We start from the raw sequence: 72089 nt of genomic DNA, 5'->3' as shown, positions 1-72089 counted from the left end.
ACATACTGCCTTGTTTACTATATATGTTTGAAATCATCCCAACCCTATTGGGGTTCTGAAATTATTTTTTCACACTTTGAAATTGTCCTTACTACATTACATATGGGCCCTTCACGGTTGCAAAACAACCTATTGATAAAGCCTAGACAGTCCAGAGTTGCAGGCCTTCCACAAATAGATCTTTATCATTTAAAAGGATGTGTTCTAAACCTTCCCCTATAGACCATGCTCTTGACTGGAACAGCCTTAATTGACCTCTCTGACAGAGAGCCTGGACCACTCCACAGGGAACTGATATACTTTCAATTTTGGGATCTGTATGCTAACCTGAAGCATCAGGCCATCTCCAAAGAGATCTTTTCTCTCTTTAGTCTCTATGCTTACAGCCCTTGGGCTGAACCCACTCTGTGTCCTTACTCTACAAAATTGCTACTATATCTTGTTTCCCCTACACCCCTGTTTTACATGATAGAATAAGAACAGAAACTCCATCTTTACAGAGAAGGACAGGGCCAAATCATATATATTAAAGCATGAACTTACCACAGCTAGTGTAGCACAAGAGCAGAACGTCAAGATACTAAATAGATGGTCTTGATGTCCTCACCTGTCGCATAACTTCTTTCCCATAGTCTGGTGGTGCCATGCCCACACAAGAACAATGACACACATTTGTGGGGCTTTCTGTCGATAGCACCCTGGTGGGGCTGACTGTGGAAAGAGCCGGTGCTAGACTATTTTGTGCCCTAGGCAACAACAGCTACGTGCACCCCCCCTTTACCTGTAGTTCTACTTCACCCCTCCTAGCACACATCTTTCCCTTAAAATTTTCCACCCTAGCCCAAATCCTCTCCCCCAAATCCCCCCTTCTAGCCTCACCCCCCCTTTTAGCACAAATCCCCCAAACCTCCTTCCTTCTCTTAACCCAAATCTTCCCCCCCCCCCCTCCATTATCCCCATTACTATTCCCAGCACAAATAGCCCCCCCCCCCTCCTGCACAAACTTCTTATCTTAGCACAAATGATTGTCAGCCCCCCCCCCCTTTAATTATTGTACAGTTCCCCTGGCCAGTAAGCTCCCCTTACAGGCTGGAAACAAGGTAGAGGTGTGGGTTGTGCTGTGCTCTCTTTCCTGTCATTGGAGTGATCATCCATACAGCAGGTTATACAGAATTGCTCTTGGGTCAGGCTGTACACAGTATGATTACTGAGCCCCCTTTCTCTTCCAATGACCACCCATCTCTCAGCAGCAAGGAGCCAGGGAATGAATCAAACACTGAACATGATGTAAGAGCAATCCTGTGTTATCTGCTTTATGTAGGATTGCTTCACTGACAGGAGAGAAGAGCACAGCCCGCACCTCCCACCTCTCTCCTGTCATTTCTCCTTTGCAATCTTCACTGTTCCAGGCTGCTCTCCCCTTGTCCCAGCTGTGAGCGCGGGTATGGGGGAAGTCACTCATCAGCCAGGCACAGCATCCATGGAAAGACTGGCCTGGGGGGGGGTCACAACTAAATCTGGGTGGGGCATAGCCCACCCCAGCACCCCTAGATCCAGTCATGGTGGAGAGCAGGGAAACCAGAAGCCATGGCTGCGCCCTAGGTTGCAGTGCACCCTAGTCAGCTGCCTAGTTTGCCTATTGGTAGCCCTGGCCCTGACTGTTGATAATTCTATTTTGGCAGAAGGTCTTTGACACATACAACTGAGAGACTACATTTTATTTTACTAGACAATGGAAAACTATAACCACACCAACTATGTAAAAATAGATAAATTAACCAAACCTTCTGATACGTGTGGAAGAGCAAACGGCTCAAGTATATGACAAGTACCTCCAATTCTTTTCTATTTTGCTCCCATGGATTATTTTCCTGGATAGACCTCATTTCCAAAAATTGCTCATAAAATGAGTCCTACTCTGAACACATGAGATTGGACTATGACTGAGGGCCCCCCCCCATCCACCGCATCCAGGCATCTCCCTCCTCCCCATTCTATAATTCTACCTCTTTACGTCTTTTTCTTGTTCTACTTAATTTCCAGAATCATGATTTTTTTTTTTTTGAGTCTTTTAAGGGTCATAGTTACATAGTCGGTAAGGTTGAATAAAGACACCAGTCCATGCAGTTCAACCTGTGGGGGTGTGTATGTGTTCATGTTAAAAGTCACATCCCATATCCCTGTATACTGCGTTCGGTAAGAAGCCCATCCAAGAGTTTTTTTAAACTATCAATACTTCCCACTGACACCACCGATTGTGGAAGTGAATTCCACATCCTTACCACCCTGACAGTGAAAAACCCCCTACGCAGTTTAAGATTAAACCGCTTCTCCTCCAATTTAGTTGAGTGGCCATGTGTCTTCTTACACTCCTTAAGCTAAATAGTTTATTCCTTATACTAGAATTATCATTAAGATATTTGTACAGTATATTGCTATCATATCTCCTGTCAAATCTCTTCTCCAGGGAGAAGAAGTTTAATGTTTGTAGTCGTTCCTCGTACCTGAGGTCTGACAGTCCCCTTTTTAGTTTTGTTGCCTTTCTCTGGACTCTCTCCATTTTCAGCACATTCTTCTTGAGGACTGGTGACTAGAATTGAAGATGTGGCTGAACCAGAGTTTTATAAAGTGACAGGATTATAGTTTTATCTCTTGAGTAAATACTCTTTTTTATGCATGATAATATTCTGCTTGCTTTTCTTGCTATTTCATGTCATTTCTGAGTCTGCCATCTACTAGGACCCCCAGATCTGTTTCCATCCTGGATTCCCCCAGTGGTTCTGGCAAGTAACTTGTGTTCATATTTTTAGCCTCCAAGTGCTTTTCTTTACATTTTTTAACGTTAAACCTCATTTGCCATGTATTTGCCTACCCCTTTATTTTATTGAGGTCATCTTGTAAAGTTTCTATATCAAGCTGTAAACTTATTGCCCTACTTAGCTTTGTATCATCAGCAAACACGAATATTGAGCTATTTATGCCAGCCTCTATATCATTTATGAATGCTTTAAACAGAATTGGTCCCGGGACAGAGCCTTGTGGTACCCCACTTACCACTCCAGACCAGCCTGAGTGCATGTTATTTAGCACCACACTTTGGACATGTACCTGTAACCAGTTTTCTATCCATGTGTAACACCCTGCAGAAATACTGAATTGCAGGATGTTAGAAGGACACAAGATGGAAGTGTCCTGTAGCCCAGTTGCACAGACTGTTGAAAAGCTTTGTGGGATTCATAGGCCGAATTGCAGGATTTCACTGTTTGACAGGGAGCTATTAAACTACGTTTCCCAGAAGAGCTAGCTAATGCACAGGGAAGATAAATACAGGAGTCAGGGAACCAATGGACAGGAAGTGAAGGGTGAGAGCTGGAGGACAGGTATGGAGGAGAAGGCTGTGTGGGACACCAGAGGACCAGGCAAGGCTAGGCTGCAGAGAGAGAGAAGGGAGAAGAAGTTGCTGACCGCTAACAGCACTGATGAGTCTGGTCAGCTGTCCCGTAGGCTGGTAGTCCAGAGTGTTGCTGTCCAAATTGATCTCTAAAGGAGGAAGCACACAAACACTGGGAGCCCCCATTCTCAAGATATTCAAGTTGCCAATGACATTATTTAGGTTTACTGCTTTCTGCCTAAGTTTAACTGACACTGTTCACAATTTACACACGTTAAGGCCTCTTTCACCTGGCCTGACGGTTACTACACTTTCAGCATAATCCAATAATAGGAGCCCACTGTTGTGTCTCTGCAAGTTAAGCCACATCATTGCTTCCATTGCAGTCGGCCCACATTCAGCAAAGAGTTCCTGCATTGCTGGAGTTTGCCACAGAGGTCGCAAGAGGAATTAATCGCTACAGAAATAGCTTCTGCTCATTCTTTAATCCCTGCCTAAATTTACATCTTACTCTAGGTGTTTTAAAGGGGTACTGTCCAGGCTACCTATCACTTAATGGGGCAACTCTTTTCCTTTATATTCACGCCTTATTAAGGAACTTCTACATTTGTTACCAGAGGGATTTGAATTTTTAAAGTTCACTAACTCGGGGCCCAAGTGTGCAGAATATCCTATACTGCAGTTTAAATACACACAGATCTACTTGATCCAAGAGTTTTTTTTCTTAACCTCAGAATTGAACCCTGTCACCTGTTTCTGAGAGCCCAAAGCCACTCTGCTTGGTAGTTTTTTTTCTTTCTCACTGTGGAAAGACATCTCAGGACTGGGGTTACTGGCTAAATTCGGAATTGCAGGACATCCATAACTGATTGAGATTTTGCTGTGTTTGATTTTTTTGCTTGAAATGACTCCAAGTAATAGCTGTTATTTCATGTACAAATGTTTCTTTTGTTTTACTGTGCTTATATTTAACCTCCCTAGCGGTCTGATTATGTCCATATTTCTGTGCTCAAAGCGGTAAATTTTTTTTCATGGAAATATGTACTTTTTTTATTGTAGGCCTGTAATTTTTAGGAATAACTCACTGAAATCTGTCCGAACAAGAGTCTAGTAAACATCCCGGGTATGTTAAAATTTGAAACACGAAATCATAAATTATAATTTAATAAATAATCATAAAAATAATAATAATAAATGTAATTAAATAATATAATCAAACCAAAAACACTAAAATTTGAAATATAGCGCCAAGTTCGCACATCGCTGAGCAAAGTCGCAAAATCGTTTTCAGTGTCTGATGATGAATTTCCCCACGAATCATTATCACTCAATTCTGCAAGTAGTTCTAATTTACTATCGCTGTTCTCTAGCTGGTCTAAAACCGCTTTTGACCTAAAGGGACGCTTTTTGGACGCCATGGACATTTCTCAGTTTCCAGGCAGAAAGAACAGTAAAAATGCAGGCAGGGCACAGGACAAAACACTAGGGACAAAATGTATGTGAAATGGTTTGATACAGTAATGTAATACTATCAGATTTTAGTGAATTTAGTGAATGTCACTTTTACAAATTTCAAATTTCCTGCCAGTTCCGTCCCTCGTACGTCCCGACGTCGCAGGGAACGGAACCCAGAAGACAGATGCCGGCATCCACCGGAGGACATTGCAGTGGACACTGCAGGAGGGACATTGCGGGATCGCAGGACAAGGTAAGAGAAGAACAGATCCTGGAGCAGAGCCACAAGGTATTCCCGAGTGTAGCTCGGGGTTACCGCTTGTGGTGCTGAAACTTTACCCCGAGCTACACTCGGGAATACAGCCAGGGAGGTTAATCTCAATACAACCAAGATATCAGTTCACTCTAAAATGTCTGTGAGTCTAATTTGTGGTTGCGGTCAGAGGGTCCCTCTGACTGGAGGTTTAAGGTGGTGTCAGCAGGGGTTGGGCTTTCATAGTACTGTTTTCATCAGCAAATTCTTGGATATAGTCCCTTATCATCCCCTCCAATAGTTTACATATTATTGATGTTATACTGACTGGCCTGTAGTTGCAAGGAATATGTATCTGTCCCTTTTTAAATACTGGAACCACCTTGGCCCTTCGCAAATCTGCTAGTACCATTCCTGTCTGTATGTTGTCCATAAAAAATAGCCATAATTGTCTGGCTATAACGTGACTGCGTTCTTTGAGGACTCTCAGGTGTAAGCCATCTGGTCCTGGTGATTTATTTGCATTAAGCTTTTCAATTCTTCTTCGGACACTGGATTCTGTTAACCACATGGGTACATTGTGTGATGCGTTACTAATGATGCAGTCTTGATTACTATACCCTTCCTGCTCCTGTGTAAAAACTGAGAAGAATGCATTTAGTACAGTTGCCTTCTCCTTGTCACTTGTAACCAATTTCCCTTCAACATCTTTTATGGGGCCAATATGTTCTGACTAGAGATGAGCGAATCGAAGTATCCGAAGTGGAATTCGAGTCGAATATCGGAAAAATTTCGATTCGTGCCGAATCCGAAAAACAGCCTAATTCGGACGCGCGAATCGAAATTTTTCCGAAAATGGCGGCTGACATGTGCGGCGACGGAGCGGGGATGTCGGGGAAGGCGCGCAGACAAGGCGCGCTGCCCCATAATGCATTCCTCAACGACATGTGATCGCATCAGCCAATCAGCAGCCAGCCAGCCAGCACTGTGTAATGGTCGAGGTATATATAGCGGCCATTTTGGAAATCTTCATTTGCCTGCAGTCATTGAACAGAGGCAGACCGCTCTGTACTAGGGACAGGGACAGAGTTAGGGCCACAGAAACGAGAATTGGGGACAGAGAGAAGTTACTTAGGGACAGAGAACCATTACTCAGGGACACAGACTTGTTAATGAGGGCCACAGAATCGTTATTTAGGGACAAAGAAACGCTAGTTAGGGCCACAGAATTCATACTCAGGGACAGACAGAATTTTCACTCAGTGCCAGAGAATTGTTACTTAGGGCCACAGAAACGTTATTAGGGCCACAGAATTTTTACTCAGGGACAGACAGAATTGTTACTGAGTGCCAGAGAATTGTTACTCAGGGACAGACAGAATTGTTACTGAGTGCCAGAGAATTCTTACTCAGGGCCACAGAATTCATACTCAGGGACAGACAGAATTGTTACTCAGGGACAGACAGAATTGTTACTGAGTGCCAGAGAATTGTTACTCAGGGACAGACAGAATTGTTACTGAGTGCCAGAGAATTGTTACTCAGGGACAGACAGAATTGTTACTGAGTGCCAGAGAATTGTTACTCAGGGACAGACAGAATTGTTACTGAGTGCCAGAGAATTGTTACTCAGGGACAGACAGAATTGTTACTGAGTGCCAGAGAATTGTTACTCAGGGACAGACAGAATTGTTACTGAGTGCCAGAGAATTGTTACTCGCACAGACACAAAATTGTTACTTGCACAGACACAGAATTGTTACTCGCACAGACACAGAATTGTTACTCAGGGCCACAGAATTCATACTCAGGGACAGACAGAATTGTTACTGAGTGCCAGAGAATTGTTACTCAGGGACAGACAGAATTGTTACTGAGTGCCAGAGAATTGTTACTCAGGGACAGACAGAATTGTTACTGAGTGCCAGAGAATTGTTACTCGCACAGACACAAAATTGTTACTTGCACAGACACAGAATTGTTACTCGCACAGACACAGAATTGTTACTCAGGGCCACAGAATTCATACTCAGGGACAGACAGAATTGTTACTGAGTGCCAGAGAATTGTTACTTAGGGACAGACAGAATTGTTACTGAGTGCCAGAGAATTGTTACTCAGGGACAGACAGAATTGTTACTGAGTGCCAGAGAATTGTTACTCGCACAGACACAAAATTGTTACTTGCACAGACACAGAATTGTTACTCGCACAGACACAGAATTGTTACTCAGGGCCACAGAATTCATACTCAGGGACAGACAGAATTGTTACTGAGTGCCAGAGAATTGTTACTCAGGGACAGACAGAATTGTTACTGAGTGCCAGAGAATTGTTACTCAGGGACAGACAGAATTGTTACTGAGTGCCAGAGAATTGTTACTCGCACAGACACAAAATTGTTACTTGCACAGACACAGAATTGTTACTCGCACAGACACAGAATTGTTACTCAGGGCCACAGAATTCATACTCAGGGACAGACAGAATTGTTACTGAGTGCCAGAGAATTGTTACTCAGGGACAGACAGAATTGTTACTGAGTGCCAGAGAATTGTTACTCAGGGACAGACAGAATTGTTACTGAGTGCCAGAGAATTGTTACTCAGGGACAGACAGAATTGTTACTGAGTGCCAGAGAATTGTTACTCGCACAGACACAAAATTGTTACTTGCACAGACACAGAATTGTTACTCGCACAGACACAGAATTGTTACTCAGGGCCACAGAATTCATACTCAGGGACAGACAGAATTGTTACTGAGTGCCAGAGAATTGTTACTCAGGGACAGACAGAATTGTTACTGAGTGCCAGAGAATTGTTACTCGCACAGACACAAAATTGTTACTTGCACAGACACAGAATTGTTACTCGCACAGACACAGAATTGTTACTCAGGGCCACAGAATTCATACTCAGGGACAGACAGAATTGTTACTGAGTGCCAGAGAATTGTTACTCAGGGACAGACAGAATTGTTACTGAGTGCCAGAGAATTGTTACTCAGGGACAGACAGAATTGTTACTGAGTGCCAGAGAATTGTTACTCGCACAGACACAAAATTGTTACTTGCACAGACACAGAATTGTTACTCGCACAGACACAGAATTGTTACTCAGGACCACAGAATTCATACTCAGGGACAGACAGAATTGTTACTGAGTGCCAGAGAATTGTTACTTAGGGACAGACAGAATTGTTACTGAGTGCCAGAGAATTGTTACTCAGGGACAGACAGAATTGTTACTGAGTGCCAGAGAATTGTTACTCGCACAGACACAAAATTGTTACTTGCACAGACACAGAATTGTTACTCGCACAGACACAGAATTGTTACTCAGGGCCACAGAATTCATACTCAGGGACAGACAGAATTGTTACTGAGTGCCAGAGAATTGTTACTCAGGGACAGACAGAATTGTTACTGAGTGCCAGAGAATTGTTACTCAGGGACAGACAGAATTGTTACTGAGTGCCAGAGAATTGTTACTCGCACAGACACAAAATTGTTACTTGCACAGACACAGAATTGTTACTCGCACAGACACAGAATTGTTACTCAGGGCCACAGAATTCATACTCAGGGACAGACAGAATTGTTACTGAGTGCCAGAGAATTGTTACTCAGGGACAGACAGAATTGTTACTGAGTGCCAGAGAATTGTTACTCAGGGACAGACAGAATTGTTACTGAGTGCCAGAGAATTGTTACTCGCACAGACACAAAATTGTTACTTGCACAGACACAGAATTGTTACTCGCACAGACACAGAATTGTTACTCAGGGCCACAGAATTCATACTCAGGGACAGACAGAATTGTTACTGAGTGCCAGAGAATTGTTACTCAGGGACAGACAGAATTGTTACTGAGTGCCAGAGAATTGTTACTCAGGGACAGACAGAATTGTTACTGAGTGCCAGAGAATTGTTACTCGCACAGACACAAAATTGTTACTTGCACAGACACAGAATTGTTACTCGCACAGACACAGAATTGTTACTCAGGGCCACAGAATTCATACTCAGGGACAGACAGAATTGTTACTGAGTGCCAGAGAATTGTTACTTAGGGACAGACAGAATTGTTACTGAGTGCCAGAGAATTGTTACTCAGGGACAGACAGAATTGTTACTGAGTGCCAGAGAATTGTTACTCGCACAGACACAAAATTCTTACTTGCACAGACACAGAATTGTTACTCGCACAGACACAGAATTGTTACTCAGGGCCACAGAATTCATACTCAGGGACAGACAGAATTGTTACTGAGTGCCAGAGAATTGTTACTCAGGGACAGACAGAATTGTTACTGAGTGCCAGAGAATTGTTACTCAGGGACAGACAGAATTGTTACTGAGTGCCAGAGAATTGTTACTCGCACAGACACAAAATTGTTACTTGCACAGACACAGAATTGTTACTCGCACAGACACAGAATTGTTACTCAGGGCCACAGAATTCATACTCAGGGACAGACAGAATTGTTACTGAGTGCCAGAGAATTGTTACTCAGGGACAGACAGAATTGTTACTGAGTGCCAGAGAATTGTTACTCAGGGACAGACAGAATTGTTACTGAGTGCCAGAGAATTGTTACTCGCACAGACACAAAATTGTTACTTGCACAGACACAGAATTGTTACTCGCACAGACACAGAATTGTTACTCAGGGCCACAGAATTCATACTCAGGGACAGACAGAATTGTTACTGAGTGCCAGAGAATTGTTACTCAGGGACAGACAGAATTGTTACTGAGTGCCAGAGAATTGTTACTCAGGGACAGACAGAATTGTTACTGAGTGCCAGAGAATTGTTACTCGCACAGACACAAAATTGTTACTTGCACAGACACAGAATTGTTACTCGCACAGACACAGAATTGTTACTCAGGGCCACAGAATTCATACTCAGGGACAGACAGAATTGTTACTGAGTGCCAGAGAATTGTTACTCAGGGACAGACAGAATTGTTACTGAGTGCCAGAGAATTGTTACTCAGGGACAGACAGAATTGTTACTGAGTGCCAGAGAATTGTTACTCGCACAGACACAAAATTGTTACTTGCACAGACACAGAATTGTTACTCGCACAGACACAGAATTGTTACTCAGGGCCACAGAATTCATACTCAGGGACAGACAGAATTGTTACTGAGTGCCAGAGAATTGTTACTTAGGGACAGACAGAATTGTTACTGAGTGCCAGAGAATTGTTACTCAGGGACAGACAGAATTGTTACTGAGTGCCAGAGAATTGTTACTCGCACAGACACAAAATTGTTACTTGCACAGACACAGAATTGTTACTCGCACAGACACAGAATTGTTACTCAGGGCCACAGAATTCATACTCAGGGACAGACAGAATTGTTACTGAGTGCCAGAGAATTGTTACTCAGGGACAGACAGAATTGTTACTGAGTGCCAGAGAATTGTTACTCAGGGACAGACAGAATTGTTACTGAGTGCCAGAGAATTGTTACTCGCACAGACACAAAATTGTTACTTGCACAGACACAGAATTGTTACTCGCACAGACACAGAATTGTTACTCAGGGCCACAGAATTCATACTCAGGGACAGACAGAATTGTTACTGAGTGCCAGAGAATTGTTACTTAGGGACAGACAGAATTGTTACTGAGTGCCAGAGAATTGTTACTCAGGGACAGACAGAATTGTTACTGAGTGCCAGAGAATTGTTACTCGCACAGACACAAAATTGTTACTTGCACAGACACAGAATTGTTACTCGCACAGACACAGAATTGTTACTCAGGGCCACAGAATTCATACTCAGGGACAGACAGAATTGTTACTGAGTGCCAGAGAATTGTTACTCAGGGACAGACAGAATTGTTACTGAGTGCCAGAGAATTGTTACTCAGGGACAGACAGAATTGTTACTGAGTGCCAGAGAATTGTTACTCGCACAGACACAAAATTGTTACTTGCACAGACACAGAATTGTTACTCTCACAGACACAGAATTGTTACTCAGGGCCACAGAATTCATACTCAGGGACAGACAGAATTGTTACTGAGTGCCAGAGAATTGTTACTCAGGGACAGACAGAATTGTTACTGAGTGCCAGAGAATTGTTACTCAGGGACAGACAGAATTGTTACTGAGTGCCAGAGAATTGTTACTCGCACAGACACAAAATTGTTACTTGCACAGACACAGAATTGTTACTCGCACAGACACAGAATTGTTACTCGCACAGACACAGAATTGTTACTCAGGGCCACAGAATTCATACTCAGGGACAGACAGAATTGTTACTGAGTGCCAGAGAATTGTTACTCAGGGACACCTAATCGTTGAATTAAATAGTATGTCAGACAACATGCAGAGGAGTGGCAGAGGAGGCAATGTTTTAGGAGCGAGCAGACGTGGCAGCAGAGGAAGGGGTCGAGGCAGCAGTATTCGCAGCCAGAGGCCAGTGCTCCCGGTGTCATCCAGCGGTCGTGTCTCCACCGACAACCCTGCCGTCATTGATTGGTTGGCTCGGTCGTCTTCCTCTTCCCAGGTCACCTCTGACACCTACAGCCAACGGTCGGTGGGTACGTCAGACACAACCGTTAGTTGGCATGGCCCGGGACCAAGCCCACTGAAATCACGTGTCCTCTACCTGCCCCTGTCCTTTGCTGTTCCCTCACCAAGCGAAGTATCGCATGCTGTGGGCTCAGCCCCACTGTACAGTGAGGAAGAGCTAACAGAGGGCGGTCAGGAACGGGGGGAGACATCGGCCTTTTCAGCAGCCAAGCGAACAAGTACTGGCGAGGAGAGTGGCTCGGTAGCCGGTCTAGAGACAGGTCTGTCTCCTGACCCAGACGCAGCCGAGGGGGCTAGTAGTGAGGCGGAGACCCTACTTGATGATGAGGAGGTTGATCGCACTTGGCAGCCTCGTCGTCATCAGGCAATTTCTTCCGCATCATCAGGAGAAGAGGGTGGCAGCTTGGCAGCGAGCAAAACAGTCGGTGGGTTGCCCAGGAGACAGCAGCAGGGTCGCATCAGTGTCAGTGGAGCCAAACGTCCACGGAGTAGAGCACCAGCTCCACTGCAGCCTACCACCACGGCCAGTAGTGGTGCCGGTGCGCACGGAGGAAGTAGCAGTCAGCCAGTGAAGAGTAGCGGGGGCAAAGTTTCCTACTCGGTGGTGTGGCAATTTTTCCTCAAGCCGCCCGAGGAAGTAAACGTAGCCGTATGTCGACTATGTGGCCAGAAATGCAAGCGTGGCCAGGGGGCCCATGTTGGGACTACAGCGTTGCGTCAGCATATGCAGCGTCACCATTCGGTGGCCTGGGAAAACCGTGATAAACATACGGCGGTTCTGCCTGCCCCAGCCCCCGCTCCATCACCCGCTCCGTTACTTGCTCCGTCACCCGACGTCGTCAATCGCCCTCTATCAGCCAGTCAAGGCTCCAACACCTCTGCTGAGGGGAGTTGTCGCTCATTGGCATCTTCCGCTCGTTCAGATGCTCCTTCTCCTGCTACTCCTCTTCTCGGATTCCGTCAACAGTCTTTCTTGGAATCCGTATCCAAGAGACAACAGTTTGCGAGCACGCACCCGACGGTGCAAAAGCTGAACGTCCTCCTGTCCAAGTTGCTGGTGCTGCAGTCCCTCCCTTTCCAACTGGTGGACTCAGCACCTTTCCGAGAAATGATGGCTTGTGCCGCGCCGCGGTGGAGAGTGCCAAGCCGTCATTTCTTTGCCCAAAAGGCAGTGCCAGCCCTGCATTCACATGTAGAAGAGATGGTGGGCCAGTCTTTGAGCATGTCGGTCTCTGCCAAAGTGCACGGCAGCGCCGACGTGTGGAGCTGTAACTACGGTCAGGGACAGTACATGTCATTTACGGCCCACTGGGTGAACGTGGTGCCGGCACAGCCGCACCAGCAACTTGGACAGGTCACGACGCTTTTGCCTCCACGTTTGCACGTCCTTGGTCCAGCAAGCATGTCCGCCTCTACCACCTCTTTTTCCGCCGTGTCCTCAGCCGCCACCCCCGTGCCAAGTCCCATTACCCGACCGGCATATCACATGTGCAGGGCGCAACGGTGTCACGCTGTGCTGCACCTGGTATGCCTTGGCGAACGTAGTCACACAGGGGAGGAACTGCTGAGTGTAATGAACAGAGAAATCGACAGATGGCTGTCTCCGCGCAAACTAAAAATCGGAACCATGTTGACTGACAACGGAAAGAACATGGTGTCTGCTCTGCGTCAAGGAAGGTTGTGCCATGCGCCATGCATGGCTCACGTGTTCAATCTGGTTGTCAAGCGGTTCCTAAAATCCACCATCCCACTGCAAGACATCCTTAAAATGTCACGTAAACTGTGCATGCATTTCAGCCATTCCTACACCGCAAAGAACACCCTCATTGAGCTGCAGCGGCAGAACGGAATTCCACAGCATCGCCTGATCTGCGACGTTGCAACAAGGTGGAATTCAACCCTACACATGTTAGACCGCCTTTACGAGCAGCGAAAGGCCATCACCGATTTCCTGATGTTACAAGCGGATAAAGGTACTCCCCTGTGTAACTTAGATGTCAGCCATTGGCAGCTCATGCGTGACACCTGCCGCTTGCTCAGGCCCTTTGAGGAGGCCACGCTATTCGTGAGTCGGCAGGACTATGGGATGAACGACGTCATTCCTCTGTTGCACGTCCTGGAACAAATGCTGTTAACAATGGCTGGTCAGGGTGCGGTAGACGTGGCGCACAGATCTCAACGCCACATGACCCCTGTGGGGGCAGGACAGGAAGAAGAGGAGGAGGTAGAGGAGGACATTTGTGCTCAGGAATTATTGAGTGAAATGGGTGGTTTTTCCACTCAGCGGACAGGAGTGGAGGAGCAGGAGCATCTGGTAGAGGAGGAGGAGGAGGAGACAGAGGACCCAGACGCACCGTGGCAGTATGCTGTGGAGATGGAGGCAGGGAGTCCCTCGCATTCCTTGGCACAAATGGCCCATAGCATGCTCGGTTGCTTGCGTAGCGACAGCCGAATAATAACCATCAGACAGAGGGATGACTTTTGGCTGTCCACCTTGTTGGACCCTCGCTACCGGTCCAAAATGGTGGCCTTTTTCACACCTGCTGAGAGGGAGGCCAAAATTACGTACTATAAAAACCACCTATGTAGTCAGTTGGTCTCTGCCTTTGTGCGCCAACGTCCATCCTCAGACACTGTGGGCCCTGTGCGCTCGCGTTCCGCTGGCATGGCAGCAGGGGAGGGGTGGGGTGGTAGGAGCAGTGGCAGCTCCACCAGCAGTGGCTGCCTCAGTCTGCAGTCGATGATGAGTAGCTTTCTTCACCAGCGCAGTGAGGAAACTACTAACCAGCCGCAGCAGCAGCAGCAGCATCAGGTGGACCTGGAGCAGGAGCTCAAACAACAGGCTTGGGCCTACTTGGACAGCACCCTGCCAACCGAGGTAGACAATCCCCTTGACTACTGGGCAACGAAACTTGACCTTTGGCCCCAACTAGCTGAATTTGCCCTTGAAAGGCTGTCATGCCCGGCCAGTAGCGTGGCATCGGAGCGCGTGTTTAGTGCGGCAGGAGGTATTGTAACTCCGCGGAGGACACGACTGTCCACCCAAAGTGTGGAGAGACTCACGTTTGTGAAAATGAATCAGGCGTGGATTAGTCTGGATTTCAAACCACCAGTTCCTGACACAACTGACTAAATCCGCCATGAATCATGCCTCAAACATGTGCCACTTTCAGGTCTCCTCACACTGCTGGTGTGTTTAATTTTTTGACATAGGGTGCTGGCAGATTACGGGCCTCCTATAGCTGCTGCCAGGCCCCTAATCTGCCATGGGCCCCTATATACCGCCTCCTCATGCTGCTGCCAAGTCTAGAGTCTGTCATGGGTCCCTGTACGGCCTCCCATTGCTGCTGTCTCCATCGCCACACTCTGCCATGTGCCACTTTCAGGTCTCTTCACACTGCTGGTGTGTTTAATTTTTTGACATAGGGTGCAGGCAGATTACGGGCCTCACATAGCTGCTGCCAGGCCCCTAATCTGCCATGGGCCCCTATATACCGCCTCCTCATGCTGCTGCCAAGTCCAGAGTCTGTCATGGGTCCCTGTACGGCCTCCCATTGCTGCTGTCTCCATCGCCACACTCTGCTGCCATGTGCCACTTTCAGGTCTCTTCACACTGCTGGTGTGTTAAATTTTTTGACATAGGGTGCAGGCAGATTACGGGCCTCACATAGCTGCTGCCAGGCCCCTAATCTGCCATGGGCCCCTATATACCGCCTCCTCATGCTGCTGCCAAGTCCAGAGTCTCTCATGGGTCCCTGTACGGCCTCCCATTGCTGCTGTCTCCATCGCCACACTCTGCTGCCATGTGCCACTTTCAGGTCTCTTCACACTGCTGGTGTGTTAAATTTTTTGACATAGGGTGCAGGCAGATTACGGGCCTCACATAGCTGCTGCCAGGCCCCTAATCTGCCATGGGCCCCTATATACCGCCTCCTCATGCTGCTGCCAAGTCTAGAGTCTGTCATGGGTCCCTGTACGGCCTCCCATTGCTGCTGTCTCCATCGCCACACTCTGCTGCCATGTGCCACTTTCAGGTCTCTTCACACTGCTGGTGTGTTAAATTTTTTGACATAGGGTGCAGGCAGATTACGGGCCTCACATAGCTGCTGCCAGGCCCCTAATCTGCCATGGGCCCCTATATACCGCCTCCTCATGCTGCTGCCAAGTCCAGAGTCTCTCATGGGTCCCTGTACGGCCTCCCATTGCTGCTGTCTCCATCGCCACACTCTGCTGCCATGTGCCACTTTCAGGTCTCTTCACACTGCTGGTGTGTTAAATTTTTTGACATAGGGTGCAGGCAGATTACGGGCCTCACATAGCTGCTGCCAGGCCCCTAATCTGCCATGGGCCCCTATATACCGCCTCCTCATGCTGCTGCCAAGTCTAGAGTCTGTCATGGGTCCCTGTACGGCCTCCCATTGCTGCTGTCTCCATCGCCACACTCTGCCATGTGCCACTTTCAGGTCTCTTCACACTGCTGGTGTGTTTAATTTTTTGACATAGGGTGCAGGCAGATTACGGGCCTCACATAGCTGCTGCCAGGCCCCTAATCTGCCATGGGCCCCTATATACCGCCTCCTCATGCTGCTGCCAAGTCCAGAGTCTCTCATGGGTCCCTGTACGGCCTCCCATTGCTGCTGTCTCCATCGCCACACTCTGCTGCCATGTGCCACTTTCAGGTCTCTTCACACTGCTGGTGTGTTAAATTTTTTGACATAGGGTGCAGGCAGATTACGGGCCTCACATAGCTGCTGCCAGGCCCCTAATCTGCCATGGGCCCCTATATACCGCCTCCTCATGCTGCTGCCAAGTCTAGAGTCTGTCATGGGTCCCTGTACGGCCTCCCATTGCTGCTGTCTCCATCGCCACACTCTGCCATGTGCCACTTTCAGGTCTCTTCACACTGCTGGTGTGTTTAATTTTTTGACATAGGGTGCAGGCAGATTACGGGCCTCACATAGCTGCTGCCAGGCCCCTAATCTGCCATGGGCCCCTATATACCGCCTCCTCATGCTGCTGCCAAGTCCAGAGTCTGTCATGGGTCCCTGTACGGCCTCCCATTGCTGCTGTCTCCATCGCCACACTCTGCTGCCATGTGCCACTTTCAGGTCTCTTCACACTGCTGGTGTGTTAAATTTTTTGACATAGGGTGCAGGCAGATTACGGGCCTCACATAGCTGCTGCCAGGCCCCTAATCTGCCATGGGCCCCTATATACCGCCTCCTCATGCTGCTGCCAAGTCTAGAGTCTGTCATGGGTCCCTGTACGGCCTCCCATTGCTGCTGTCTCCATCGCCACACTCTGCCATGTGCCACTTTCAGGTCTCTTCACACTGCTGGTGTGTTTAATTTTTTGACATAGGGTGCAGGCAGATTACGGGCCTCACATAGCTGCTGCCAGGCCCCTAATCTGCCATGGGCCCCTATATACCGCCTCCTCATGCTGCTGCCAAGTCTAGAGTCTGTCATGGGTCCCTGTACGGCCTCCCATTGCTGCTGTCTCCATCGCCACACTCTGCTGCCATGTGCCACTTTCAGGTCTCTTCACACTGCTGGTGTGTTAAATTTTTTGACATAGGGTGCAGGCAGATTACGGGCCTCACATAGCTGCTGCCAGGCCCCTAATCTGCCATGGGCCCCTATATACCGCCTCCTCATGCTGCTGCCAAGTCCAGAGTCTCTCATGGGTCCCTGTACGGCCTCCCATTGCTGCTGTCTCCATCGCCACACTCTGCTGCCATGTGCCACTTTCAGGTCTCTTCACACTGCTGGTGTGTTAAATTTTTTGACATAGGGTGCAGGCAGATTACGGGCCTCACATAGCTGCTGCCAGGCCCCTAATCTGCCATGGGCCCCTATATACCGCCTCCTCATGCTGCTGCCAAGTCTAGAGTCTGTCATGGGTCCCTGTACGGCCTCCCATTGCTGCTGTCTCCATCGCCACACTCTGCCATGTGCCACTTTCAGGTCTCTTCACACTGCTGGTGTGTTTAATTTTTTGACATAGGGTGCAGGCAGATTACGGGCCTCACATAGCTGCTGCCAGGCCCCTAATCTGCCATGGGCCCCTATATACCGCCTCCTCATGCTGCTGCCAAGTCCAGAGTCTCTCATGGGTCCCTGTACGGCCTCCCATTGCTGCTGTCTCCATCGCCACACTCTGCTGCCATGTGCCACTTTCAGGTCTCTTCACACTGCTGGTGTGTTAAATTTTTTGACATAGGGTGCAGGCAGATTACGGGCCTCACATAGCTGCTGCCAGGCCCCTAATCTGCCATGGGCCCCTATATACCGCCTCCTCATGCTGCTGCCAAGTCTAGAGTCTGTCATGGGTCCCTGTACGGCCTCCCATTGCTGCTGTCTCCATCGCCACACTCTGCCATGTGCCACTTTCAGGTCTCTTCACACTGCTGGTGTGTTTAATTTTTTGACATAGGGTGCAGGCAGATTACGGGCCTCACATAGCTGCTGCCAGGCCCCTAATCTGCCATGGGCCCCTATATACCGCCTCCTCATGCTGCTGCCAAGTCCAGAGTCTGTCATGGGTCCCTGTACGGCCTCCCATTGCTGCTGTCTCCATCGCCACACTCTGCTGCCATGTGCCACTTTCAGGTCTCTTCACACTGCTGGTGTGTTAAATTTTTTGACATAGGGTGCAGGCAGATTACGGGCCTCACATAGCTGCTGCCAGGCCCCTAATCTGCCATGGGCCCCTATATACCGCCTCCTCATGCTGCTGCCAAGTCTAGAGTCTGTCATGGGTCCCTGTACGGCCTCCCATTGCTGCTGTCTCCATCGCCACACTCTGCCATGTGCCACTTTCAGGTCTCTTCACACTGCTGGTGTGTTTAATTTTTTGACATAGGGTGCAGGCAGATTACGGGCCTCACATAGCTGCTGCCAGGCCCCTAATCTGCCATGGGCCCCTATATACCGCCTCCTCATGCTGCTGCCAAGTCCAGAGTCTCTCATGGGTCCCTGTACGGCCTCCCATTGCTGCTGTCTCCATCGCCACACTCTGCTGCCATGTGCCACTTTCAGGTCTCTTCACACTGCTGGTGTGTTAAATTTTTTGACATAGGGTGCAGGCAGATTACGGGCCTCACATAGCTGCTGCCAGGCCCCTAATCTGCCATGGGCCCCTATATACCGCCTCCTCATGCTGCTGCCAAGTCTAGAGTCTGTCATGGGTCCCTGTACGGCCTCCCATTGCTGCTGTCTCCATCGCCACACTCTGCCATGTGCCACTTTCAGGTCTCTTCACACTGCTGGTGTGTTTAATTTTTTGACATAGGGTGCAGGCAGATTACGGGCCTCACATAGCTGCTGCCAGGCCCCTAATCTGCCATGGGCCCCTATATACCGCCTCCTCATGCTGCTGCCAAGTCCAGAGTCTGTCATGGGTCCCTGTACGGCCTCCCATTGCTGCTGTCTCCATCGCCACACTCTGCTGCCATGTGCCACTTTCAGGTCTCTTCACACTGCTGGTGTGTTAAATTTTTTGACATAGGGTGCAGGCAGATTACGGGCCTCACATAGCTGCTGCCAGGCCCCTAATCTGCCATGGGCCCCTATATACCGCCTCCTCATGCTGCTGCCAAGTCTAGAGTCTGTCATGGGTCCCTGTACGGCCTCCCATTGCTGCTGTCTCCATCGCCACACTCTGCCATGTGCCACTTTCAGGTCTCTTCACACTGCTGGTGTGTTTAATTTTTTGACATAGGGTGCAGGCAGATTACGGGCCTCACATAGCTGCTGCCAGGCCCCTAATCTGCCATGGGCCCCTATATACCGCCTCCTCATGCTGCTGCCAAGTCTAGAGTCTGTCATGGGTCCCTGTACGGCCTCCCATTGCTGCTGTCTCCATCGCCACACTCTGCTGCCATGTGCCACTTTCAGGTCTCTTCACACTGCTGGTGTGTTAAATTTTTTGACATAGGGTGCAGGCAGATTACGGGCCTCACATAGCTGCTGCCAGGCCCCTAATCTGCCATGGGCCCCTATATACCGCCTCCTCATGCTGCTGCCAAGTCTAGAGTCTGTCATGGGTCCCTGTACGGCCTCCCATTGCTGCTGTCTCCATCGCCACACTCTGCTGCCATGTGCCACTTTCAGGTCTCTTCACACTGCTGGTGTGTTTAATTTTTTGACATAGGGTGCAGGCAGATTACGGGCCTCACATAGCTGCTGCCAGGCCCCTAATCTGCCATGGGCCCCTATATACCGCCTCCTCATGCTGCTGCCAAGTCTAGAGTCTGTCATGGGTCCCTGTACGGCCTCCCATTGCTGCTGTCTCCATCGCCACACTCTGCTGCCATGTGCCACTTTCAGGTCTCTTCACACTGCTGGTGTGTTAAATTTTTTGACATAGGGTGCAGGCAGATTACGGGCCTCACATAGCTGCTGCCAGGCCCCTAATCTGCCATGGGCCCCTATATACCGCCTCCTCATGCTGCTGCCAAGTCCAGAGTCTCTCATGGGTCCCTGTACGGCCTCCCATTGCTGCTGTCTCCATCGCCACACTCTGCTGCCATGTGCCACTTTCAGGTCTCTTCACACTGCTGGTGTGTTAAATTTTTTGACATAGGGTGCAGGCAGATTACGGGCCTCACATAGCTGCTGCCAGGCCCCTAATCTGCCATGGGCCCCTATATACCGCCTCCTCATGCTGCTGCCAAGTCTAGAGTCTGTCATGGGTCCCTGTACGGCCTCCCATTGCTGCTGTCTCCATCGCCACACTCTGCTGCCATGTGCCACTTTCAGGTCTCTTCACACTGCTGGTGTGTTAAATTTTTTGACATAGGGTGCAGGCAGATTACGGGCCTCACATAGCTGCTGCCAGGCCCCTAATCTGCCATGGGCCCCTATATACCGCCTCCTCATGCTGCTGCCAAGTCCAGAGTCTCTCATGGGTCCCTGTACGGCCTCCCATTGCTGCTGTCTCCATCGCCACACTCTGCTGCCATGTGCCACTTTCAGGTCTCTTCACACTGCTGGTGTGTTAAATTTTTTGACATAGGGTGCAGGCAGATTACGGGCCTCACATAGCTGCTGCCAGGCCCCTAATCTGCCATGGGCCCCTATATACCGCCTCCTCATGCTGCTGCCAAGTCTAGAGTCTGTCATGGGTCCCTGTACGGCCTCCCATTGCTGCTGTCTCCATCGCCACACTCTGCTGCCATGTGCCACTTTCAGGTCTCTTCACACTGCTGGTGTGTTAAATTTTTTGACATAGGGTGCAGGCAGATTACGGGCCTCACATAGCTGCTGCCAGGCCCCTAATCTGCCATGGGCCCCTATATACCGCCTCCTCATGCTGCTGCCAAGTCCAGAGTCTCTCATGGGTCCCTGTACGGCCTCCCATTGCTGCTGTCTCCATCGCCACACTCTGCTGCCATGTGCCACTTTCAGGTCTCTTCACACTGCTGGTGTGTTAAATTTTTTGACATAGGGTGCAGGCAGATTACGGGCCTCACATAGCTGCTGCCAGGCCCCTAATCTGCCATGGGCCCCTATATACCGCCTCCTCATGCTGCTGCCAAGTCTAGAGTCTGTCATGGGTCCCTGTACGGCCTCCCATTGCTGCTGTCTCCATCGCCACACTCTGCCATGTGCCACTTTCAGGTCTCTTCACACTGCTGGTGTGTTTAATTTTTTGACATAGGGTGCAGGCAGATTACGGGCCTCACATAGCTGCTGCCAGGCCCCTAATCTGCCATGGGCCCCTATATACCGCCTCCTCATGCTGCTGCCAAGTCCAGAGTCTCTCATGGGTCCCTGTACGGCCTCCCATTGCTGCTGTCTCCATCGCCACACTCTGCTGCCATGTGCCACTTTCAGGTCTCTTCACACTGCTGGTGTGTTAAATTTTTTGACATAGGGTGCAGGCAGATTACGGGCCTCACATAGCTGCTGCCAGGCCCCTAATCTGCCATGGGCCCCTATATACCGCCTCCTCATGCTGCTGCCAAGTCTAGAGTCTGTCATGGGTCCCTGTACGGCCTCCCATTGCTGCTGTCTCCATCGCCACACTCTGCCATGTGCCACTTTCAGGTCTCTTCACACTGCTGGTGTGTTTAATTTTTTGACATAGGGTGCAGGCAGATTACGGGCCTCACATAGCTGCTGCCAGGCCCCTAATCTGCCATGGGCCCCTATATACCGCCTCCTCATGCTGCTGCCAAGTCTAGAGTCTGTCATGGGTCCCTGTACGGCCTCCCATTGCTGCTGTCTCCATCGCCACACTCTGCCATGTGCCACTTTCAGGTCTCTTCACACTGCTGGTGTGTTTAATTTTTTGACATAGGGTGCAGGCAGATTACGGGCCTCACATAGCTGCTGCCAGGCCCCTAATCTGCCATGGGCCCCTATATACCGCCTCCTCATGCTGCTGCCAAGTCTAGAGTCTGTCATGGGTCCCTGTACGGCCTCCCATTGCTGCTGTCTCCATCGCCACACTCTGCTGCCATGTGCCACTTTCAGGTCTCTTCACACTGCTGGTGTGTTAAATTTTTTGACATAGGGTGCAGGCAGATTACGGGCCTCACATAGCTGCTGCCAGGCCCCTAATCTGCCATGGGCCCCTATATACCGCCTCCTCATGCTGCTGCCAAGTCTAGAGTCTGTCATGGGTCCCTGTACGGCCTCCCATTGCTGCTGTCTCCATCGCCACACTCTGCTGCCATGTGCCACTTTCAGGTCTCTTCACACTGCTGGTGTGTTTAATTTTTTGACATAGGGTGCAGGCAGATTACGGGCCTCACATAGCTGCTGCCAGGCCCCTAATCTGCCATGGGCCCCTATATACCGCCTCCTCATGCTGCTGCCAAGTCCAGAGTCTCTCATGGGTCCCTGTACGGCCTCCCATTGCTGCTGTCTCCATCGCCACACTCTGCTGCCATGTGCCACTTTCAGGTCTCTTCACACTGCTGGTGTGTTAAATTTTTTGACATAGGGTGCAGGCAGATTACGGGCCTCACATAGCTGCTGCCAGGCCCCTAATCTGCCATGGGCCCCTATATACCGCCTCCTCATGCTGCTGCCAAGTCCTGAGTCTCTCATGGGTCCCTGTACGGCCTCCCATTGCTGCTGTCTCCATCGCCACACTCTGCTGCCATGTGCCACTTTCAGGTCTCTTCACACTGCTGGTGTGTTAAATTTTTTGACATAGGGTGCAGGCAGATTACGGGCCTCACATAGCTGCTGCCAGGCCCCTAATCTGCCATGGGCCCCTATATACCGCCTCCTCATGCTGCTGCCAAGTCTAGAGTCTGTCATGGGTCCCTGTACGGCCTCCCATTGCTGCTGTCTCCATCGCCACACTCTGCTGCCATGTGCCACTTTCAGGTCTCTTCACACTGCTGGTGTGTTAAATTTTTTGACATAGGGTGCAGGCAGATTACGGGCCTCACATAGCTGCTGCCAGGCCCCTAATCTGCCATGGGCCCCTATATACCGCCTCCTCATGCTGCTGCCAAGTCCAGAGTCTCTCATGGGTCCCTGTACGGCCTCCCATTGCTGCTGTCTCCATCGCCACACTCTGCTGCCATGTGCCACTTTCAGGTCTCTTCACACTGCTGGTGTGTTAAATTTTTTGACATAGGGTGCAGGCAGATTACGGGCCTCACATAGCTGCTGCCAGGCCCCTAATCTGCCATGGGCCCCTATATACCGCCTCCTCATGCTGCTGCCAAGTCTAGAGTCTGTCATGGGTCCCTGTACGGCCTCCCATTGCTGCTGTCTCCATCGCCACACTCTGCCATGTGCCACTTTCAGGTCTCTTCACACTGCTGGTGTGTTAAATTTTTTGACATAGGGTGCAGGCAGATTACGGGCCTCACATAGCTGCTGCCAGGCCCCTAATCTGCCATGGGCCCCTATATACCGCCTCCTCATGCTGCTGCCAAGTCCAGAGTCTCTCATGGGTCCCTGTACGGCCTCCCATTGCTGCTGTCTCCATCGCCACACTCTGCTGCCATGTGCCACTTTCAGGTCTCTTCACACTGCTGGTGTGTTAAATTTTTTGACATAGGGTGCAGGCAGATTACGGGCCTCACATAGCTGCTGCCAGGCCCCTAATCTGCCATGGGCCCCTATATACCGCCTCCTCATGCTGCTGCCAAGTCTAGAGTCTGTCATGGGTCCCTGTACGGCCTCCCATTGCTGCTGTCTCCATCGCCACACTCTGCCATGTGCCACTTTCAGGTCTCTTCACACTGCTGGTGTGTTTAATTTTTTGACATAGGGTGCAGGCAGATTACGGGCCTCACATAGCTGCTGCCAGGCCCCTAATCTGCCATGGGCCCCTATATACCGCCTCCTCATGCTGCTGCCAAGTCCAGAGTCTCTCATGGGTCCCTGTACGGCCTCCCATTGCTGCTGTCTCCATCGCCACACTCTGCTGCCATGTGCCACTTTCAGGTCTCTTCACACTGCTGGTGTGTTAAATTTTTTGACATAGGGTGCAGGCAGATTACGGGCCTCACATAGCTGCTGCCAGGCCCCTAATCTGCCATGGGCCCCTATATACCGCCTCCTCATGCTGCTGCCAAGTCTAGAGTCTGTCATGGGTCCCTGTACGGCCTCCCATTGCTGCTGTCTCCATCGCCACACTCTGCCATGTGCCACTTTCAGGTCTCTTCACACTGCTGGTGTGTTTAATTTTTTGACATAGGGTGCAGGCAGATTACGGGCCTCACATAGCTGCTGCCAGGCCCCTAATCTGCCATGGGCCCCTATATACCGCCTCCTCATGCTGCTGCCAAGTCCAGAGTCTCTCATGGGTCCCTGTACGGCCTCCCATTGCTGCTGTCTCCATCGCCACACTCTGCTGCCATGTGCCACTTTCAGGTCTCTTCACACTGCTGGTGTGTTAAATTTTTTGACATAGGGTGCAGGCAGATTACGGGCCTCACATAGCTGCTGCCAGGCCCCTAATCTGCCATGGGCCCCTATATACCGCCTCCTCATGCTGCTGCCAAGTCTAGAGTCTGTCATGGGTCCCTGTACGGCCTCCCATTGCTGCTGTCTCCATCGCCACACTCTGCTGCCATGTGCCACTTTCAGGTCTCTTCACACTGCTGGTGTGTTAAATTTTTTGACATAGGGTGCAGGCAGATTACGGGCCTCACATAGCTGCTGCCAGGCCCCTAATCTGCCATGGGCCCCTATATACCGCCTCCTCATGCTGCTGCCAAGTCCAGAGTCTCTCATGGGTCCCTGTACGGCCTCCCATTGCTGCTGTCTCCATCGCCACACTCTGCTGCCATGTGCCACTTTCAGGTCTCTTCACACTGCTGGTGTGTTAAATTTTTTGACATAGGGTGCAGGCAGATTACGGGCCTCACATAGCTGCTGCCAGGCCCCTAATCTGCCATGGGCCCCTATATACCGCCTCCTCATGCTGCTGCCAAGTCTAGAGTCTGTCATGGGTCCCTGTACGGCCTCCCATTGCTGCTGTCTCCATCGCCACACTCTGCTGCCATGTGCCACTTTCAGGTCTCTTCACACTGCTGGTGTGTTAATTTTTTTGACATAGGGTGCAGGCAGATTACGGGCCTCACATAGCTGCTGCCAGGCCCCTAATCTGCCATGGGCCCCTATATACCGCCTCCTCATGCTGCTGCCAAGTCCAGAGTCTCTCATGGGTCCCTGTACGGCCTCCCATTGCTGCTGTCTCCATCGCCACACTCTGCTGCCATGTGCCACTTTCAGGTCTCTTCACACTGCTGGTGTGTTAAATTTTTTGACATAGGGTGCAGGCAGATTACGGGCCTCACATAGCTGCTGCCAGGCCCCTAATCTGCCATGGGCCCCTATATACCGCCTCCTCATGCTGCTGCCAAGTCTAGAGTCTGTCATGGGTCCCTGTACGGCCTCCCATTGCTGCTGTCTCCATCGCCACACTCTGCCATGTGCCACTTTCAGGTCTCTTCACACTGCTGGTGTGTTTAATTTTTTGACATAGGGTGCAGGCAGATTACGGGCCTCACATAGCTGCTGCCAGGCCCCTAATCTGCCATGGGCCCCTATATACCGCCTCCTCATGCTGCTGCCAAGTCCAGAGTCTCTCATGGGTCCCTGTACGGCCTCCCATTGCTGCTGTCTCCATCGCCACACTCTGCTGCCATGTGCCACTTTCAGGTCTCTTCACACTGCTGGTGTGTTAAATTTTTTGACATAGGGTGCAGGCAGATTACGGGCCTCACATAGCTGCTGCCAGGCCCCTAATCTGCCATGGGCCCCTATATACCGCCTCCTCATGCTGCTGCCAAGTCTAGAGTCTGTCATGGGTCCCTGTACGGCCTCCCATTGCTGCTGTCTCCATCGCCACACTCTGCCATGTGCCACTTTCAGGTCTCTTCACACTGCTGGTGTGTTTAATTTTTTGACATAGGGTGCAGGCAGATTACGGGCCTCACATAGCTGCTGCCAGGCCCCTAATCTGCCATGGGCCCCTATATACCGCCTCCTCATGCTGCTGCCAAGTCTAGAGTCTGTCATGGGTCCCTGTACGGCCTCCCATTGCTGCTGTCTCCATCGCCACACTCTGCTGCCATGTGCCACTTTCAGGTCTCTTCACACTGCTGGTGTGTTAAATTTTTTGACATAGGGTGCAGGCAGATTACGGGCCTCACATAGCTGCTGCCAGGCCCCTAATCTGCCATGGGCCCCTATATACCGCCTCCTCATGCTGCTGCCAAGTCTAGAGTCTGTCATGGGTCCCTGTACGGCCTCCCATTGCTGCTGTCTCCATCGCCACACTCTGCTGCCATGTGCCACTTTCAGGTCTCTTCACACTGCTGGTGTGTTTAATTTTTTGACATAGGGTGCAGGCAGATTACGGGCCTCACATAGCTGCTGCCAGGCCCCTAATCTGCCATGGGCCCCTATATACCGCCTCCTCATGCTGCTGCCAAGTCTAGAGTCTGTCATGGGTCCCTGTACGGCCTCCCATTGCTGCTGTCTCCATCGCCACACTCTGCTGCCATGTGCCACTTTCAGGTCTCTTCACACTGCTGGTGTGTTTAATTTTTTGACATAGGGTGCAGGCAGATTACGGGCCTCACATAGCTGCTGCCAGGCCCCTAATCTGCCATGGGCCCCTATATACCGCCTCCTCATGCTGCTGCCAAGTCTAGAGTCTGTCATGGGTCCCTGTACGGCCTCCCATTGCTGCTGTCTCCATCGCCACACTCTGCTGCCATGTGCCACTTTCAGGTCTCTTCACACTGCTGGTGTGTTAAATTTTTTGACATAGGGTGCTGGCAGATTACGGGCCTCCCATTGCTGCTGCCAGACATGTAATCTGCCATGGGCCCCCGTACCGACTCCTCATGCTGTGACGTTGCAACAAGGTGTAATTCAACCCTACATATGTTAGACCGCCTTTACGAACAGCTAAAGGCCATCACAGATTTCCTGATGTTAAAAGCGGATAAAGGTACTCCCTGTGTAACTTAGATGTCAGCCATTGTCAGCTCATGTGTGACACCTGCGCTTGCTCAGGCCCTTTGAGGAGGCCACGCTATTTGTGAGTCGGCAGGACTATGGGATGAATGAGGTCAAATCGGCCATGGGCCCCCGTACCGCCTGTTCACGCTGATGCTGGTCCCACAGTGTGACCTGGGTCCCTGTACGGCCTCCCATTGCTTCCACTCTGCCATGTGCCACTTTGAAATCTCCTCACACTCCTGCGGTTGTCCATTTTGTCATAGGTTGCTGGCAGATTACAGGCCTTCCATAGGTGCCACCAAGCCCCATATCGGCCATGGGCCCCCGTACCGCCTGGTCACGCTGCTGCTGGGCCCACAGTGTGACCTGGGTCCCTGTACCGCCTCCCATTGCTCCCACTCTGCCATGTGCCACTTTCAGGTCTCCTCACGCTCCTGCTGGTTTCCATTTTGTCATAGGTTGCTGTATGGCCTCCCATTGCTGCTGCCTCCACCGCCACACTGTGGCTCCAAACACTGGTTTTGGCCCCGTGACTGGCCAAAGGAGTGAAGTGTGCAGTGATTCTAAGATCGACGGCACTCATCTGCATGTCATACTGACAGACAGTATTATTTCTCTTCCCCAGCAGACTCCAAGGGCATTTAAATTAAAGGTACAGTGTTCTGCACTAATATTAAGTCTCTCTGAAGCCTAGAAACACCCTTTTTTAAGTTAAATTCACAGCGAATTTATTCGACTCGAATCGAATATTGTCCACGAATTCGCCGAATCAGTCGAATCGAATTTTTCATTTCTTCGCTCATCTCTAGTTCTGACCTTCCTTTTTTGCTGTTAATATATTTAAAACATCTTTTGGGATTTTTTTTTTTTACTCTCTTCCACTATGTGTCTCTCATGGTCTATTTTAGTTGCCCTGGTTGTGCTCTCACAATTCTTATTGCATTCCTTGAAGTGCTGGAATGCTGACAATGATCCCTCTGCCTTATATTTTTTTAAAGACCATTTTTTTCTCTTTAACATGTCTTTTTACTTTACAGTTTAGCCACCCAGGTTTAACATTCACTCTTTTCAATTTATTGCCTATTGGAATGCACTGGCTAATACCTCTATTTAATATGTTCCTAATGTACTCTCATTTTTCCTCAGTGTTCAATGTTTCTAAAATTTAGTCCCATTTAATGTCTTGTAGTATTGAGTGCAGTTTGGAAAAGTTGGCTCTTTTAAAATTTAGTGTTCTTGTACTACCCATGTGCCTCCCTCTCCTATGATTTATGCTGAATGTAGTTATCCTGTGGTCTTTGGTTCCCAAGTTGTCCCCTATTTCCACATCTGCAACCACATCCGTGTTATCCTTCATATGCCAAACCCTCAGTCATTTGTTCAGTTCTTATAGTTCCTGCTGCCTCTCTGGTGTGGCTCGAAGTACCTCTGACAATACCACCCTGGAGATCCTTTTCTTCAATATAGCCCCTAAATCCCTGAAATAATTTTTTAGGGAACTCCATCTTCCTCTGACTTCATCACTTGTACCAATGTGTACCATGACAGCTGGGTCCTTCCCAGCCCCACCCAACAATCTGTCCATCTGATGTATCAAACCAGAGCGCCCGGTAAACAACATACAGTCTTTGTGTTTGATTGTCCTATCTGTCCTTCTAATAATTGAATCCCCTACCACCAGTATCTGTCTAGCCCTGCCTGTATCCTTGCCCACCTCCTTAATGGAGCAGTCCTTCCCCTAGCAGCTAGGGGAGGGAGGCTGTTCCAGGCATGCCACCCCTGAACTGATATCCCCAACTTGGCATATTTAGTGTGATTTACCAACTCAGGACTGGCCTCTCTAAGGGTCTTCCCTCTACCCCTCCTTCTGTCACCCAGCTACCTACCTGTCTCTTGTACCTCCATATCTCCAACCCCCTTCTATACTGCCTTCTGCCAGCACCTGCTGGGTAATGTCTAGGCTCCTTTCCAGGTTGTTGATGCTTTGCAGTGTTGCCACCTGATTCTCTAAATCCAGGATCTGGGCTTCCATAGAAACAATTAGCTCACATCTCGCACAGCAGTAATCGCCCTCAAACAGCTCTTCAAGGAATGTATACATGGAGCAAGATGTGCACTGGGTCACATCACATGACTTATCCTGTTGGATATTTTACCAGCTACCTAATGGGGGACAGGGCCGATGCTAGACTATTTTGCGCCCTAGGCAAGACCAGCTACTTGCGCCCCTCTCTCCCCACCGCCAAGAAAAAAAAATTTTTTTAAAAAAAAAACAGTAGAAAATATTAAATAAACAAAACATAAAACTGCTAAATTTCATTTAATTTACAAACATAAGTGCATAAGATGCCACCAGCACCAATATTAAAGAACAAAATCAGTGCCACAGACAGACTGTATCTGTGGCTGGCAGTGGCAGGATGACAGTTGCAGTGAGTATAGGATGATGGATCCACACTCTGACAGATCCCAGGATGGAATTCCCCAGGCAATGGGGGGAGATAAAGCGCTGTGACAGCAGGCAGCCAAGCCTCCCCACACACACAGAGAATACCTGAACTGGGCAATCCCACACAGTGACAGATCCGACACAACACACCACCAACACTGACACAGAACAGCACACCCATCAGGCACTAGAAGAGCAGGTTTTGGGATCATGATGATGTCATCACTCACTGACACATTGCACATGTGATGGATAGTTGGCTGGCCGGGTCACACTCACACAGCCATGAGACATCAGAGTCAGACACTACCTTCCTGCACAGGCGCAGCTCCGCCTCCGCTGATGAATGGGAAGAGAAGGGCTGGAACTCCACAGCGATCAGCAGCCGCCAGTCGGCTTGCAGTAAGGGACTGAATCTGAGAGGAACACTGGAAGGAGCAGCAGCTCACCTGCTACAATGGCTCCAGACACCCGGCATCTTCCTCTGTCCTTTCTTCCTCCCCTCTGCCATCCCTCCCTCAGTTGAAGGATCAATGGTGGCATCTCAGACAGAGAGAGTGCCTACCCGTGCTGCGCCCAGGTGCCCCTAGGTGGCTGTGCGCCCTAGGCGGCCACCTAGTTTGCCTACTGAAAGCACCATCCTTGATGGGGGATAATCCAGTGAAAAAAATGTTTTTCTGTTATGTATAAAGATATATATATATATTATATATATTTATTCACTGTTAAACCTCCTCTCATAATACTAATCTGAACAGTATCTATTTTTTTTTAACTATTTTTTTTTCCAAATAATTTTTATTCAAATGTTTTCAATTTTACAAACTCCAAAAAGAGAAAGAATACGGTACAAAACACAAAGCAGAGCATACCATACAATAGTAAACATACATTTTCATAGTACCAACTTGTCATGCACCTTGCTCTGTGTTTAAGAATAGGGGTAAGACCAGTATTACCGTAAACAGAAAACACATAGAAAACATTGGGAGGTCATCGCCACATACTTCAAACATATAAAATTACTTTGAATACAAATAGAACCTATAATCGCTTAAAAGGAAACCATATATTGCCCCAGTGCCATCTTAAGAAGTAAGTTAACAAACATAGACCATATAATTCTGATGCTATATATTGACCACTACCGGACACCTTTCCCATCCTGTGTCGTATTTCCGATTCCTCTTATCAATTGCAACGTTGGAAAATTTGTAAGGATAATGAGGACAGAGGGGCTAACTCTGGTAATTGTAGCCAGGGGTTCCAAAGCTTATTAAGTGTGCAAGGAGTACTGTGCTGCTGCTCTTTGAGCAGAGTAATATTAACCTGTTCTCTCCAGAACTCAAAAGTTGGAGAAGGGGAGATCCATTTCAGCAGAATACATTTGCAGGCTATAAATAATAATTTGGGGATAGAAGTCCAGGTATGAGGGGTGAAAAGCAAGTTAGTGGATCATTATGTAGTTGTGTCTGAAATGCTTGATTTACGACATTAATTACATTGTGCCAATGTACTAGTTTTGGGTATTTTCAGAGCATGTGGAGGAGGTCCACAGTGGAGCCTCCATATCTGGAACATTCCGGATTCTCCCTTGGATGCCATTGGTATAGTTTTTATGGTGTTCGGTACACTCTGTGTATTATAAAAAGCTGGGACAACATTTGTGGCAGTGAAATGGATGCCATTGAAACCTGTTCTAGAATAGCCTGCCAAATCTCCCTATCCAGAATATCCTTAGCCCACCCTGACCTCCCAGACAGTGAAATAGTACCAAAGGAGTTGAGCAAAAGAGATTGATATAGAGACGAGATAAGACCTATCTTGTTGTTGGAGGAAACTAATTGATCTATTAGCGGAGGGGACACTTGAGTAAGGTTAGTCCATCTAGCTTGTACAGTCAGGGTGTACCTAAGCTGAAGAAACTGGTAAAACCTTTTGGGTGGAAGACCAAATTCCCTCTGTATGTCTTGAAAAGATTTTAATTGATTGTTTATGTATAACTGATGGAGAAAAAGAATGCCCTAGGCACACCATTCTTCTAAACCCTGCAGTTTCTGTAACTCGGTTAACCGCCCACTCTCCCACAGGAGTAAGTAGCTAGTTGTTCCCTCATATCTCATTATACTCCTCATTTCTTCCCAGAATTTAAACATAAGAACCAAGGTGGGAAATTGGAAACCATCCTAAAATCTCCCTGCTTCCAATTGAGCCATTAATGAATATATATCTGTCCCAGACAAAAGTATGGCTTGTATAGGGTCTCGTATGTTAATAGTGCCCCATCCAGAAAAGTTTTGGAGCTGAGCTGCCAGGAAATATAGTCTCACTGAGGGAACAAACAGGCCTCCACTATCTTTGAGCAGTTGCAAAATGGGTAAGCGAATTCTTGGATTCTTACTTCTCATATTAATTCCCTAAAAGGGAGTCTATACTTTTAAACCATTTCTGGCTAAGAGTGGAATGTTATGCAGCACACAGAGCAATTGTGGAGCCCAAATAATTTTAATAAGATTTGATCTGTCTACAACAGATAGGGCCTGTAAGTTGTAATGTAAGTAATACTCCACAGTGTGATGGACCCAAACCCCCAGGTCATTATATTTTGTCTAGAGGAAGTAAGAGATATTTGTCCCAATTAATCACAAAGCTGTAAAAGGATCCAAATTGCATTATAGTAGACATAACAGAGGACAGGGAGGAGCCTGTGTCACCCAGGAATAGTTAGGCATCTTCATCATACAGGGCAAGCTTGTCCTCCCTGTCTCCCCTTCTAAAGCCAGCAATAGATGGTGACTGATGAATAGTCTCAGCAAGAGGCTCTATCACCAAAGCAAAGAGGAAAGGGGAGGGGGGACAACCCTGCCACGTGCCCCTGTGCAGAGAAAAGGAGGCAGATTGGGACCCGTTAATCAACATTGTGGCTCGGAGCGCAGAATATAATAATTACACCCAACCTATAAATTTAGCTCTCAAATCAAAGAGGTCCAGTACCTTCCACAGATAAGGCCACTCGACACTATCGAAAGCTTTGACCACATCCAATGATAGAATGGCCCTATCCCCCACATTATCCGAGGGTAATTGCTGGTTCAAGAAATGTCTGCGTATATTGATAGCAGTTGATTGTGTTGGTATTAATCCCTGATTGGTCCGGGCGCACCAATTTCTGCATAACCTTACTAAGTCTATTAGCCAGTACCTTAGCTAGTAATTTAACATCTGAGTTTAAAACAGAGATAGTGCGATAGGATTCTGGAAGCAATTTTTCCCTGCCCGGTTTTGCAAGAACTATGATGCCTGCCATATTCATAGAATTGGGGAGTTGATGAAGTTCATAGGCCGAGTTCAACACTGCCAACAACTCTGGTAGCAAAACTTCCCCAAATATCTTGTAGATATCTGAAGGGAGGCCTGATGCTTTGTTAGCAGGGGCCACGCCCGCCACTGTGCTCAATTCCTCTAAGGTGATAGGGGAGTTCAATAGTTTCCTATCTGCCACCGTCAAGGCTGGTAAACGAAGGGGGCTTAGGAAATCGATCAATTGTTGCTCCGGGTAATGCACTTTGCTACAGTATAAGTCGCTATACAAAATTTAGGAAGGTTTCAGATATCACACCAAGGTCATGAGCAATATCTCCAGTAGCAGTAATAATAGAAGCTATGTGTTGAAGCTGGCATTGGGAAATGGCTATAACTGCACGGACAGTGAGCAAAAAATTACTCTCTGCCTTGTCTTGCATCATATGTTTATAGAGTAATTGAGAATCCTTCCAGGAACAGTGTGCCTGGGGAGAAGGGGAAGACAAGCATTGCTATTCGGTTCAGAGAGAAAAGTCTCCCACACCCCTCTCGATTTTTTGTACACACTAATTCTTTAAGCAAGAACCCTCTCAGATAAGCCTTCATAAGGTCCCACACAACTAGAAGAAAAGTGGACTCTTTATTAATACTGAAAAATTCCCTTAGGGAATTTCAGAAAGAATCACCCCCCCAGGAGTACCTTCAGCCAAAAACTATTAACTCTCCAAATAGAGCGTCTAGTAGTCTGGGAGGGCAATATACTCAAGACTAGGGGAGAATGGTCTGAAAGACCTCTGGCCTTATAGGAGACTTCCACAATGTAAGGTAGAATGGACTCAGTACCCAACGCAATATCTATTCTGGAAAGAGATTGGTATGTACTAGAACAACAAGAAAATTGTGCAGAAGAAGGGTTATGCAGCCTCCACATATCCCTGAGACCAATTTTGACTATTTGTCATGCAAAAGCAGTAGAGGACTGAGTTCCAAAAGGAAACCTATCTATACTAGGATCAAAAATCCTATCTATACTAGGATCAAAAAAAGATTATAATCCCCTACCACCAGAAAGGGAATCCCAGGGTCATCCACCATCAGTTGCACAATCATCCGGATTACCTCACTGTTTTACCCAAGTTACTCCCAGTACCTAAATTACTTCAGTATTTCAAATTATTCGCAGTGACTCCAATATACTCCCAGTACTCCCAAGTTACTACCAAAATACTCCCAAGTACTCCAAAATACTCCCAAGTACTCCAGATCAGTCCTCAGTGCTCACAGTTAATCCAAAAACGCTCCCATGCACTCAGAGTTTTTCCAAGTCACTCCCAGTATTCCAAGTTGATCCAAAATACTCCCAGTATTTTGAGTTACTCCAAATCACTCCCAGTGCTCCAAAATACTGCCAAGTACTCTGAGTTACTCTGAATCACTCCCAGTACTCCAAGTTACTCCAAGATACTCCCAGTACTCCAAGTTACTCCAAAATTGCTCCCAGTGCTCAATTTGCCCCAAGTTACTCCCACCTCTCCAAACTACTTCAAAGTACTCCTTGATCCAGTACTCGCAGAGCAGTCACAGTACCCCAGCTCCCCTGTACTTTGTCCTATGATTGTGTCCAACTCCCACACTCACAGCGTGCCTGCAGCTCCTGTCAGTGTGCCAGAGCTCCTCCTGTCAGTGTGTCTCGCGCCCTTCAGCCGATCCTTCTGTCACTGTATTCAGACTCCTGACTCTGGCACCCTCTCTCCCAGTTTACCGGCTTCTCCACCTGTCAGTGTGTCTGGCTCTGTCTCCTCCCACAGTGGTCTTACTGCCCACAGTTTAGCCATGACTCTCCCGCACTGCCACACCACGAAGCTTGCCATCTCCTCCTTGGTCCACAGCGTCCACCTCTCAGCATGACAGTAATTGCGGCCTCCTCCTCTGTTCACAGCATCCATCTCTCTCATCTCTCTTTTCAGTAAACCCAAGGAAACATTAAAAAACCTCTATAGTGTATTATTGCTTTTACTAAACAAAAATGGTGCACATGCAATTGTAGGAAAAAACTAGTTACTGCATACAAAGTATCACAAGATATGCCTACAACATGCACAAGCTATCTATCCTTCCTAACAAATAAGTATATACTAAGTATGCGATAGACATACACTAAGAAATTACTTATCTTGGTTCTTCCTTGTGACGGAGTCTTGATCTCAGACTGCTCCTTGCTTCTCAGAGTTCTGCAAAACATCTCTAGTTCTTCCTTTGTTCAACACATGCCAATGTCCAAATTTCTCCTGCCTCCCCCTACTTTCTGTAAAATAATTTTCAGTCCTGAGATTCATGAACTAGTCCAACAGGTTCATTATCATATAAATTGGGGAATTTTAGCTTCTAAAAACAGGACATGGTCTCAAAATTTTATTCTTATATATTTATGCTATAAAAAGTCACTAAAATAGGCATAGCATTACACATGGTTCCCCCAGTTCCAAACCAGCACCTTGACATGGTTCTCATCCCTAAAGGGCAGATAGTTCCTTATATAGAGAAGCTCAGACGGTAAACACAGCCCCCCTTTTTGGTCACGATGACTCAAAATCGGCAAATCAATAAATCAGATGGTTAAATAATAACAGGTAGTATCACTATATGTCTGAAGCAGGGAGAGGGTGAAGGAGTCATCGCTTTATTATTTCTTGATCTTCAGACCAAAAATCTCTTTATCTCCTCCATTGTCTCTGCTGTCTTTCCTTCCAATATAGGGTAATCCTAATAATACAATAATTTGGGGGAATGATCTAGTAGTAATGAATCTGTGTGACATCACAGGGGGTGACACATTTCAACACATTGGGTGTAAGCCTAAAAACTTGTACAAATATCGGCATGGAAAGAGAAGAAGCAGAAAAATCACAACTACTGAATTGATGGAAAAACTATAAGCGATATGTGCACGGTGTATACATTTCCTTCTACTATACGCAATTAAGCAAGGAAAAATGTTTGTGGTTACAATCCCTTTAATAAAGACGCCATTTATTTTCATTTTGAGCTATACTATCCAAAGTTCATTTGTTTGCTGACAAACAAATGGCGCCAAGAAGCCGTCAAATATATTCATTTTTTTAAATCAACGAGTCACTAGTAGTAAACATTTTGACATTTAAGGTTAATCCTGTCTGCTAAATGAGTACTAATAATGTTATACAATCTCTCAATAATAACTTCAGACCAAACAGGGGAACCAAGATAAATGATAATTAAGTGTTTTGTATTCCAAGAATGAAAAAAAGTGTTTGTTATTAGATTAGACTGTGTAAATATTTTATTCTTCACTGAGTAAGATCATTAATCGGACTTATTTCTAAACAGCCCTCAGAGTTGAGACAATTCATTCTGGCTGCTAGTCAATGTACCAGGCAATGTTGAAATTGCTAAGTGGTTTTTAATTCTAAACAGACTATAAAACATCCCATAAAAACGGGTTCACGCATTGTATCAATTGTTGTATTATCCATATGTGTTGCAGAATCATGTCGCTATAAACGATAGCTCAACACTGACATGCCTTCTAATATTTAAAACATGGCATTATATTAAAGTAGAACTCCAATGAGTATAAGTATTGAAAATAAATTGAATAACAATTAGTCAGATGTATGCGCTTTTGCCTTTTTTTATGAGCTGCAGATCTAGTTGAAAGCTTGATATTTGTGGAATAGTATTTTTCCTTCCCAATGGAGCATAAAGAGAAACAGCAAACATAGGTAAGTAGATGTTCAATTTACCACCAGCAACATTAGTGATTTTTGCTACTGGCAAACATGTTCAATAGGTGGAGAAGCTGATTTCACACTCAAAACCATCATGGATATCACAGAAGGCCTAAATGTATCTATACTTATCTTTTGGAAAGTAAATTGACTTTTACATAGATCAGCAGAACATCTATAAATCAAGGCATGCAGCCTCAGTTTTCTAACTGAAATTCCTGAAAATTCTCTTACAGTATGTAAACCTCAAATAGAACTTGCAAAATTAAGCTCAAAACTGCCTACTCCCACATGCAAAATCTATTACCCGCGAGGTTTGATGGGCTACCTACCTTGCCAATAGCGAGGAGGAGGATGTGGGGTGGGTCAAGACTTACTTTATGAAAGTTGCTTCTGACTTATGTAAAGGTGATCTCCAGATTTTGGAGCTCACTGTGTCCTCATGAATAGACATGCCAGTTTAATTACTTCTAGATTAGGGAAGTTTTGATTTTAGGGATACTGTGGTGTCCTGAAATAGTTCTTGTGGCACTCGAGCACTTACAAGTTTTCTCCAAATAACTGTTCTTGCGCATTTATACATGAATTGTATGCTTTTTCTGAATGTTTGTGGTCACATTCTGAATAAAGGTAGGATGCTGTGAAAAGCATCTATGCTATGCTCTGTGCAAAATTAGGCTGGTTCCTGATAAACCAGACTAAATTTGCTTTCTGGGTGGACCTATAGGCCCCCTCCAACCCAACATCCTTTGAATGGAAAATCAAAAGAACTGGGGGGAAATTTGCATCCGATCAGTTTCATCCACCCACGCTGTATACGTCTGAATGAAAAAAAATCTATGAGTATATGGATAGTTTTAAGCTCTGGTTACCAATCTGTAATTTTTGAAGATCGGATTAATATGAATAGCTGTTACGACCAACACCATTAGAATTCTGTTTCAGAGATTCTATAAAATATTATAAATAGAGATGAGCGGATCGAACATGGCGAAGTGGAATTCGTTTTGAAGATTGGGAAATATTCGATTCGCGACGAATCCGAAGATTAGCCAACTTCGGATGCACGAATCGAATTTTCCCAAAAATGGCGGCGACATGTGTGGCGACGGAGCGGGGATCTCTGGGAAGGCGCGCAGACAAGGCGCGCTGACCCATAATGCATTCATTCATGACATGTGATCGCATTAGCCAATCAGCAGCCAGCCAGCCAGCACTGTGTAATGGTGGAGCTATAAATCGCGGCCATCTTAGAATTCTCCATTAGCCTCCGGTCATTCAAGAGAGACAGACCTATGTGTATTAGGGACAGAGTTAGGGCCACAGAGACTTTAGGGCCACAGAATCGTTACTCAGGGACACAGAATCGTTACTTAGGGACACAGAATCGTTACTCAGGGACACAGAATTGTTACTCAGGGACACAGAATTGTTACTCAGGGACACAGAATCGTTACTCAGGGACAGACACAGAATTGTTACTCAGGGACACAGAATTGTTACTCAGGGACACAGAATCGTTACTCAGGGACACAAAATTGTTACTCGGGGACACAGAATCGTTACTCAGGGACACAGAATTGTTACTCAGGGACACACAGAATTGTTACTCAGGGACACAGAATTGTTACTCAGGGACACAGAATCGTTACTCAGGGACACAGAATTGTTACTCAGGGACACAGAATTGTTACTGAGGGACACAGAATCGTTACTCAGGGACACAGAATCGTTACTCAGGGACACAGAATTGTTACTCAGGGACACAGAATCGTTACTGAGGGACACAGAATCGTTACTGAGGGACACAGAATCGTTACTCAGGGACACAGAATTGTTACTCAGGGACACAGAATTGTTACTCAGGGACAGACACAGAATTGTTACTCAGGGACACAGAATTGTTACTCAGGGACACAGAATCGTTACTCAGGGACACAGAATTGTTACTCAGGGACACACAGAATTGTTACTCAGGGACACAGAATCGTTACTCAGGGACACAGAATCGTTACTCAGGGACACAGAATCGTTACTGAGGGACACAGAATCGTTACTGAGGGACACAGAATCGTTACTCAGGGACACAGAATTGTTACTCAGGGACACAGAATTGTTACTCAGGGACACAGAATCGTTACTCAGGGACACAGAATTGTTACTCAGGGACACAGAATCGTTACTCAGGGACAGACACAGAATTGTTATTCAGGGACACAGAATCGTTACTGAGGGACACAGAATCGTTACTCAGGGACACAGAATTGTTACTCAGGGACACAGAATCGTTACTCAGTGACACAGAATTGTTACTCAGGGACACAGAATTGTTACTCAGGGACACAGAATCGTTACTGAGGGACACAGAATCGTTACTCAGGGACACAGAATTGTTACTCAGGGACACAGAATTGTTACTCAGGGGCACAGAATCGTTACTCAGGGACAGACACAGAATTGTTACTCAGGGACACAGAATTGTTACTCAGGGACACAGAATTGTTACTGAGGGACACAGAATCGTTACTGAGGGACACAGAATCGTTACTCAGGGACACAGAATTGTTACTCAGGGACACAGAATTGTTACTCAGGGACACAGAATCGTTACTCAGGGACAGACACAGAATTGTTACTCAGGGACACAGAATTGTTACTCAGGGACACAGAATCGTTACTCAGGGACACAGAATTGTTACTCAGGGACACAGAATTGTTACTGAGGGACACAGAATCGTTACTCAGGGACACAGAATTGTTACTCAGGGACACAGAATCGTTACTCAGTGACACAGAATTGTTACTCAGGGACACAGAATTGTTACTCAGGGACACAGAATCGTTACTGAGGGACACAGAATCGTTACTCAGGGACACAGAATTGTTACTCAGGGACACAGAATTGTTACTCAGGGGCACAGAATCGTTACTCAGGGACAGACACAGAATTGTTACTCAGGGACACAGAATTGTTACTCAGGGACACAGAATTGTTACTGAGGGACACAGAATCGTTACTGAGGGACACAGAATCGTTACTCAGGGACACAGAATTGTTACTCAGGGACACAGAATTGTTACTCAGGGACACAGAATCGTTACTCAGGGACAGACACAGAATTGTTACTCAGGGACACAGAATCGTTACTCAGGGACACAGAATCGTTACTCAGGGACACAGAATTGTTACTCAGGGACACAGAATTGTTACTGAGGGACACAGAATCGTTACTGAGGGACACAGAATCGTTACTCAGGGACACAGAATTGTTACTCAGGGACACAGAATTGTTACTGAGGGACACAGAATTGTTACTGAGGGACACAGAATCGTTACTCAGGGACACAGAATCGTTACTCAGGGACACAGAATCGTTACTCAGGGACACAGAATTGTTACTCAGGGACACAGAATTGTTACTGAGGGACACAGAATCGTTACTGAGGGACACAGAATCGTTACTCAGGGACACAGAATCGTTACTGAGGGACACAGAATCGTTACTCAGGGACACAGAATTGTTACTCAGGGACACAGAATCGTTACGTTATTTTTGGGGTGCTTATTGAATTAAAGAGTATGTCAGACAACACGCAGAGGAGTGGCAGAGGAAGCAATGTTTCAGGAGCGAGCAGACGTGGCAGCAGAGGAAGGGGTCGAGGCAGCACTAGTCGCAGCCAGAGGCCAGTGCTCCCGGTGTCATCCAGCGGTCGTGTCTCCACCGACAACCCTGCCGTCATCGATTGGTTGGCTCGGTCGTCTTCCTCTTCCCAGGTCACCTCTGACACCTACAGCCAACGGTCGGTGTGTACGTCAGACACAACCGTTAGTTGGCATGGCCCGGGAGCAAGCCCACTGAAATCACGTGTCCTCTACCTGCCCCTGTCCTTTGGTGTTCCCTCACCAAGCGAAGTATCGCATGCTGTGGGCTCAGCCCCACTGTACAGTGAGGAAGAGCTAACAGAGGGCGGTCAGGAACGGGGGGAGACATCCGCCTCTTCAGCAGCCAGGCAAAGAAGTACTGGCGAGGAGAGTGGCTCGGTAGCCGGTCTAGAGACAGGTCTGTCTCCTGACCCACACGCAGCCGAGGGGGCTAGTAGTGAGGCGGAGACCTTAATTGATGATGATGAGGCTGATTGCACTTGGCAGCCTCGTCGTCATCAGGCTATTGCTTCCGCATCATCAGGAGAAGAGGGTGCCAGCTTGGCAGCGAGCAAAACAGTCGGTGGGTTGCCCAGGAGGCAGCAGGGTCGCAGCAGTGTCAGTGGAGGCAAACGGCCACGGAGTAGAGCACCAGCTCCACTGCAGCCTACCACCACGGCCAGTAGTGGTGCCGGTGTGCACGGAGGAAGTAGCAGTCAGCCAGTGAGGAGTAGCAAGGGCAAAGTTTCCTACTCGGCGGTGTGGCAATTTTTTGTCAAGCCGCCCGAGGAAGTAAACGTAGCCGTATGTCGACTATGTGGCCAGAAAGTCAAGCGTGGCCAGGGGGCCCATGTTGGGACTACAGCATTGCGTCAGCATATGCAGCGTCGCCATTCGGTGGCCTGGGAAAACCGTGATAAAGATACGGCGGTTCTGCCTGCCCCAGCCCCCGCTCCATCACCCGCTCCGTTACTTGCTCCGTCACCCGACGTCAATCGCCCTCTATCAGCCAGTCAAGGCTCCAACACCTCTGCTGAGGGGAGTTGTCGCTCGTTGGCATCTTCCGCTCGTTCAGATGCTCCTTCTCCTGCTACTCCTCTTCACGGATTCCGTCAGCAGTCTTTCTTGGAATCCGTTTCCAAGAGACAACAGTTTGCGAGCACGCACCCGACGGTGCAGAAGCTGAACGTCCTCCTGTCCAAGTTGCTGGTGCTGCAGTCCCTCCCTTTCCAAGTGGTGGACTCAGCACCTTTCCGAGAAATGATGGCTTGTGCCGAGCCGCGGTGGAGAGTGCCAAGCCGGCATTTCTTCGCCAAAAAGGCAGTGCCAGCCCTGCATTCACATGTAGAAGAGATGGTGGGCCAGTCTTTGAGCATGTCGGTCTCTGCCAAAGTGCACGGCAGCGCCGACGTGTGGAGCTGTAACTACGGTCAGGGACAGTACATGTCATTTACGGCCCACTGGGTGAACGTGGTGCCGGCACAGCCGTACCAGCAACTTGGACAGGTCACGCCACTTTTGCCTCCACGTTTGCACGTCCTTGGTCCAGCAAAGATGTCCGCCTCTACCACCTCTTCTTCCGCCGTGTCCTCAGCCGCCACCCCCGTGCCAAGTCCCATTACCCGACCGGCATATCACATGTGCAGGGCGCAACGGTGTCACGCTGTGCTGCACCTGGTATGCCTTGGCGAACGTAGTCACACAGGGGAGGAACTTCTGAGTGTAATGAACAGAGAAATCGACAGATGGCTGTCTCCGCGCAAACTGAAAATCGGAACCATGTTGACCGACAACGGAAAGAACATGGTGTCTGCTCTGCGTCAAGGAAGGTTGTGCCATGCACCATGCATGGCTCACGTGTTCAATCTGGTTGTCAAGCGGTTCCTAAAATCCACCATCCCACTGCAAGACATCCTTAAAATGTCACGTAAACTTTGCATGCATTTCAGCCATTCCTACACCGCAAAGCACACCCTGCTTGAGCTGCAGCGGCAGAACGGAATTCCACAGCATCGCCTGATCTGCGACGTTGCAACAAGGTGGAATTCAACCCTACATATGTTAGACCGCCTTTACGAACAGCGAAAGGCCATCACCGATTTCCTGATGTTACAAGCGGATAAAGGTACTCCCCTGTGTAACTTAGATGTCAGCCATTGGCAGCTCATGCGTGACACCTGCCGCTTGCTCAGGCCCTTTGAGGAGGCCACGCTATTCGTGAGTCGGCAGGACTATGGGATGAACGACGTCATTCCTCTGTTGCACGTCCTGGAACAAATGCTGTTAACAATGGCTGGTCAGGGTGCGGTAGACGTGGCGCACAGATCTCAACGCCACATGACCCCTGTGGGGGCAGGACAGGAAGAAGAGGAGGAGGTAGAGGAGGACATTGGTGCTCAGGAATTATTGAGTGAAATGGGTGGTTTTTCCACTCAGCGGACAGGAGTGGAGGAGCAGGAGCATCTGATAGAGGAGGAGGAGGAGGAGACAGAGGACCCAGACGCACCGTGGCAGTATGCTGTGGAGATGGAGGCAGGGAGCCCTCGCATTCCTTGGCACAAACGGCCCATAGCATGCTCGGTTGCTTGCGTAGCGACAGCCGAATAATAACCATCAGACAGAGGGATGACTTTTGGCTGTCCACCTTGTTGGACCCTCGCTACCGTTCAAAAATGGTGGCCTTTTTCACACCTGCTGAGAGGGAGGCCAAAATAAAGTACTATAAAAACCACCTATGTAGTCAGTTGGTCTCTGCCTTTCTGCGCCAACGTCCATCCTCAGACACTGTGGGCCCTGTGCGCTCGCGTTCCGCTGCCATGGCAGCAGGGGAGGGGTGGGGTGGTAGGAGCAGTGGCAGCTCCACCAGCAGTGGCTGCCTCAGTCTGCAGTCGATGATGAGTAGCTTTCTTCACCAGCGCAGTGAGGAAACTACTAACCAGCCGCAGCAGCAGCAGCATCAGGTGGACCTGGAGCAGGACCTCAAACAACAGGCTCGGGCCTACTTGGACAGCACCCTGCCAACCGAGGTAGACAATCCCCTTGACTACTGGGCAACGAAACTTGACCTTTGGCCCCAACTAGCTGAATTTGCCCTTGAAAGGCTGTCGTGCCCGGCCAGTAGCGTGGCATCGGAGCGCGTGTTTAGTGCGGCAGGAGGTATTGTAACTCCGCGGAGGACACGACTGTCCACCCAAAGTGTGGAGAGACTCACGTTTGTGAAAATGAATCAGGCGTGGATTAGGCTGGATTTCAAACCACCAGTTCATGACACAACTGACTAAATCCGCCATGAATCATGCCCCAAACATGTTATTATTTTTAACATAGGCCTCTGTATGGCCTTCAATTTAAGCTGCTTACGCTTCGCCACTCTGCCATGGGCCCCTGTACCGCCCGCTCTTGCTGCTGCCAGGTCCAGAGTGTGTCATGGGTCCCTGTACGGCCTCCCATTGCTGCTGACTTCATCGCCAGACTCTGCCATGTGCCACTTTCAGGTCTCCTTACACTGTTGGTGGGTTCCATTTTGTGATAGGGTGCTGTATGGCCTTCCATTGCTGCTGCCTCCACCGCCACCCTGCGCCATGTGCCTCTGTCGTCTGCTCACGCTGCTGACGGCTTCCGCTTTTTAACCGAGGCCTGTGTTTGGCTTCCGAATACTGCTGCATCCACCGCCACCCTGCGCCATGTGTCTCTGTCGTCTGCTCACGCTGCTGACGGCTTCCGCTTTTTAACCTAGGCCTGTGTATGGCTTCAGAATAATGCTGCCTACACCGCCACCCTGCGCCATGTGCCTCTGTCGTCTGCTCACGCTGCTGCCAGGTCCATACTGATTCATGGCCCCCTGTACCGGCTCCTCATGAACGTGGTTCAGCGGGTTTGCATCACTTAACGGCAAATCGTTGCCAAACGCTGGGACGTTCAGTGTTGTGCGCATTAAGCCAGACACCAAAGAGCAGCACAGACCTGTTATTACTCGCTCAAGCATGGCTGAACAAAACCAGTCTCTACCACAAATTGGACCCAGACCTGCCCAGGGTCTCGTAAGTAGATTGCACGGAGGAGTAGAGTTCGTTATTGGAATTAACTGTGAGGGACTTTTAAACCTAGGCCTGTGTATGGCCTTCAATTGAAGCTGCTTCTGCTCCGCCACTCTGCCATTGGACTCTTGATAGTCGACGACTATCAAGAGTCCAATGGCAGAGTGGCGGAGCAGAAGCAGCTTCAATTGAAGGCCATACACAGGCCTAGGTTTAAAAGTCCCTCACAGTTAATTCCAATAACGAACTCTACTCCTCCGTGCAATCTACTTACGAGACCCTGGGCAGATCTGGGTCCAATTTGTGGTAGAGACTGGTTTTGTTCAGCCATGCTTGAGCGAGTAATAACAGGTCTGTGCTGCCCTTTGGTGTCTGGCTTAATGCGCACAACACTGAACGTCCCAGCGTTTGGCAACGATTTGCCGTTAAGTGATGCAAACCCGCTGAACCACGTTCATGAGGAGCCGGTACAGGGGGCCATGAATCAGTATGGACCTGGCAGCAGCATGAGCAGACGACAGAGGCACATGGCGCAGGGTGGCGGTGTAGGCAGCATTATTCTGAAGCCATACACAGGCCTAGGTTAAAAAGCGGAAGCCGTCAGCAGCGTGAGCAGACGACAGAGGCACATGGCGCAGGTTGGCGGTGGATGCAGCAGTATTCGGAAGCTAAACACAGGCCTCGGTTAAAAAGCGGAAGCCGTCAGCAGCGTGAGCAGACGACAGAGGCACATGGCGCAGGGTGGCGGTGGAGGCAGCAGCAATGGAAGGCCATACAGCACCCTATCACAAAATGGAACCCACCAACAGTGTAAGGAGACCTGAAAGTGGCACATGGCAGAGTCTGGCGATGAAGTCAGCAGCAATGGGAGGCCGTACAGGAACCCATGACACACTCTGGACCTGGCAGCAGCAAGAGGAGGCGGTACAGGGGCCCATGGCAGAGTGGCGAAGCGTAAGCAGCTTAAATTGAAGGCCATACAGAGGCCTATGTTAAAAAGTCCCCCCAGCAGCAGCGTCTCCCCACGCTGCTGCTGGGGGGACTTTTTAACATAGGCCTCTGTATGGCCTTCAATTTTAGCAGCTTACGCTCCGCCACTCTGCCATGGGCCCCTGTACCGCCTCCTCATGCTGCTGCCAGGCCCGTAATCTGCCATGGGCCCCCGTACCAACTCCTCATGCTGCTGCCAGGCCCGTAATCTGTCATGGGCCCCTGTACCGCCTCCTCATGCTGCTGCCAGGTCCAGAGTGTGTCATGGGTCCCTGTACGGCCTCCCATTGCTGCTGTCTCCATCGCCACACTCTGCCATGTGCCACTTTCAGGTCTCCTCACACTGCTGGTGGGTTCCATTTTGTCATAGGGTGCTGTATGGCCTCCCATTGCTGCTGCCAGGCCCGTAATCTGCCACGAGCCCCCGTACCGACTCCTCATGCTGCTGCCAGGCCCGTAATCTGTCATGGGCCCCTGTACCGCCTCCTCATGCTGCTGCCAGGTCCAGAGTGTGTCATGGGTCCCTGTACGGCCTCCCATTGCTGCTGTCTCCATCGCCACACTCTGCCATGTGCCACTTTTAGGTCTCCTCACACTGCTGGTGGGTTCCATTTTGTCATAGGGTGCTGTATGGCCTCCCATTGCTGCTGCCAGGCCCGTAATCTGCCACGGGCCCCCGTACCGACTCCTCATGCTGCTGCCAGGCCCGTAATCTGTCATGGGCCCCTGTACCGCCTCCTCATGCTGCTGCCAGGTCCAAAGTGTGTCATGGGTCCCTGTACGGCCTCCCATTGCTGCTGTCTCCATCGCCACACTCTGCCATGTGCCACTTTCAGGTCTCCTCACACTGCTGGTGGGTTCCATTTTGTCATAGGGTGCTGTATGGCCTCCCATTGCTGCTGCCTCCACCGCCACACTGTGGCTCCACACTCTGGTTTTGGCCCCGTGACTGCCCAAATGAGTGAAGTGTGCGGTGATTCTAAGATCGACGGCACTCATCTGCATGTCATACTGACTGACAGTATTATTTCTCTTCCCCAGCAGACTCCAAGGGCATTTAAATTAAAGGTACGGTTTTCTGCACTAATATAAAGGCTCTCTGAAGCCTAGAAACACCCTTTTTATAAGTTAAATTCGCAGCGAATATATTCGACTCGAATCGAATTTATTCCGCGAATTCGGCGAATCAGCCGAATCGAATTTTTGAATACTTCGCTCATCTCTAATTATAAACCTATATGAAAAATCAGCCATATCCGTAAAGAAAATGAGACATTCTTCCCATTTTTGTAACAACTGTACAGTCCTTTTGTTCAGTGTTTGGTACTATTTCAGGCTTAAAGGTTAAGTTCACTTTTTTTTTTTTAAATCCTATGCATCAATATACCAATAATGTACCGCAGTTTCAAAAATATACTAGCTCTCTTTAATTTGGAGAGCAAGGCTTTACCTTAACCTTTGGTAAGTTAGTTTCTTAGAAAGCTTTTTCACTTCCTGGAATACAGACAGAGGAGCCAGAAGGACCCCGGAAGCATATTACCAGCTGATCTCATTAGCACACACATCCTGCACTGACCTCATTAGTACACACCCTTCACCCATCAACTGTTTTTCATAGCACCCCTGGTATCCCTCCCCATGTGCATTTACCTGGCTACCCCAGAGTCTCTACAGATGGGCTCAGGCCAAATAATTGGATAGATGCTGTGTCCTCCTATTATATAGTTTTGGTAAATCTAAAGGAGATCATATAGAGATTGTACAATCAGATTGTATAGTGTATGGCCACCTTTATGCACCTAAAATTACCTAGTTGCGCTTTCAGTGTAGTTAATTGTTAATGGCAGACCAAACACAGAAACAAGCACACGTTTTGCCACCGGTGACAAATGCAGCAAAAAGCGCAGTACAAAATGTGCAACACGCATCGTGCCAACATGTTCCATGAGCTACTTTGCCAATTGTAGCGCAGCCCATTGAAATCAACAGGCTGCCCTATATGTGTCACTGGAAAAAGGAGCCAAAAAACATGTGCTCCCTCTACTCTCGGTGTGAATGGGGCCTGAAAGTGAAATTGGTGTGTTCACGTCTGTGTGCTTCCGAATGCATGGCAATCTGCACTTAAAATGCGTGCTTTGCCATGCATTTCAGAAACACGATGCAAATGTGTATCGCGTTTGTGTTCTCATAACATGTTAACCACTTGCCCTCCAGAGGATTTACCCCCCTTCCTGACCAGGCCATTTTTTGCATTACGTTGCTGTGTTACTTTAACTGACAATTGCGCGGTTATGCAACGCTGCGCTTAAATTAAATTTACGTCCTTTTTTTCCAAAAAATTGAGCTTTCTTTCCATGGTATTTGATCACCTGTGCGGTTTTTATTTTTTGCGCTATAGAAAAAAAAGCCCGACAATTTTGAGAAAAAAAAACAATATTTTTGACTTTTTGCTAATAAACATGTCCAGTAAAAAAATTTAAAAAATCTAATTTCATCATAAATTTGCACTAAAATGTATTCTGCTACATGTGTTTGCTAAAAAAAAAATATGTGCAAATTAACTGGTTTATGTGAAAGGTATAGCATTTACAAATGGCGGTGTATATATACTGGGATTTTTTTTGTTTTGTTTTTACTAGTAATGGCGGCGATCAGCGACTGCGGGACTGCGGCGGACATTCTGACACTGGGGGGAACTGACTTGGTGTCACTGACATCCCCAGTGACACCATTACAGTGATCAGTGCTAAAACAAAAGCACTGACACTTTACTAAGGGCACTGGGCAGGAAAGGGTTAACATCTGGGACGATCAAAGGGTTAACTGTGTGCTGGAAGTGTTTTACTAGGGGGTGGTGTCTGTGTGCTCCACTGTAATTATGCTGCTTTAGATGGCTGTGCTGTGCACAGCCATCCAAAGCAGTGTGCCGGAGCTGACAGGGAGGAGAAATGTTAGTAAACAAAACAGTTCACCTCCCTGTTGGAGATCCTCGGAAATCACCGGGCGCCGTCGAGTAATCACCGGCCGGGACCAGGGGATTGACAGCCGTGGCCACGAAATGCAAAATCTTGTATATATACACATGATTTTGCGCACCCGTGCCGCCCTGTAGCAGTATTTCTGATATAGGGCAGTCAGGAAGGCACCCCAAGTGCAGCAAATATACCAAAAACTGTGCTCCGCTCCAAAAAAGGTCTGGAGCTTTTCTAGGGCGATTTTTGCGTGTTTGGCAGCCTGTTCAAGTGAATGGTCTACCCTATGCGTGATGAGTGAAAATGCTCCAAAACACCCAAAACAAAGGCATGCGGGAATGTGAGCCTTCACTACATGGAGATGTGAACAGGGCCTGACAAATGAGTGTCTCTGTCCACTCCCTCCTATGTACTTGGATAAAGATGGCCATACACTATGCAATCTGATTGTATAATCTCTGTATAATTTCCATGAGATTTACCAGAACTATATAATAGGAGGACATACCTGAACAATCCATTCAATTTGTATCAAATCAGACAGGCCCTTGGACTACATAGTTGATGGGAGGAAGGTAGTATTGTAATGAGGGAGGTGTGGTCCAGAGTGGTGAACACACCCTATCACACCTTCTGTGATGTAACAAGGAAGTGAAGGCTTCTGGGAAGTTGTCTACAGGAAGTGATTGCTGAGAGACCATTGATAGGAAATGATGCAATCTGAAAATCCTTTCCAAATCTCGCAGAAACTGACAAAAATGAAATGTCCTCTGAATGAGGTAAGTGAGAGAAGTGAGAAGGCGAACTCAGTGGCGTCCCTAGGCAAGGAGTGCGCGCCACACCGGGTGACACCTACCGCACGGGGTGACAACGGACCCGCTCCACGAAAAGGTAAGTTGTAAAGCAAGCTTTACATTATGTTCAATCCGCAGATCCGATCCATTCTGCGGGGATCTAAAGAGGGGGTGTCACCAAGTGTTATCGCACTGGGTGACACCAACCCTAGGGACGCCCTTGGGTGAACTTATCCTTTAAAAATAATAAATACACCCGCAGCCTCTGGATGAGTCAGAGGTTGTGACATCATCAGCCCGCCTCTCTGACAATAAGAGGAAGTTTTGCATTCATTGATAGAATACATTGCTTTCTATGAATGGCTGAGCGCCGCTCAGACAGACGCTATTGTGTTCCGAGACAGGAAGATCTCAGCTTGCACCCGGAACACAGAGCTGTATGCTGTATGTAGCCTCCGCTGCATACAGTTTATACCAGGGGCAGACTGACCATTTGGAAACTCGGGCACTGCCCGAGGGCCCGGGGACAGTAGGGGGCCCCATGAGATGCCCCTGGTACCTTTTTCATAGGCTTTTTTGAGTTTGGGCAAGGACACAGGGGCCCCATGATCCCCTATTGCCTGGGGGCCCCATGAGTTGTCAGTCTGCCCCTGGTTTATACAGCACATCCAGCGGCCTCACATGTTAGTGGGGGACATAGTCCGTGTGGGCCAGCTGACCCAAATGAACTATGTAAAGTATAACAAAAAGTGGAGATCGGCTTTAAAGTGGAACTTGAGTCACACTGCATTGGCCACTTCATTTAAAATAAAATTCTTCTCATGTTTAATTTTGAGTCTTCTCATTTAATTTTGAGTCTTCTCATGTTTAATTTTGCGTCCAATACTTCATATTCCAAGTGCGTTGGTGGCCATTCAAAAGGTGCCTGAAAGCAGCACCCACTCACTTCCAGGATTTAGTGCAGCTGGCTATCCAGTATGTACATCCAATTGTCACGCCTGTGCAGTAATCACACTGCGCAGTGCACACAGTTACTGTAATCAAATATTGCAATTTCAAATACTGAAGATTCCCGAAGACTCCTGGGATTGATAGTGGCGATAATCCAGGAGTCAACAAGACAAGGCTTATGACGTCAATGACCTAGGCAGCCGGAAACAGCGAACATTTGAATAAAAAAGGTACTTATCAAGAAAAAACAAATGTACTATCCATAAATAATATAGATTGGTCTGATAGTTTAGATGAGACTTGGTTGAAAAAGAGGGTGAAAATCTGCTTTAAAGTGGTTGTAAATTCTTACATATACCCAGTGAAGTGATGCACAGAGATAAAACAAATCACCCTACATAAGTTGTACCTGTTTATTTGCAGTTTTCTCTTCTCTACATCCATTCAAAGTGCAGAATTTATACAGCTTGTCTGAGTTTTTAGAAAGCAGGGGGCAGGGAGCTGAAGTTAAGCCAGCCATAGACAGATCACTGCTGCTGGCTATTGCTGGCAGCAGTGATCATTGAATTCTGATGGCAGAGAAACCTCCTGCTGTTAGAATACATCAGCGCAGAGGTAGGGATTGCCCCATCTACACTGCCTGTAATGATGGGGAAATTAGGTGATTCTCTTTCCTTCAACCCATGGTTGAAAGAAAGAAAATTGCATAATGTATGGCCAGCCGTATACTCTGCAGATCTCAGTGAGAGCTGATTAAAGGGAAAGGACACCCCCCACTTCACACAGCACACAGTAACAGAGCTGAGGCTGTCAATCACAGTCTGTGTGCTGGAGATCGCCCCCCTGTCACCTTTTTACCTCTTGTTGTCAGGAAAACCTGTCAGAAGTGACTCATGCAGATAGCAGAGGAACGAAGAAGCGAACAGAAATGACACTTAGTGCTCTGGATTGAGACAAGCACACACTATAGAGGGATATACTTTATTCATATTTCATGCCTGAGGTTTACATTCTCTTTAAGTTATGTTTTAAATGCAATTAGGGTAAGTATTTGAATTCGACTCACTTTTAGCTTCTGTTACTCCCCTGTAGAACAACATGCAGACTGGATAAGAGAGAGTCGGCACTAAAAAACAATCAGGTGAGATGTGCTGAAAAGGAACAAGCTGGCAGGAGAAGAGAGCAAAGTGAGCAAAGGGATGACCTCGTCATTCTTTGGCTCAGGGGCAGACTGACAACTCATAGGGCCCCCGGGCAATAGGGGATCATGGGGCCCCTGTTTCCTTGCCCAAACTCAAAAAAGCCTATGAAAAAGGTACCAGGGGCATATCATGGGGCCCCCTACTGACCCCGGGCCCTCGGGCAGTGCCCGAGTTTCCAAATGGTCAGTCCGCCCCTGCTGGCTACTTCTTCATTGTCTAATCAGCAGGCTATTGAGGCAATTCAGACTGCGCATGTGATGAAAAAATGTATAAGCACATGTTACCTTCAGTAGAAATCAAAGAATCAAGACAATCAGTAGGCCTGGAGATACAAGCAGGTGAATTTACATTCCTTTTTTGAAAAGTTGACTTCGGTCCTCCAATGTCCCAGGTTTCCCTTTGGTCAGCTGTCCGTCACTAGGGTGAGCAATAGAAGACTTGATGAGCAGAAAAGGGCAGAGCCTAGTTTGTCTGTTAAAAAGAGAGGAGATATTTGCATGTAATATGAAGGCTATAACTTTTAATTTACTGACTGTTTTGTGGCTTTTAATTAAAGTGATTGTAAAAACTATTTTTTTTTTTAAATAACAAATAGGTTTATATTCACCCGCTCTTTGCAATGGAATTGAACAGAGTGACATCAAGCCTCCTCTTCTTGGTTCCCCTTCCCCTCAGTTCCTGGCTCCTCCTCTTCTTGGTGTGACCCCATTGCAAGTTGCTTGCAATGGGGACACCTGCGGGTTTGCTATCAAGCCACACTGCCTCTGTCTATAGACACAGACAGCGTGACTCAGGCCCCCCCTACTCCCTCATTACAGGATTTGACTGACAGCAGCAGGAGCAGATATCTCCCACTGTCTCAGCAAAACCTGTGAGACTGGAACATGAGAGTAGAGAGCCACTTACAGATGGGCACAGCATTTGATCATACAGTATGTGTTTGTTATCATATGTTCCATTTAGACTTCTAAGTCTAGTGATAGGGGTCACAGGATTACGTGTTATTTATGAAAACATCAAAAATATAAAAATTGAGAACAACTTTACAAATGACATCAACAAGTTAAAGTTTACACGAGGCTTTAGTGTTGGGTTTAAAACTATTTTTAACAGTCTTGTTCTCACTCTCATAATTTACATTTAGTATCCCTATACAATACCATGCTGTCTTTCTCTGAAAGATTCTTGTTTGTGCAGAATAATCTCTATCTTGAGCCATCATAGTTCTAGAACAATGAATGTTTCTTAAACAGATTTACAAAGGTGCCTAGATAGCACATATCTCAGTAATTTAGTGCCCTCTGTAGACGAGATACCTTTAACCACTTGCCCTCCTGAGGATTTACTCCCCTTAATGACCAGGCCTCTTTTTGCACTCAGCGCTGCACTAATTCAACTGATAATTGCGCGGTCATGCAATGCTGCACCCAAACGAAATTTACGTCCTTTTTTTTCACACAAATAGAGTTTTCTTTTGGTGGTATTTGATCACCTGTGCGCTTTTTATTTTTCACGCTATAAACAAAAAAAGGACAAACATTTTGAAGAAAAACGATATTTTTTACTTTCAGCTATAAAAAATATATAGTAAACTCAAAGTTAGTTATAAATTTAGGCCAAAATATATTCTGCTACAAGTTTTTGGTAAAAAAAATACCAATAAGTGTATATTGATTGCTTTGTGTGAAAGTTATAGCATCTACAAACTATGGTATAGATACTGCAATTTATGCCATTTTTTTTCTATACAGCGCTGCGCTAGTTTAACGGACAATTGCACGGTCATGCAAAACGGTAGATAAATGAAATTTACATTCTTTTTTTCCCCAGAAATTGAGCTTTCTTTTGGTGGTATTTGATTGCCTGTGCGGTTTTTATTTTTTGCGCTATGAAAAAAAAAGGCTGACAATTTTGAGGAAAAAAAACAATATTTTGGACTTTTTGCTATAAAACTGTCCAGTAAAAAAAAATTTAAAAATCAAATTTAGTCATACATTTCTGCCAAAATGCATTCTGCGACATGTCTTTGCTAAAAAAAAAAACCCAATACGTGTAAATTAATTGGTTTACGTGAAAGTTATAGCATTTACAAATGGCGGGAAAAATACTGGGATTTTTAGTTTTTTTTTATACTAATAATGGCGGCGATCAGCGACTTATGGCGGCGATCAGCAACTTATGGCGGGACTGCGGCGGACATTCTGACATTGGGGGGTACTGACTTGGGGTCACTGACATCCCCAGTGACACCAATACAGTGATCAGTGCAAAATGGCACTGTACTAATGGCACTGGGGAGGAAGGGGTTAAGTTTATTATTCAGGGAAAGGGTTAACTGTGTGAGGGGAGTGTTTTACTAGGGGGCGGAGGGGTGTACTACAGGGAACACCACTGATCGGGAGAGAGAAACTCTTCTGTCCCGATCAGCGTGTCCTGGAGCTGTCAGGGAACTGACAGAAAGCACAGCTACTGCAGCTGTGCTCTCTGTCAGCGATTGCTGCCGATCGCCGGGACATAGCTGGTAACAACCGGCTGTGACTCGGCGACTGACATCCGCGGCTGTGATCGGCGGGACAGGTAGGGCGGCGGCGCGCCTCACGCGCGCCCCCTACCTGTTTTACAAACACGTTTTAAAACGTGGTTTTGCCCAGCCGTTCTGCCCTGCTGCCGTATTTCTACAGTGGCTGGGCGCCATGTGGTTAATAATGAGGATCCAAGAGCTATGGATGGTTTTGAGACGTATGAATGTGATCAACTTTATGTAAGTGTAGCGCTACCTCTAAAGTAGCCACTGGACATTGCACAAGTTCTTTTCCCAGTAGATTGCCCTGCAGCCAGGCACACAATCACAGTCACTTTTTGCCTAAATAACAAGTCTATGGGTGTTCTTTTTGTTGTTTTTATTTTTGGAGTAACTGGGATAGGGTTGAAGGAATTGAGAGCGATACTCCAAAAAAAAAGAACTATGTACAGGTTGAGGACAGCAAACTCCTTTGTGAAAGAGAAAAAGGAGAGAAGCGCCTCTAAGTGCAATAAGTCTTTTAATTCAAGTCTAAATGTAGAAACACTCACATGTGTGAAGTAATCATAAGCATAAAAACCGTGGTTAACAATAGTTAACGGTGGGGTGGTAACCCGGGTGAAGAGCCGTCATCTCTCTGCGATGTGGGGAGGTCAGCTCTCGGCTGGAACAGCGTGGTGGCTGGAGGGGGAACAGTGGTGAGGCAAGCCTTCATACACGTCCTCCCTCAAAGCCGGATGGAACGCACGCTGGAACGTAGCGGCGGCGTGGCCGTGATGACGTCAGATCCCAGGGTGCACTGCGACGCGTTTCGGAGCATGCACTGGCCGTGGAAGGCGGAAGTGCACTCCTTTTTCAAGCAGCTTTTTCACTCCTTTGTGAAAAGCTGAAGAAGACGTCTTTGCAATAGTAAACTGTGGATTTGGCTTGATACTAGAAGCAGTTAAAAGTAAGCTTCTTTCTTTAGAGCAACAAGAGTAGAGTCTCTTCAAATAGAACTGGATATACTCTTCAGAACAATGTTCCCTTTGGTCCAACACATAGCTCACGCTCTAGCACAGGAGGGGTGGAAGCAGACCAAAAGTCTCTTAAGATCTTTCACAGCAGTCTGTACTCACAAATGTCCAGGGAAATCTTGATGCTTCATTCCAACATTTATTCAACACCTTTCTCCTGTGATACCAGACTAGACCTTAAGATGACAGCTCCTATGTCAACTCTGCAGCGTCAGCATATACGCCCTCAGGTTGACCGCCTGAGGACACACGAGCAGTAAGCACATGGTATAGCTGCCGGCAGCAAGCCCTCCAGACTGGACTTCCCCTCTGCAGCAAAGACCCAGCAGCTCAGTGTTTTAGAGTATTTATACAAACTCTCAGCATCCTTCAGGGCCACCCTTCCTGGGATTCACTAGGGCTGTATAAATATTCATATAGCTATTTGCATTTCTCCACACCTATGTTCCATAGGATTCTACTGCTCTTTAGAAAACAGAGGAAGCAGTCAAACTAGCAACAGCTGAAACACTGAGCAGACCTAACTAATCTCATGCAGCTGCACTGATTACAGTGAGCACAACTACATTTACCTAACACAGCCATTGCAGCCACACTGGTTACAGTGAGACAAGCTAAATTTACCTAACCACAAAAATAGAGCTCCACTGAACACAGTGAGCCAGTACTATATCTACCTAATCCTAGCATCTATCTAGGAAAGTTCTACAATCACCCCCTGACAAAAATAGGCCGTGTCCTCACTGGCCTCAGCTTAAAGTAGAACTATAGGCAAACTTTTTTTATTTTGGATAGAGAAAGGGAGGGTTATACACCTCATTCCAAATTATTATGCAAATTCTATTTAAGTGTCACAAAGATTAAATATTTTGTTTTTCAGTTTAACTCATGGATGGCATTGTGTGTCAGGGCTCTTTTGATCACTGAAAACAATCTCGGACACCTGTGATAATTAGATTGGCCAGTGAGCCCAATTTAAGGAAAAACTACTAAAGGAAGGTATTCCACATTATTAAGCAGAGCACAATTTTCAAGCAATATGGGGAAGAAAAAGGATCTCTCTGCTGCCGAATAGAGTGAAACAGTTCAATGCCTTGGACGAGGTATGAAAACATTAGATATTTCACGAAAACTTAAGCGTGATCATCGTACTATTAAGAGATTTGCGGCTGATTCAGAGCACAGACAGGTTCGTGCAGATAAAGGCACATTGAGGAAGATTTCTGCCAGATCCATGCATCGGATCAAGAGTGCAGCTGCTAAAATACCATTACATAGCAGGAAACATATATTTGAAGCTGCTGGTGCCTCTGGAGTCCCACGGACATCAAGATGTAGAGTCCTCCAGAGTCTTGCAACTGTGCATAAACCTTCTATTCGGCCACCAATAACCAATGCTCACAAGCAGAAACGGCTGCATTGGGCAGAAAAATACATGAAGACTAATTTTCAAACAGTCCTGTTCACTGATGAGTGCCGTGCAACCTGGATGGTCCAGATGGATGGAGTAGTGGATGGTTGGTGGACGGCCACCCTGTTCCAACAAGGCTCCGACATCAGCAAGGCGGTGGTGGAGTCATGTTTTGGGCCAGAATCATGGGAACAGAGCTGGTCGGCCACTTTAGGGTCCCCGAAGGTGTAAAGATGACCTCTGCAAAGTATGTGGAGTTTATGACTGACCACTTTCTTCCCTGGTACAGAAGGAAGAACTATGCTTTCCGTAATAAAATTATCTTCATGCATGACAATGCACCATCTCATGCTACAAAGAATACATCTGCATCAATGGCTGCTATGGGGATAAAAGGAGAGAAAGTCATGGTGTGGCCTCCATCCTCCCCTGACCTCAATCCTATTGAGAACCTTTGGAGCATCCTCAAGCAAAAGATCTATGAGGGTGGGAGGCAGTTTACATCCAAACAGCAGCTCTGGGAGGCTATTCTGACATCTTGCAAACAAATTCAAGCACAAAGTGTCCAAAAACTCACACGTTCAATGGATGCAAGACTTGATCAAATAAGGGGTCCTATGTTAAAATGTAACGTGACCTGTTCAAATGTTTAAAAAGTTAAAATGTTGTTAAAAGTTTGATTGAAATAGCTTTTGATTTCAGTAAATATGCTGCAAACACAACAAATTACAATTTTCAGTTCTCTACAACCTATAAAGTGTTTTGAAACTTACTGTGCGTAATAATTTGGAACAGTGCATTGTAAGTGTTTTATGTTTAAAAAAAAATCCTGTTATCATTAGGAGGTTTGTTCAATAAAATGTGAATTGTACTTAATAGTTGATAACATGAGAATTATGTTGACTGTTATTTACATCAATTATTTAGGTAAATGAGAAAAATATCATTTGCATAATAATTTGGAACACGGTGTAATCCATGTCAGATTTTTTTGACGTTTATGTCCCATTGAAGAGATTTTCCTGCCCCATAGTCAAACAGGAAGGGAGAGGAAATCCCTGTAAAACCCCCAGGTCACTAGAACAAGTGTCCTTTCTATCCAAAACTAAAAAATAAAGTTTTGCCTCTAGTTATACTTTAAGGCTCCTAACAAAAAACTACTTACAAAAAAGCTAAGCGAAGTATCCCACAAAGTTGGAGGGTGTAAAGGAAGGTTAACCCCTTGACGCCGACATCACATAAATATGCGGCCTCACGGAACTGGGCTTTTTTTCCGTGGGGCCGCATATTTGCGTACCTGTCTTTGTGCTGGGAGCACGTCGCACGGCACGCTCCCAGCACAGAGACCGCGGTGTCACTGAAAGCCCCGGGTCCCGTTCTAACGATCGGGACCCGGGACTCCCGAATCCGGGTCACATGATCGCTGTGATAGCCTCTGATTGGCTATCACAGTGATCAGTCACTGTACAGCCCGGCCCCCTTGTTTTTTCTCTCTCTATGAATGGAGAAGAGAGATACATTGTATCTCTCTAACTCCTGACATAGAGAGTTAAAAAAAGTTTGTAAAAAAAAAAAAGAAGAAGATAAATAAATAAATATTAATAAATAAAAGAAAAAATTTAAGAAAAATACCTAGCTCAAGGTTTGATCTAGTTCAGTGCTAGGGTTAGTGTTTGGGTCAAGGTCAGGGTCAAAGGTCAAGATCAAAGGTCAGGGTCAAATGTCAGGATTTAAAAAAAAAATTGGTATCAGTGTCAGTTAGCGTTAAGGTCAGTGTCAGTGTGTTTTAGGTAAAAAAAAAAAAAGACAAAAACAAAATGCGTACTTTTGTTTCTGGGCTGTACTACGGGTACAAACAACAAATAACATACACATATATGGCATCGCTGCGATCGTCAAGAGCTGGAGAATTTATTTTGGGTTGTTTTATGGAGGTAGGTTATGGTCGTAACAAGAAACACACAGCTAAATTAAAAAAAAATATTTTTTTTTACTATTTTGGGCCAGTTTTCCTTTGATAATAAAAAAAAAATTAGAAGCTATCCATTACCATTTACCACCAAATGAAAGCCCAATTTGTCCTGAAAAAAATGCGGTATAATCCACCTGGATGTACAAAGTAGTTGGGATGATATGTACGGTTTTACTAACACATGTCAACGTTGCAGAATTGTGCTTAGGCATTTAGATTTGTTTTACCCTTAGGCGTGAAGGGGTTAACAATTCACAAACTCCATGTGGTATTCCACATATTGGCAATATACACAATATATGCAGCCTATCAAGTAGAGCCCTACCAACAAAGAAGGTACTATCAAATACATTTACACCTATTAATTCACCCCGCCAAAAACAGATGGAGTGGTGGAGTGACATAGCAAATATGTACATTCTTATCCATTCTTTTCCTAACTAATCCCTATTGCTATCTAAGCACACACCATTATTTATAGTAATAGGTTAGTACTGTAGCCACAGTTCAACAGTCTTCATCTAGAAGAAAGCAAAGATAGCAGTTAACACTGGTTAAAGTGAGACAAGCTAAATTTACCTAACTACAAAAATAAAGCTCCACTGAGCACAGTGAGCCAGCACTATATCTACCTAATACTAGCACCTGACTAGGAGGGTGCTACATTAGTTTTCCTTTCTTTCTTCTTTTCCTGTTTTCTGTCTTTTATTTTGGTAGCAGGGGCGGATGCTCTTCAAGCAAACTATGGAGTCACAGGTTAAGAATCAGGGATTGAAGCCTGCAAGCATGTTGAGCAGACGGAGCTCTTCAGTATTTCTCATTGCGACTTGTATAGATTTGTATAGATTTACAGAGCTACAGTATTTCTCCCTCATGGTGCAGCCTGCAAAGCTGTGTTTATGTCTTGGGTAATACTGGGATTTGTTTTGCTTAACATTAACACAATTCAGGAACTAAGATGAAGAAGAAAAATACCCCATGTCTATTTTCCATTATAAATTACTGGACCCTATGTCGAGTAACAAGGGTGAGTAAAAAAAGAGCAAGTAACAGAAATGGGTCTAAGCTCCAGTGAAGAAAATGGGGTTACAGAACCAGCAGCCACACAGTGGGGTTGATTTACTGGAGCGTGCAAAATTTGGTGCAGCTCTGAATAGAAACCAGTTTCTAGTTTTTTTTGTCAAAGTTTAATTGAACAAGCTGAAATTAGAATCTGATTGGTAACTATGTGCAGCTGCAAAAGATTTTGCACTCTCCAGTTTTAGTAAATCAACCCATTATCTTTTTGAGCCAATGTAATAGTTTTATTAACTAGTTAAAGCTGAATTCCGGGTAAGGACATTACTGCATAGCTTCATTGGTCCAGTTTGGATCAATGTCAGTGTGTATATACAGTGTTGTGAAAAAGTATTTGCCTGCTGCATGATTTTGTTTTGCACATTTGTCACACTTAAATGATTCAGATCATCAAACAAATTTCAATACTACACAAAGACACAAAGTTAACCCGAGTAAATACAAAATGCAGTTTTTAAATAATTTCATTTTATTAAGGAAAAAAAGTTGTCCAAACCTGCCTGACCCTAGTGAAAAAGTAATTAGCCCACCCCCTCCCCCCACCCTTTGTTAAATCATGAATGAACTGTGATTAACTACATTTTTGGAAAGCTGAGTTAAATTCACTTGCCACACCCTGGCCAGATTACTACCGGACCTGTTGAATCAAGAAATCACTGTCTAACAAAGTGAAGCGTGCTAAAAGAAAAATTAATTGACATGTATGTCTGGAAAGGGTTACAAAGCCATTTCTAAGGCTTTGGGACTCCAACAAACCACAGTGAGAGCCATTACCCACAAATGTAGAAAACCTGGAACAGTGGTGAACCTTTCCAGGAGTGGCCAGCTTACCAAAATTACTTCATGAGCACAAGGATGACTCTCCAGGAGGTCATAAAAGAACCCAGAAAAAAGAAAGAAATTCAGGCCTCACTTGCCACAGTTAAGGTCAGTGTTAATAACTCAACAATATGAAAGAGATTTGGCAAAAATGGCATCCATGGGAGAGTACCAAGCCGAAAGCAACTGCAGGCCAAAAAGAACACAAAGGCTTGTCTCACATTTGACAAAAAACATCTTGATTATCCTTAAGACTTTTGGGCAAATATTTTGTGGACTGATGAGACGAAAGTTGAATTTTTTGGAAAGTGTGGGTCCCGTTACATCTGGCATAAACCAACACAGCATTTCATAAAAAGAACATCATCACAACAGTCAAACAAGGTGGTGGTAGTACAATGGCCTGAGGCTGCTTTTCAGCTTCAGGACCTGGACAACTTGCCACAATTGATGGAACCATGAATTCTCATTCTACTATAAAATCCCGAAGGAGAATGTCATGCCAAACATTTGTGACCTCAAGCTCAAGAGCACCTAGGTTATGCAGCAGGACAATGATCCGATACACACCGGCAGGTCCAACTCTGAATGGCTCAAATAAAACATAGTTAAGGTTTTGGAGTTGCCAAGTCAAAGTCCAGACCTAACTCTAATTGAGATGCTGTGGCATGACCTTAAACAGGCTCTCTGTGCTCAAAAACCCCCCATTGTGGCTGAATTAAAACAATTCTGCAAAGAAGAGTGGGCCAAAATTCCTCCACAGCGATGTGAAATACTCCTTGCCAGTTATCGCAAATGCTTGATTGCAGTTGTTGCTGCCAAGTGTGGCACAACCAGTTATTAGTTTTAGGAGGCAATTACTTTTTCACATAGGGCCAGGCAGGGTTGGACAGCTTTTTTCCCTTAATAAAATGAAATCATCATTTAAACATTGCATTTTGTATTTACTTGGGTTATATTTGTGTAAAATTTGTTTGAGGATCTGAATTATTTAAGTGTGACAAATATGCAAAAAAATTAAAAATCAGGAAGGGAAGAAATACTTTTTCACAGCACTGCACCATACCCACAGGATCCCTGTGGAAGCTGGAAACAACTGTAGTAGTTTCCACTACTACAGGGATCAACAATATTTCCTGGGTCACATGCAGAACTGCTGCCCTGAGGCATAGTGAACACAGGGATTTGCTTGCTCAGCATCCGTGCCAGTCAGAGAAAGCCTTGCATTTTTTCTAAAACAATACAAGGCATTCTTTGATTGGACAAGAAACAGATTGTGCCCCCCCTACTTCTCCACTTTGCAAGATTCTGTCCTGTGAATAATGCCTGTGCCAAGCAGCGGACCTCTTGTGGTTATTGTGCAGCATGGGACCTGGAAGACAGAGAGGATCACTATAATAGCAGTGCCTACTACAAAGATCTCCTGCTTCCAGAGACCCCACAGCTATGCAATAAAATCCATGCCTAGAATTCATTTTGATGTTCCAGGTGCTATTTTAAAGTAGATCTGGAACAGCAACTATATGTGCAAATATATGTGTGAAACTCAAAAAATTAGAATATTGTGCAAAAGTTCATTTATTTCAGTAATGCAGCTTAAAAGGTGAAACAAATATATGAGATAGACTCATTACATGCAAAGCAAGATAGTTCAAGCCGTGATTTGTCATAATTGTGATGATTATGGCTTACAGCTCATGAAAACCCCAAATCCACAATCTCAGAAAATTAGAATATTACATGCAATCAATAAAACAAGGATTGTACATAGAACAATATCGGACCTCTGAAAAGTATAAGCATGCATATGTACTCAGTACTTGGTTTGGGCCCCTTTTGCAGCAATTACTGCCTCAATGTGGCGCGGCATGGACGCTATCAGCCTGTGGCACTGCTGAGGTGGTATGGAAGACAAGGATGCTTCAATAGCGGCCTTCAGCTCTTCTGCATTGCTCAGTCTCATGTTTCTCATCTTTCTCTTGGCAATGCCCCATAGATTCTCTATGGGGTTCGGGTCAGGCGAGTTTGCTGGCCAATCAAGCACAGTAATCCCACGGTCATTGAACCAGGTTTTGGTGCTTTTGGCAGTGTGGGCAGGTGCCAAGTCCTGCTGGAAAATGAAGTCAGCTTCCCCATAAAGCTCATCTGCGGAAGGAAGCATGAAGTGCTCCAAAATCTCCTGGTAGACTGCTGCGTTGACTCTGGACTTAATGAAGCACAGTGGACCAACACCAGCAGATGACATGGCTCCCCAAATCAACACAGATTGTGGAAACTTCACACTGGACTTCAAGCATCTTGCAGTGTGTGCCTCTCCATTCTTCCTCCATACTCTGGGTTCTTGTTTTCCAAATGAGATGCAAAAGTTGCTCTCATCAGAAAAGAAGACTTTGGACCACTGAGCAACAGACCAGGTCTGTTTTTCTTTAGCCCAGGTAAGATGCTTCTGACGTTGTTTGTTGTTCAGGAGCGACTTGACAAGAGGAATACGACATTTGAAGCCCATGTCCAGGATCCGTCTGTGTGTGGTGGCTCTTGATGCACTGACTCCAGCCTCAGTCCACTCCTTGTGAAAGTCCCCAACACTTTTGAATGTCCTTTTCCTGACAATCCTCTCCAGGCTGCGTTTATCCCTGCTGCTTGTGCACCTTTTTCTTCCACACTTTTCCCTTCCACATAACTTTCTATTAATGTGCTTTGATACAGCACTTTGGGAACATCCAACTTCTTTTGCAATTACCTTTTGAGGCTTTCCCTCCTTATGGAGGTTGTCAATAATGGTTTCCTGCACAACTGTTCAGTCTTTCCCATGATTGTGATTCCTACTGAACCAGACTGAGAGACCATTTAAAGGCTCAGGAACCCTTTGCAGGTGTTATGGCTTAATTAGCTGATTAGAGTGGGACACTTTGAGCCGAGAATATTGCACCTTTTCACAATATTCTAATTTTCTGAGATTGTGGATTTGGGGTTTTCATGAGCTGTAAGCCATAATTATCACAATTATGACAAATCACGGCTTGAACTATCTTGCTTTACATGTAATGAGTCTATCTCATATATTATTTTCACCTTTTAAGTTGCATTACTGAAATAAATGAACTTTTGCACGATATTCAAATTTTTTGAGTTTCACCTGTATGTGTGTGTGTGCATTGTGTGTATATATATATATATATATATATATATATATATATATATATATACAGTACACTATATGATCCAAGGTTTTTGGACACCTGACCATCACACCTACAATATACGAGTTTGTTAATTATGCCATTCCAAAACCATGACCACTGCTACACCACTGAACAACATTTTGGGGCTATAACAAGTTCCAGTGGAAAGTGTGTCTGGGGGAATTTGGCCCATTTAGTAAAAAGAGCATTTGTGAGGTCTAGTACTGAGATTGAATGAGAAGGTCCAGCACGCAATAGGCATTTGAGCATATCCCAAAGTTTTTCAATAGGGTTGAGGTCAAGGCTCTGTGAAGGCAACTCAGGTTCCTCCACACCAAGCTCATTAAACCTTATCATTTTGGACCTGACTTTTGGGCACAGTCATGTCCTAAAGCTGTCATCACAAGGTTTGAAGCACCCAGTTGTTTAATATTTCTTTGTATGCTGTAACATTAACATGCACCTTCACTGGAAACACCTGCACTTAATAATTAGGAGGGGGTGTCACATACAGTTCTTTTTACCATATAGTATGTGAGATTATCAGCTGTCCACAAACTTTTGATCATGTAGTATATAGATTGAAAATAGCTTTTCTTCTTTTTTTAAAAGTGATCACATGACTTCTCAGCTGAATAAGGGGCATAGAAAGGTCAGGGTGGAGACTGTGGGGTGGGGGGTGTCAGCAGGAGGCAAAGAAACAGCAGTATACTGATCTGTTGAGTGCACTGGGGGGGAAAATGTCAACACAAGTCTGACCACTCAAGTACAGACAGGCTGTCCTTCCAAGTAGAATGTAAAGAAGAAAACTAATCCCACTGGGATGGATGTGCTTCTATGCCTGGCATGGTCAGTTTGAAATAGGAAAGTGGGTGGGGGATTGGCAGGTTCACCAAGGATTTCACACAAAGGAAGCACTACAAAGAGAACAGGATACTTTTTCACACTTGTACATGGTACAGCAGACAGATATCAGGTATATGAAACATTGAGGTAACATACACTTTAAGCTATAGGGCTTACAAACATATCAGAACTTTAAATAAATGTTCTATTCACCCAACAAATTAAGATGAAATCACTACAACAGTATTTTGGATGTACATCTGACCATGATTTACAATCTGAACAAACACTTTTTAGAGGAAAAAATGAAAAAGAAAATAATTCATTAGAAGAATGGTGCATGCAGACATCAGGTAGCATTTCCCCCCGTTTCTGGTACTCAGAGGCATGCCAGTAAGTGACAGGGACTGTGAGCTAATGTGCTATTTTCAGAGCATTTACATAGCAGGGGTTGTTCTTGATGGAAGTGAGTGCTCTCCTGATAAGTCAATAGAAATTGCTGGCGATTCAGGGAATAATAGTTTTGAAGCAATCCCAAATGAATGCACCTTTCCAGATTAGAACATGATGTCACTGCTTCACTGCTGGGATGAAGTCATCGTTAATGTTTTAAGCTAATGAGATGTCAAAGGGCGAAGTAATTGGTACCAATCTGAACTGTTCTCACAGGCTCGGGGTCCTGCTGTGCAGTCTGTGTATTATCACTGAATAAGACATCAGCCTCCAGCCCCGTATATGGGGAATGCTTACTGCTTTTCGAAAATATTGCCTACAGCTACAAATTAAATGTTTCATTGTACCATCTTCACATCAGCATTGTGTGACCCCTATACCAACACACTTCACCATTACATTTGTTTCTTTAATCTGGCCCTTTTAAAAGAAACCTGAAAAAAGCAGATTGCCATTGCTGACCTATTTCTGAAAATGCAAGTTGCCTGGCTGTTTCTGCCATTAATACTTTTACAATCAACGTTAGTTGCAGTGTATTCTAATATATTATAGCAGGGGTCTCCTAACTGCAGTCCGTGGACTGGATGTGGCCCTTTGCTTGGCTTATCCGGCCCTAGCACTATTCCTTCCACTGATATGAGGCACTAGTCACCAAAGATGGGGCACTATTCATCCCACTGATGATGTACTATGCCTCCCACTGACAACAATGATGGGGTACTATTCCTCCCACTGATGAAGCACTATTCCTCGCACTGACACCAATGATGGGGCACTATTTCTTCCACAGACACCAATGATGGGGCACTATTTCTCCCACAGACACCAATGATGGGGCACTATTCCTCCCACTGACACCAATGATGGGCACTATTCCTCCCACTGATGGCGCACTATTTCTCCCACTGACACCAATAAAGGGGCACAATTCCTCCCACTGACAACAATGATGGGGTACTATTCCTCCCACTGATGAAGCACTATTCCTCGCACTGACACCAATGATGGGGCACTATTTCTCCCACAGACACCAATGATGGGGCACTATTTCTCCCACAGACACCAATGATGGGGCACTATTCCTCCCACTGACACCAATGATGGGCACTATTCCTCCCACTGATGGCGCACTATTTCTCCCACTGACACCAATAAAGGGGCACAATTCCTCCCACTGACACCAATAAAGGGGCACAATTCCTCCCACTGATGGGACACTATTCCTTTCACTGATACCAATGATGGGACACTATTCCTCCCACTGATACCAATGATGGGGCACTATTCCTCCCACTGATGGAGCACTATTCCTCCCATTGACACCAATGAAGGGGCACTATTCCTCCCACTGACATCAATGATGGGGCACTATTCCTCCCACTGACATCAATGATGGAGCACTATTCCTCCCACTGACATCAATGATGGAGTATTATTCCTCCCACTGGCATCAATGATGGAGTACTATTCCTCCAACTAACACCAATGAAGGGGCACTTTTCATTCCACTTCCACTGATGGGGCACTATTCTCACTGATCCCAATGATGGGATTAATTTCTATGCAGAAGTGAGCCTGATTTTGCACTCTCCAGCTTTAGTAAATACACCCCTTTACTACTGCTTTAAGAGACATAGGGGTGGATTTTCTAATGGCAAAAAAGCTGTTCCCTTTGCAAAGAAATTTTCCATTAGTTTAAGCTGGCCATACATGAATCAAAATTTGACCAGTTCAGCCGGGACCATATGGGCAGGCTGGTTGTACACAAGTCGATCTGTTGATTGTACAACCAGGCTGCCCATGGTTGTGTGTGGATGGGGGAATGGTTTTTTTTCGTTCAACCTGCTGTCATTCACTAAACTCCCTTTCAAAGTGAACATCCTAATTGCCTTTGGTAAATCAACCCCATAGAGTCCCCGTTAACATTTAGTCCACATTCACAAGGCTCCACACGGGTGGTAGACACCTAGCCACCAAGAATCTACTATTCTAAATTATTGTTATTATTGTTACTGTTAATACTGTTCTAAATGCTGCATACACACACAGCTGCGGCTGTACTCTGTATAAATCAATCACCACTGCCACTGCTCACATGTAACTGCTCATGAGCAGTTACTGTATATGCAGATGGAGCCTTATCCCAACCTTGGATGCGCACAGTATTCATCCAAGGTCTGAGTTTCTGCCTAGTCTGCACACTAGGGTTGCCACCTCATCCCTTTAAAATCGAACACATATTAATTATACAGGTTCTGGGGCTAATTTAATGCAGATAAGGCACTGAGTTTAATTACCATCTTAATCAGCCACAGAACCTGTGTAATTAATATATGCTTGGGTTTAAAGGGATGTGGTGGCAACCCAAGTGCACACAAAGTGAGTGCAGCTAATCAGCCAGTCTTTATGTAGTCATAGCACAGAATGTCCCGAGAGTTAGTCTATAGCAACCTGTGAACCCTATACACAATGCCAACTTACCAAACTAATGTAGAGACTGCAAAGACCCTCTCAACCCTTTCAACTGCCATGCTGCACATATGACACTTCCTCTTAAAGTGTTACTAAACCCATATCTGGTCTCCCACAGTACACAGAACATGGAATTGCAATTATTTTAGTAAATATAAACTGCTAAATACCATTTCTCATCAGCAGTTGGAGTTAGTTATCAGTTTCTGGCTGAGCACTGAATAAAGCTTGTAAGAGGAGTTTTCCTTCTCCTCTCACTGCTCTATGAGATTGCATAACCCCTGACCCTCTGTCTGGACAGTGCTGATTGGCCATGTTCTGATCACATACACCCTCCCAAGAAAAAGAAAAAACTCTTTAGCATTACACACCAAGCTGAGCATGTGCAGAGTGTCCCAGAGGATGTACTCTATCAGGAGATAAAATGAGGAACACAGAAGAAGGGGAGGATCAGATAAGACAGGATCAAACAATGTTTTTACACAATGCAGAGGATTAACCCCTTAGGTTCCACAGTGAGTATAACAAGCATGCTTTGCTGCATATACAGACTGATTTTACTGTTGTGGGTTTAGTAACACTTTAACTCCCATTATTAAGGGCTTGTTGCCCACGTGGTCAATTACCAGAGCTGCAATGGAAGCTTTATTAAGCCCCTGCAGGTTTTACCTTTCAGAATGTAAAATCACAGGAATTTCAGTGCACTCTGCTAGTAGATTGGACTGTGGAGACCACAAACAAGGTCAGTCCTGGAACAGGGGCGGACTGACAACTCATGGGGCCCCCGGGCAATAGGGGATCATGGGGCCCCTGTGTCCTTGCCCAAACTCAAAAAAGCCTATGAAAAAGGTACCAGGGGCATCTCATGGGGCCCCCTACTGACCCTGGGCCCTTGGGCAGTGCCCGAGTTTCCAAATGGTCAGTCCGCCCCTGTCCTGGAACCTTAAGATGCCTGCTTTAACACCTCAGCATTAGTTTGGTTAGCTATAGGTCAGTACAGAGTAATTTTACCAGTGAAGTGCCACATCAGTCCTTAAATAAAGGTTATAACAAAGCAGAAAATAATTTCATGATGTCATACTGATGTGAAAACCACGCATACCAATAAATACCTGTATAATAAATAGCATGATATCCTAAAAAAAATAAACAACCATTCTGGTAAAGAAAGCTAGAATATTGTATATGAAGCAATCACCAGCCCCTAGAATTAAAGGCAAATTATCCTAAATATGCGGGATGACCACAATCTTCTGGCCATGCAGTTGTGTCTGGGCATGTCCTATGTTGCCTAGCTGGCACTTACAAAGTAATGATGGCAAGTGTTCACACTATCCCTCCCACTGACACCAATGATGGGGCACGGTTTCTTCCACTGACACCAACAATGGGACATAATTCATCCCACTGATACCAATGATGGGGTACTATTCCTCCTCCTATTTCTGTCCACGGTCACTAAGTAATTTTCTTTACTTTCATTGACCACCAAGCCTGAAGCATTATCTACTCCCATTGTCCACAGTCTAGTCCCCCTGAAATCTAAAGGACAGTATACTGGTCCTTTGTTTAGAAAGGTTGGAGACCCCTGATATAGAGGCATAGATGGGAGACAAAAGTGAATAACAGCAGGATCATAACACATTTCAGTGCCAATTTGTACAAAAGCTCCCTGTCCTGATCATACAACTCTAAACTCTATTAAAAAAGAAAAACTGAACAAACAGTAGTGTGAATATGCCATCATTTCCCTATTTAGTCAGGGTGATAGTATGAAGGTGTTTGACACTTCCAGACCTTAGTGCTGTCTCAGAAAACCAAGTTAAATACCGATCACCAACTTCACAAATGTATATATACAGCACTGCGAGTTGACTGTATTATATACAGTATACAAGCCCTAAATTAATGGAAAATGTTTGCTGTCTCCTGTTCTTTATCCACCATGCGTGGCATGACCTAGAGTTTCAGATTTCACATAAAACCTGATATTGATGCTTGATTGTTCAGTCATAATGAAACCACTATTATCTCTCTCTGTTGTGTTTAATCCAAGGTGCTCTGAGAACAAAGAATCAGAGCACACAGAAAACGATCTTTCCCTCTAACTTTCTGTTGTTTAGTGGTTATGGGATGGGAACTCCCTACGGTATTACGATACAGGTGGGGATATCCTTTTTTCATGGAAATTTCTTTGAAGTGCTTTGTGGTCAGATTAGAAAAACACAACTGGTACATAATATTACATATCATCTTAATGATTATATTATACTAGAGTTTGTATTGCTGCTGTCTTGTCCACAATATGGATCAGCCTTCCTCAACCTTTTCAACACAGAGGAACCTCTCAAATACGTTTCCAGTTTTAGGGAACTCCCTTGCTAAAAATGACTATATCTGCAACTCATGATACAGTAGTGTGATGGTCAGTGGGAAGAATGCTCCTTATACATGTGGTCATTGGGAAGAATTAACCAATCATAGATGGCTAAATAGATCAGTGGTGTCAGAGGGAACTTATCTGAGAGGCAGGAATTGCTCATTGCTCAAGGAACTCCTAGCAACCTCTGGAGGAACCCTAAGGATCCATGAAACCCTGGTTGAAAAATCCTGATATACACACATAGAAGAGTGACAGCAGAAAAAAGACCAAGTGGTCAATCGAGTGTGCCCCATTTTTTAATTTATATATTTTTCACTTTTTTTGTTTAAGTATAGATCTATGTTTGTCCGAAGTATGCCAGAATCCATTCACTGTTGACTGACTCATTACTTCTTCCTGAAGTCTATTCTAAGCATTAACTGCTCTTTCGGTACCTTTCAGTTTTGAACTTTCCTCCTGCTAGTTTGAGGTTATGTCCCTGTGCTTATGATCTTGGCTTCTTGTTGAAAATACAACCTTCTTGAACCTTATTCACACCCATGATATATTTAAAGGTTTTATTCATATCTCCCTTTTCCCTCCTTTATTCAAAACTGCACATGTTAAGTTCCTGAAGTCTCTCCTAATATGTTTTATCCCTCAGAACTTTCACCACTTTTGTTGGTCTGCAGTCTCTGTACCTGTATTGTGGAGCTGCCATATTTGAGTATCCTCATACAGCATGAACAGTGAATGATTTCTTTCTTCTGCCCCCTCGTGAGTACCAATCAGTGCGTGCAGACTGAGTGGAGCAAGGTTGCTGAAATCACATATCATACATCTAACTCATCAGAAGCATAAATATGAGTGATGATTTTTAGAAGGTTCATTTCATTTATGGTTAATGAGGTCATTCAACATTCATTTTCAACCATAGTGATAAAAATTAGAAGGAGGAGAATGGAAATTAATTTTCGAATTAATTAATTTCTAGAATTTCTAACTGTGAATGTGGTTTTTAGTTGGGAAAAAAAATCATACATATTGTAACTAAACCCGGATTCCATTCAAATACCAGCTCTGGGCAAAAGTTTTATCAGCATGTGAACAAAATGAGTTGACCTAAAGGATGAAGATTTTTTACATTCTCTGCATGATGGTAAAAAAAAATCTTCTGCAAGTAGCTCTCACCCCAGCCCCCTTCATACTTACCTGAGCTCGATCTTGATCCAGCAATGTGCACAAGAGCAGAGGTCCTTTAGCTCTCTACCTCCTCATTGGCTCAATCAAAGGAGCGGGAGCCATTGGATCCCACTGCTGTCAATCACAGCCAATAAGAAGAAAGTGGGGGTGGGGTTGAGGTGCGCTCTGTGTGTCTTATGGACATACAGATCTGGCATGGGAGCAAGCACACATGAGTGCCCCCATAGCAAGCAGCTTGCTATAAGACACTTGACGGGGGGAGGGGCCAGGGGCGCTGGTGTGAGACCTAAGAAGAGGAGGATCAAGGCTGCTCTGTGCAAAACCATTACACAGAGCAGGCAAGTATAACATGTTTGCTTTTTTTTTATGTTATCCTTTACAATCACTTTAATGATGGCAAGAAAAAAAATGTTCTGGCAAAGGATTTTTCTATGAATGCTTGAACAAAAATCCAACCTCGTATGGCCAGCTTAAAAAAACTGACTCTACTTCCCCACTGTAGCTTAGTAACACAGCTTGTGTTTTCTGATTGGAGGAAATATTATCCAATTGCCAATATGCCTGCCTGTTCCTAAATTTTGTGGGTATTCATTTAGAAAAAGCAACAAGAGGAAAGAATGTGGACCTTAGGGAACTAAGAGGATTGATGTCTGATTCTCAGATAAAGGAACTTATTGGTTGGAATTTTGTTCTAAATTTTTCTTCAATACACAATGAGAGAATTTATCAAAACTGGAGCAGACAGAATCTGGAGCATCTGTGCATATTAACCAATCAGCTTCTTTCTTCAGCTTCTGCAGATAAAACTTTTGAAAACAAATGATAGACACTGACACCATTCACAAATGCTCCAGATTCTGTCTGCTCCAGTTTTGATAAATTCCCTGTGTATTGAAGACAACTTTAGAACAAAATAGTGTTGTATTATAACTTCTGGGAGAAACTGCATTGTAAAATACCTTGTGAAATTTAAACTGTGTTACAAATTTTTGAGCATACTCTCTGGTGTCTCATGGAGATTGTTATTTGTGTGACCCAGCACATCAAACTTCCTTCATCCCTAGAATGGCAGTTGGTCACAGTTTGCAAATTTTATTTAATGCAGGCCATAGATGGTTCGTTTATCTGCCAAATTTTTGGCCGAAAAACGAAACATTGGTGATTCTGTGGCCACCAATGATTACGAAAATCGTCCATTTTTCGTAAATTTTTCAGCATGACCGATAAAAGAAATGAGGAGGAACTGTGAAAATTGGCCGATGACATTGCTCCCACTAATGGTGCGAATATCGGCCGATTATCCTTTCAGACAAAAATTCGGCCGATGAACCGTCTATGGCCTGCATAAGACCCAGCTGAGCCTTCTTCATTTATTACCTAAATGCAGTCAGGCTGCATATACAGTAATTAATATGCTTGTTGTTTTGGGATTTTTTTTGCACTTTGTGCTGCACCAGGGGTTAACATACCCTGTTCTTTATGCACACTGGAGAGTCGGACCACTGCTCTCCCACAATGTAACAGCCAGGA

This window comes from Staurois parvus, unplaced genomic scaffold, assembly GCF_062004578.1.
Source record: "Staurois parvus isolate SC_StPar_1 unplaced genomic scaffold, SC_StPar_1.0 ptg000242l, whole genome shotgun sequence".
In the NCBI taxonomy this organism is placed as follows: Eukaryota; Metazoa; Chordata; class Amphibia; order Anura; family Ranidae; genus Staurois; species Staurois parvus.
This window is presented reverse-complemented; position numbering follows the sequence as displayed.